At 56.5% G+C, this 60,948-nt stretch overlaps 7 non-coding genes across 7 annotated transcripts; 2 read left to right on the top strand and 5 right to left on the bottom strand.

Annotated features, from left to right (window-relative positions):
* Nucleotides 1-8,127: 8,127 nt before the first annotated feature.
* Nucleotides 8,128-8,200, bottom strand: TRNAA-AGC (transfer RNA alanine (anticodon AGC)). The gene has a single exon. It is a non-coding gene; the product is annotated as a tRNA-Ala (tRNA).
* A 3,207-nt stretch (nucleotides 8,201-11,407) lies between these two features.
* TRNAI-UAU (transfer RNA isoleucine (anticodon UAU)) lies at nucleotides 11,408-11,500 on the bottom strand. The gene is given in 2 exon segments: nucleotides 11,408-11,443; nucleotides 11,463-11,500. It is a non-coding gene; the product is annotated as a tRNA-Ile (tRNA).
* Nucleotides 11,501-21,859: 10,359 nt separating this feature from the next.
* TRNAV-AAC (transfer RNA valine (anticodon AAC)) lies at nucleotides 21,860-21,932 on the top strand. The gene has a single exon. It is a non-coding gene; the product is annotated as a tRNA-Val (tRNA).
* A 551-nt stretch (nucleotides 21,933-22,483) lies between these two features.
* Nucleotides 22,484-22,555, bottom strand: TRNAP-AGG (transfer RNA proline (anticodon AGG)). The gene has a single exon. It is a non-coding gene; the product is annotated as a tRNA-Pro (tRNA).
* Nucleotides 22,556-25,322: 2,767 nt separating this feature from the next.
* Nucleotides 25,323-25,396, top strand: TRNAI-AAU (transfer RNA isoleucine (anticodon AAU)). Its single transcript has one exon. It is a non-coding gene; the product is annotated as a tRNA-Ile (tRNA).
* A 4,436-nt stretch (nucleotides 25,397-29,832) lies between these two features.
* Nucleotides 29,833-29,914, bottom strand: TRNAS-UGA (transfer RNA serine (anticodon UGA)). The gene has a single exon. It is a non-coding gene; the product is annotated as a tRNA-Ser (tRNA).
* An 8,508-nt stretch (nucleotides 29,915-38,422) lies between these two features.
* Nucleotides 38,423-38,495, bottom strand: TRNAR-UCU (transfer RNA arginine (anticodon UCU)). Its single transcript has one exon. It is a non-coding gene; the product is annotated as a tRNA-Arg (tRNA).
* Nucleotides 38,496-60,948: the final 22,453 nt, after the last annotated feature.

Here is a 60,948-nt window from a genome sequence, read left to right as displayed (position 1 = left end):
GATCGGTCCCAGGACTGAGCCCTGGGGAACACCACTAGTTACCCCCCTCCATTGTGAAAATTTACCATTTATTCCAACCCTTTGTTTTCTGTCTTTTAACCAATTCCCGATCCATGAAAGGACCTTTCCTCCTATCCCATGACCACCTAATTTACATAAAAGCCTTTGGTGTGGGACCGTGTCAAAGGCTTTCTGGAAATCTAGGTATATTATGTCCACTGGGTGCCCCTTGTCCGCATGTTTATTAACCCCTTCAAAGAATTCTAATAGATTAGACAGACACGACTTCCCTCTGCAGAAACCATGCTGACTTTTGCCCAACAATTCGTGCTCTTCTATGTGCCTTGCAATTTTACTCTTTACTAGTGTTTCTACTAATTTACCTGGTACTGATGTTGAACTTATCGGTCTATAATTGCCAGGATCTCCTCTAGAGCCTTTTTTAAATATTGGTGTTATATTGGCCGTCTTCCAGTCATTTGGTACCAAAGTGGATTTAAAGGATAGGTTACAAACCACTGTTAATAACTCCGCAATTTCACATTTGAGTTCTTTCAGAACCCTTGGGTGAATGCCATCTGGTCCTGGAGACTTGTTACTATTCAGCTTATCAATTAATTCCAAAACCTCCTCTAATGTCACTTCAATCTGAGTGAGTTCCTCAGATTTGTCGCCTAAAAAGGCTGGCTCAGATTTAGGAACCTCTGTAACATCTTCAGCCGTGAAGACTGAAGCCAAGAAATCATTTAATCGCTCCGCAATGGCACTGTCTTCCTTGATCGCTCCTTTTATATCTTTATCGTCCAAGGGCCCCACTGCTTTTTTAGCAGGCTTCCTGCTTCTAATGTATTTAAAAAACATTTTACTATTGTTTTTTGAATTTTTGGCTAGCTGTTCCTCAAACTCTTTTTTGGCTTTTCTTACTACATTATGACAGTTAATTTGGGAGTGTTTATGTTCCTTTCTATTTTCCTCACTAGGATTTGACTTCCACTTTTTAAAAGCTGCCCTTTTCTCTCTCACTGCCTTTTTAACATGGCTGTTTAGCCATGGTGGTTCTTTGTTAGGTCTCTTACTGTGTTTTTTTATTTGGGGTATACATTTAAGTTGGGCCTCTAGTATGGTGTCTTTAAACAGTTTCCATGCAGCTTCCAGGGATTTTAGTTTAATTACTCTACCTTTTAGTTTCTGTTTAACTAGCTTCCTCATTTTAGTGTAATTCCCCTTTTTGAAATTAAATGCCAGATTATTTGACCGCTGCGGTGTTCTTCCCAACACAGGAATATTAAAAGTTATTATATTGTGGTCACTATTTCCAAGCGGTCCAGTAACAGTTACCTCTTGGACCAGATCCTGCGTTCCAGTCAAGACTAGATCAAGAATCGACTCTCCCCTTGTGGGTTCCTATACTAGCTGCTCCAAGAAGCAGTCATTTAAGGCATCAAGAAATTTAATCTCTGAATCCCGTCCTGAGGTGACATGCACCCAATCAATATGGGGATAATTGAAATCTCCTATTATTACTGTGTTTTTTATTTTGATAGCCTCTCTAATCTCCCTTAACATTTCAGCATCACTATCACTGTCCTGGTTAGGTGGTCGGTAATATATTCCTAATGCCATATTCATATTAGAGGAATGAATTGTTATCCATAATGATTCTATGGAACATTTTGATTCCTTTAGGATTTTTACTTCATTTGATTCTATATTATCCTTCACATATAGTACCACTCCGCCACCCGCACGACCTGTTCTGTCTTTCCGATATAATTTGTATCCCGGTATGATAGTGTCCCACTGATTGTCCTCATTCCACCATGTTTCTGAGATGCCTATTATGTCAACTTCCTCCTTTGATATGAGGTACTCCAGTTCACCCATCTTATTAGACAGACTCCTAGCATTAGTGTAAAAGCATGTTAGAAAACTACCACTATTTATATGTCCGCCTTTCACAGACGTGGTGGATTTTTTTATGCACGATTGTTTCACATCTGATCTTGCCCATATATTATTTCCCACGTTCCCTATCTGACTAACTTCTAGTCAGCACCGCAGTGAAGGGGTATTAGGAATGGGAATGGAGTGAAGGGAATAAAGGGCAGAGACCCTCCCAGCAAAGCATAGTGAAGCCTCCTGCTAGGTTTCACCTCAGACCCTGCCTATCCCCTCCCTCTTCAGCTGAGAGCAGGGCACACGGCCCATGTTCCCTGGCAGAAGGTAACACCATCTCCACATTCTGCAACTTGCTTCTGACGGAGGGACCCCAGTCTGCTGCCTGCTCCTGAGCTCAGCTGCTCCCAGCTCACCCAGACCACGTGGCCTTGGATCAGCAGCTGCCCTGTCTGCTCTCCTGCCCACAGACACAGAGCCCACAGGAGTCACCCCAACTCCAGAACATTCTGCCTGCTAAACCTGCCCACCGAAAGTGATGCAGACACAACTCCCCCCTGTCCCCTCCAGGGGTGTCTCCCTGTCAGGTGCATGGGTCAGATGTGCATCACCACGTTCTCTCACCAGAGGCAGCCCAGCCTTGTGGGAGGGCTCTATGGGCATCACTGCCTGCATCACAATGCCACTGCCTGGTGCTGCTGGGGTCTGGCAGCCTGGATTTGCAGTGCCTGGTGTCCTCTGGACAGCTGCTGCTGGCTGGGTCACCTCCCTGCATCCAGAGTTTTGCTGAGCTACATGGGCAGTCTCACCAGATCACACCAGCATGAGCCCTCTAGGGATCTCTGGGCACACCGCCTAGTTCTTCAGCACCAACCAATTGCCCCAACCCCTCCAGCCAGCTCAGCCAAAGACCTGGATCCAGCAGGCATCATGAGTCACCTCGCTTTCTCTCTCGCATTGGATCAGAGAGGGAAGCAGCACAGAGCCCCAACTAAATCATCCCAGCCAGGGTCTGTTCAAGCCAGGACTGGAAAACCTCTAGGGATGAAGATTGCAACACCTGTCTAGGTAAAGCATTGCAGTATTTCACCATCCTCCTGGTGAAATAAAAGCAGCACGACTCAAATACTGGACTGTTCCTGCTGTGACCTGCATTTGAAACCAGGTTGCTGCAGCCACAATGCAGAGTACGAACCCCTGTTCGATCACAGCAGGCTGCAGAAGGCCAGGATGGTGCTTTCTTTAACTTTCTCAGGTTTCACCTGACAGTCTGGGACCCAGCACGTGGCCCCAGGCATGGGCAGGGTTCTCGGGTTCCTGATGCACAAGGCAAGGTGAATGCAGCTTTCCCAGCCTGGCACTCAAACCCTGAAACCTCCAAATAAGGTCCTAACCCTGAGAGAGCCGGGCAGGTCACTGAAATAATATAGAAATAACAGACAGCTTTTTGCAAGGCAGTAAACCTCATTCTCCTCCAACGGTGCCAATTCCAGAACAGAGTTTTTGGAATGGGGCTGTATAGGCAGGTAATTGGGGCTATTCAAAAATAAGTTATTCAAGAATAGCGTATTCCAAAACTACTCTGCTGTGCAGTGATATCCCCAGCATGGCCTCCAGGGTCTCTACTCACAGACAGGCTCTGTTTGTGCATGGAGGAGCCATTTTGAAATATGTTTTCTTTATTCTGGGGCTGCCTTGTGGCGTGAAGGCGTTATTGTGAACTAGATTATTTTGGAGGAATAATTCTGGAATAAACTCTTCTGAAATAACTCTGCACCTCTCTGGTCAGGGCCTGTCGGCATCATGTAAAGCACCAGAATGTCCACTGTGGCCTGTGACAGCTGCACAGGGGAGGCTGGTGCCAGTGCTGGAAGCTCCCGAGGAGTGGGAGGGGATCTGGTTTGCTTGGCCTGCTCCCTCTGAGGCCACCTGTGCTCCTCCTCCCATTTCACCTCTTCCAATCCCAGCTCTGCCTCTTCCCCTGAGCTCTGCCCCTAGCAGCCTGCTGCTCTCTCCTCTCCTCCCCACAGGCCTCTCCCCGTTCCCCAAGGGCTGCCAGCCAACCCCACCTCTGCAGAGACCCACCCACCCACCCTGTCACCTGTACCTCTCTGCCCCTCTCCTGAGCTCCCATGGGCAAAGCTGCTCATCATGGACTTCCTCCAGGGCCTGCTCCTTGTGCTTCTGCACCCCACCCCCAAGGGCCCTTCCTGTGCCTTCCCCAGCCCTCTGCTCCCCAGAGCAGCAGCTGGGGGACCTGAGTGAAGAAGCAGAACTCAGGCAGGAAGAGGAGCAGGGCAGGCAGGGTCTGGCACCACTGGTGAGTTACCTGGGCCTGTGGTGCTGCAGTAGCAGGTGTCCAGGGAGGGAGCCTGTGAGGCCAGAAGGCCTTAGCTGGGGGGAGATGGGGAGCAGAGAAAGCCAATGGAGCTGCTGTAGGGGCTGGTGCCCTTGGCAGAGGGCTCCTGCTGCCCCTTCCTGTGGGAGGTGTGTGTTGCAGAGTTGGGGATCCTCACCAACCCCAGATCCACTCTGCAGCCCCCCCCTTAGCCTGGGGTGGTGACTCTGACGTGCTCCCTGCCAGCCTCTCAGCCCGGTTCCTTCAGCTCTTTTGGCCTCCTGCCCAGAGCAGTCGAAGAAAAGCAGAAAAAGACCTGCCCATGGCCAGCATGGGGCTTGAACCCACGACCTTGGAGTTATTAGCACCACGCTCTCACCAACTGAAAAGGGAATCACAAGGGGCCTTTTTGGAAAGGAGCAACAGGCAGCTGCAGGGCCACTGGATGGAGATTTGCTCCCCTCCCCCACCAGCCTGGCCTCCCCTTTCAGACTCTCTCACCCATCCCCCACTGCTCTGAGCCCAGCTGGGGGTTCCCCCAACCCCGGCTGCCCCTTGCCAGCTGCCCTGGGCCCTGCAGTGGGTCCCTCAGATCCTGTCTCTCCCACCCCTCCCCACTGCCCTGATCCCCTTGTCCCCTCAGACCCTGCCAACCCCCCCCCCACTTCCCTTTTCCCCTCCTCCCTCAGCCGCAAGCCCTGCCCGGGTTCCCCTTCACACCTGTCACCTCTCCCCCCTGGCAGCCAAACTCCTCCTCCCTCTGCCCTGTAGAGTCACCAGCTGAAACCTTGGGCCCTGCCCAGGGGCTGTGTCAGAACGTCTCCCACCTGCACAATTCATGTCCACTGCAGGGGTTTGCTTCCCAGCAAGGTTAGGAAATGTTGGTGAGGAAGCAGAAGGAAGCTACAAGAGGGATCTCAGGTGTGTCAGGTCAGCACTGGGGACAGCTGGGGTGAGAGGTGAATTACCACTGGGGTGGGGGCAGAGCTGGGTGTGCCTGGGAGTGAGATGCCCCCTGTCACGCACTAGTGTGTGCACATGGTGTGCAGGGACAGGGCTGGGGGGTGTCTCTGCAGAGGCAGGGCTGGGGCAGGAGCTGCTCCCGCAGACAGGGCAGAACAGAGCTCCTGCTGACAGGGAATTGTGTCTGTGTTACAAACGTGCTGGAGGAGCTGGCTGACACAGGCCTCCCCAGAACCACAAAGCTGTGAGGCACAGACTCTCTTCTGGCAGCCACAGCAGCACCTTCCCCACACCAATCACAACTGCCTTTTCCCGAGCTCCAGGCTGTGACTAGATTCTTTCCAACGCTCCTTTTCCATCAGCCTTTACCTTCCCCAGCAGGGAGAGACATTGCCAAGGGAGGACATACAGCAGGGCACCACTGGGAGCTGATTCATGATCTCCTGTTTATGAGGCAGGTATCTTAGCCAGGTAAGCCACAATAGTCTCCTTGTTATGTTACTGCTTCCTGATAGGGAGGTAACTGTGTTCGTCTGTGTCTTAAACCAAAAAACAGCCCTGTAGCACTTTTAAGAACTGTGTTTTCGTGGCGCCAACCCACACGGCTGGACTGCCCACAACACCTTCCCATTCCCCAGCACAGACATTGTGCCGGAGGGAAGCTGGAGTTGCTGCCCAGAGGACATTGAGGACGGGAGGAGTTAAAATGTTCCTTTCACTTATTGTGCCCTCTGCAGTGGACAGGTCAGAATCCACCAGTCTCCCCTCCTCTCTCCCCACCTGCCCCAGTGCCAGGACCCCACAGGACACTGAGGATGGGAGGAGTTTGGGGTTTTCGTGTTTTTTATGTGCCTTTTGTGTTGCAGACCCTTGGGGTGCGTTTGCAGAGGGGGCTGCCAGGGGCAGGACATGAGCCCTGCAGGGCACTGGTGGGTGTGTCTGTGACATCACAAGGGTCTTTGGAAGAACCTCACATGATTGGCTAAAGGAGGTGGGGAGGTGGTGACCTCACAGACAGTCCAGCACAATGGCCAGGTGGGACAGGCTGCAGGGCTGGGGCCATCTCAGAGACCCGCCCCAGGGCTTTGCCTCAGGGAGTCTCCTTCTTCAGAGCTCTGCCCCGGAGACTGGAGAGAGAATTCATGGTGAGGAACGTGAGCGCAAGGAGGATCCTCTTTGGCCCTTTCTCCTTTCCCACGACTAACTGCGCTGGACGGCAGCGTCTATGTGGGGAGGGTCAGAGTCTGATCCAGCTGGTGGGGGGCAAAACAGAGACAGGAAAAACACCAGGTTAAGGTTCTGCCCTCGTCAGTGCTAAATTGTCTCAGCCTTAATGTGTTGTGCCAATATTACTGTGGGTGCATGAAGTGTTTGGGAGAACTGCAGCACCAGTGAGTGGCAAGACCAAGATTTCCTAATACTGCATCTACACACAGGAAGCTAATTTCAGATGCAGCCAATGGATGCACAATGGCTTATTTCAAAACAGGCTCTAGCCCCTGTCTTAGCAGCCCCTGTTTCCACATAGCTGATATTACTTGTACTTGTGCTTGTACTTGTACAAGGAGGTTTACCCATTTCAAAATAAGCCGTCCCCTATTTATTTCTGAATTATTTCAAAGCAGCGGTTGCCTTGTATAGATGCTGGGATGGTTATTTTTAAATAACTTTCTGGTGTAGAACCCCCTTTTAAATCCAGGGCTGTGACAGGCACAGCAGCAGCTGCTCAGAAGATAACAAGCCCTGCAGGTCAGGGTGTCACTCATCAGCACCCCAGTGAAGGGGCATTCGGAAGGGTAATGGAGTGAAGGGAATAAAGGTCAGGGCTCCTCCCTGCAAAGCAGAGTGAAGCCTCCTGAGCAAGACTCTGGTCTGCTCTCCAGAAGCCACTCAGCTTCCTTCATGTCTTTGAACATTGCTGCCTATAGCAGTCCAGCAAAGGGTAACAGAGGAACACCCTGCACTTGTCTACTGGCTAGCAAGGGCTCGACCCCTTGGTTTTATGAGCACCATGCGCTACCCACCTCAACTATCCAAGCTACAGAGAAACAGCTCACAAGGGCCCTTTCAGAAAGGAGCAACGGGCAGCTGTAGGTGCAGGGTGGCTCCTGGAGTGAGATTGTTGTCCCTCCCCCACTGCTCAGCATCCCACCCAGGCATCCCCTCAGCCCCTCCCCCACCACCCTGAACCCCCACCTGGAATCCCCCCCTCAGAGTGTATCTCCCATTCCCCACTGCCCTGAGGCCTGGCTAGGAATTCCCTCAGACCCTGCCGCCCCTCACCCGCTGTCCTAGGCCCCTGGCGGGTTTCCCCTCAGACCCTGCCTATCCCCTCCCTCTCTTCCCCTGAGCACGACATGAACATGGCCCATGTTCCCTGGCAGAGGGGTAACAACATCAGCCCCTGCTGCAATGTGCTTCCTTTGGAGGCACCCCAGTCTGCTGCCTGCTCCTGAGCTCAGCTGCTCCCAGCTCACCCACAGCACATGGCCTTGGAGCAGCAGCTGCCCTGGCTGCTCTCCTACCACAGACACAGAGCCCACAGGAGCAGACCCCACAGCTGTCACCCCAACTCCAGAACCTTCTGCATGTGCAGTGCTAAACCTGCCCACCAAAATGACCCACCTGCAACTTGTTCCTACCTGCTCCAGGGGTATCTCCCTTTTCAGGACATGGCTCACCTGTGCATCACCACTTTCTCTCACCTGAGGCAGCCCATGGCCCTGACTTCCTCTTTCAAATCCAGCCTGCACGTGAGAGCACTTCCTCTTCCACCAGGTGGGAGACAAGACATTGATAGTTCTCTCTTGTGGCCATTGCACAACACAGAGAGCCCCAAACCTCACTATACATTGAGAGCTTCCGGGGGGGGGGTGAAAGCAGCTCCCCTTGATTCCTTGGGCAGGAAGTTACAAGAATGTCAGTTTTATTGGAGAATGTGGGTATCGATCCCACTGCCTCTTACATGCTAAGCAAGCGCTCTACCATTTGAGCTAATTCCCCACATCCTTGTTGACTTCATTTATCCCAGCAGCTCCCCTGGCCCCTTTCCAAAGATGACCCTTCTTAGCCCAGTTCCTACCAGCTGGCCGGCTGAGCTCTTTAGACACAGCTGCTAATAATGCCAAGGAGATGGTTTCCAGCTCTATGTGAGCCCTTGGGGCATCTTGACGAAGTGGCCTGGCTGCTGTGGATGGGGAGGTTCCATCATGCACAGGTAGTTGTGCAGTGCCAGCCTTGTGGGAGGGCTGTGTGGGGATCCCTGCCTGCATCACAATGCCACTGCCTGGGGCTGCTGGTGCCTGGCAGCCTGGCTTTGCAGTGCCTGGTGGCCTCTGACCAGGTTCCACTGGCTGTGTCACATCCCTGGGCTCAGAGTTTCCCTGATCTACATGGGCAGGTGATATACACACAACAGGGGTGGCCCTGTGAGCTGCAGAGGTCTGTAGCATGTGGTGCTTTGGCAGATGCTTCATTTCTGAGAGCAGCTGCAGAGGAGATGATGGACAGTCAGTGTCTGTGGGAGGAGGGGTTCACATTGGGGCTCTGGGGCATATTTTTATGCTTTTAATTACTGGCCATGTGTGTGATTTATTTCTCGAGCTGTTTTCGGAGCGCCCCACCTGGGTGTGTTTACTAGCCAGAGCTGTTAGAAAGCACCACCAGCAGCCCCAGGCAGTGGCATTGTGATGCAGGCAGGGATTCCCACAGAGCCATCCCACAAGCCTGGACCTGCACAGCTCCCTGTGCGTGCTGCAACCTCCCCATCCATAGCAGCCAGGCCACTTCGTCAAGAGGCCCCAAGGAAATTAATACATCAGGGCACAGACTATCCAGTAAATTCTTGGATTAAATTGGAGACAATTTTTTTTCCAAAAGTTTCAAAAAGCTACCGGGGGGAGGCTGTTCTCGATTTGATTTTAACCAGTTGGAAAGAATTAGTAGAGAACTTGAAAGTGGAAAGCAGCTTGGATGAAAGTGATCATGGAATCATAGAGTTCACAATTCGAAGGAAAGGAGAAAGAGAAAACAGCAAAATAGAGATAATGGATTTGAGGAGGGCAGATTCGGGTAAACTCAGAGAGCTGGTAGGTAAGGTCCCGTGGGATGCAAAACTGAGGGGAAAAACAGCTGAAGAGAGTTGGCAGTTTTTCAAAGTGACTTTATTAAGGGCCCAAAAGCAAGCAATCCCGCTGTGTAGGAAAGATAGAAAATATGACAAAAGACTGGCTTGGCTTGACCAGCACATGTGGCATGATCTCTAAATAAAAAAGGAATCATATAAAAAATGGAAACAAGTACAAATTACCAAGGATGTATACGGGCAAATAGCACAAGAATGTCGGAGCAAGAAAAGCTAAGGCACAAAATGAGCTCAAACGAGCGACAGGAATAGAGGGAAACAAGAAGGCTTTTTATAAATATATTAGAAACAAGAGGAGGACCAGGGACAGGGTAGGGCCATTGCTCAGCGAAGAGGGAAAAACAGTAACAGGGAACTTGGAAATGGCAGAGATGCTTCATGACTTCTTTGTTTTGGTCTTCACTGACAAGTCCGATGGAGGAATGCCCAACAAAGTGAATGCTCGGGGGAAAGGGGTTGGGTTAGAAGTTGAAATAAAAAAAGAACAAGTTAAAAATCACTGAGGAAAAAGTAGATGTCTGCAAGTCACCAGAGCCTGATGAGATGCATCCTGGAATACTCAAGGAGCTGATTGAGGAGGTATCTGACCTTTAGCTATCATGTTTGGAAAATCATGGGAGACAGTTGAGATTCCAGAAGACTGGGAAAGGGCAAATCTAGTGCCCATCTATCAAAAGAGAAATAAGAATAACCCGGGAAACTACAGGCCAGTCAGCTTAACTTCTGTGCCAGGAAAAATAATGGAGCAGACAATTAAAGAAATCATCTGCAAGCACTTGGAAGGTGTTGAAGTGACAGGGAACAGCCAGCGTGGGTTTGTAAAGAACAAATTATGTCAAACCAATCTGATAGCTTTCTTTGATAGGATAACGAGCTTTGTGGATAGGGGAGAAGTGTTAGATGTTGGATACCTAGACTTGAGCAAAGCATTTAATATGGTCTCGCATGATATTCTTATAAAAAAAACCTAGGCAAATACAATTTAGATGAGGCTATGATAAGGTGGGTGCACAACTGGCTGGATAATTGTACTCAGAGAGTAGTTCTTAATGGTTCTCAATCCTGCTGGAAAAGTAGAACAAGTGGGGTTCCTCAGGCTCTGGTTTAGGACCGGTTCTGTTCAATATCTTCGTCAACGATTTAGATATTGGCATAGGAAGTTCGCTTCTTAAGTTTGCAGATGATACCAAGCTGGGAGGGGTTGCAACTGCTTTTGAGGATAACTCAAAATGATCTGGATAAATTGGAGAAATGCTCTGAGGTAAACAGGATGAAGTTAATAAGGACAAATGCAAAGTGCTCCACTTGGGAAGGAACAAGCAGTTTCACACACACAGAATGGGAAAGGACTGCCTAGGAATGAGTACAGCAGAAAGGGATCTAGGGGTTCTAGTGGACCACAAGCTAAATATGAGTCAACAGTGTGATGCTGTTGCAAAAAAAGCAAACATGATTCTGAGATGCATTAACAGGTGTGTTGTGAACAAGATACGAGACGTCATTCTCCCGCTCTACTCTGTGCTGGTTAGGCCTTGGCTGGAGTATTTTGTCCGGTTCTGGGCACTTCACTTCAAGAAAGATGTGGAGAAATTAGAGAGGGTCTAGAAAAGAGCGATTCAAGGGCTAGAGAATGTGACCTATGAAGACAGGCTGAAAGAACTGGGCTTGTTTAGTTTGGAAAAGAGAAGATTTGAGGAGGAATTTGATAGCGTTTTTCAGATATCTGAAGGCGAGTCGTAAGGAGGAGGGAGAAAACTTGTTCTTTTTGGCCTCTGAGGATAGAACAAGAGACAATGGACTTAAACCCCAGGAAGGAAGGTTTAGGTTGGACGTTAGGAAAAAGTTCCCAACTGTCAGGGTGGTCAAACAGTGGAATAAATTGGCGAGGGAGGTTGTGGAATCTCCACATCTGGAGATATTCAAGAACAGGTTACAGAAGTGTCTATCAGGGATGGTGTAGACAGTATTTGGTCCTGCCATGAGCTCGGCGGCCTGGACTCGCTGGCCTCTCGAGGTCCCTTCCAGTCAAAGTATTTGATGATTCAGTCAACCAGGTGAAAAAGCAATGCTCCAGGTGAGGTTTGAACTCACAACCTCAGCATGTCTAGGGCAGTACTGCTCTATAAGTACTGTGCGCTAACCCATTGCGCCACTGGAGCTGTGTTTTTAGGGGGGACCCAGGTGACTTAGGGGTCAGGTCATATTTCAGCAGCAGGACCTGTTTCGACAGGTCACAGCCCCTCACCTCCATTGCCTCCATGGTGCCAAATGCTGCTGTGGCCTTGGGACCCAGTGGGGGAGTCACAGAGCAGAACCTGTCTGGGGGGCCAGTGTGGGGCAGATCACAAACCCTCTCCAAGGCTGTGACATGGCATCAGGATCCTCCCCCTCTTTACACTGGGGCAGCAGCTTGGGGCCCATCCCCACTTACCCCCTCTCAGCCCCCTTGGCTGCCTCTCCTCCAACTCCAGCTTGTGCTTCTGCTATTCCACACAGCTGCTGTGGGTAAGGCACTAAAAGGGCTCCTCCACTGAGAGGAATAAGGGGATTTAGAAAGGAGTTGGGTCTTTTCCAAAAGGGCCCCCGTGTAGCCGTGCCGAGCCACGTGCTTTGGAAAGCAGCGCTGTCAAAGTACCTGTAGTGGGTCAGTCTGGCCTCCCGCAGACCCGGAGGCCGGGGAAGCTATGCAGAGGCCCTGGTGGGCGGGGCCGGAGTCAGGAGACCAGAAGCCCGCCCCTCAGAGGGCGGGGCCAAGGGCTAGAAGAGCCAAAGGCGGGACGCGGGAACCATTCAGGGCTGGGCCTCCGGGCAGGGAGGACGTGCCTGCACGAGCTCCCCGGGGACAAAGGGAGAGGGCCTGCGGCCGCCCGGCCAGGCCAGAGGAGCAGGCCCCCAGAGGCTCCACGCAACCCCGGGTCCGTATGCCCCAAGGAGACTACCCGGACTTACCAGACCTACCAGGACCTTCCCGCCGGTGGAGACCCCCTGCCGTGGAAGAGGCCCCAGGAGCGGGTTGCCCCCAAGCCCCGGCGGACCCCTACAACGCTGAGACCCAGGACCGCCCTGCATCTCCTGTATTGCCACCGCCTGACTACCCTAACGACGTGGTCATGGACGATTGGCCGGGGCCCCCACAGGTGGATGACCCAGAGGAGACCGACCTAGGAGGACCCCCCGACCAGATGGACTGGGACCTGCTGCCAACAGAGGGTGAGGTAGGAAGTGGCCCGGGGAACGTCGCTCACGAACCAATGGCAGTGTGTTGCGGTCTGGATCCCCACTGCCGGGGTTGCATGTGAGCGACCCCCAGGGCCCCGGGCCGGGTCGCAGTGGAGTGGGAGGGCCTGCGACCCCCTACCCCCATCCCTGACAGGGCCAGCCCCCGCTGAGCCTGTCTGTAGACCCTTGTGTTGCTGCCCCGCCCCAAACTGAGGGCTGGGCCGGTGCTTAACTCTTGTGAACTGCTGCCCCGCCCTGGACTGAGGGCTGGGGGCCTGTACGGGGGTAGCGGTGAGCCGCTGACTGCCCGAACTGAGTACGGGCTGGTGCCCTAACCCCCCTCTTTTGTTGCCGCCCGCCCTAGACCAAGGGGCTGGGCGTCACAGGACGTGTTACACGTGGTGGAGAATGTGGGTACCCGATCCCCACCCCTGACGTAAGGGGTGAGGAAGTGGGCGCAGACCCACGGAGGGGAAGGTCCCTGGACAGTGAGGGCAACTGTCCGCTATCTTTTTTTTTTTTTTTTTTCTCTCTCTCTCTCTCCTCTTTCCCTCTGGTGCTTGTGTTGTGGGTTCTTGTCTTGCTGCTAACTCTGCTTCCCCAATGGAGGTGGACAGGTTACTGCAGTATTTGGCGGAGAGCCAGCAAAAGCAGCAAGCTGCCCAACTACAGCAGCAGCAGCAATTACTCCAGCAGCTGGGAGCCCAGCAGCAGCGGCTCCTGACGGAACTGATGGCGCAGAGCCAGGAGCACCAGCAACGGTGCCTGCAGCAGCTGGCAGCCCTGGTGCCGTTACCCTCCAAGCCACGGCAAGAAGCTCCTGGGGAGGGCCCAGCGTCGGCCCCGCCGGTACGCCTGGCGAAGATGGGCCCGCGGATGACCCGGAGGCCTTCCTGGTCACCTTCGAGCGGGTGGCAGTGGTGGCCAGGTGGCCCCAGAGCCAGTGGGCCACATTACTGGCCCCTTATTTGACCGGGGGCGCCCAGAGAGCCTATCGGGCGTTGTCGGTGGAAGACGCCCGAGATTATGACCGGGTAAAGGCAGCCGTCCTAGACGCATTGGACGTCAGCCCGGAGACCTTTCGCCAGCGCTTCCGGTCCCTGACCTACCCCCCGGGAGCCCGGCCACGGTGCGTGGCACAGGAGTTGAGGGACGCGTGCCGGCGGTGGCTGCAGCCGGAGGTGAGAACCTCTGCAGAGGTCGTGGAGCAGGTTGTGCTTGAACAACTCCTCTGCATCCTCCCACCTCGAGGACGGGCTTGGGTGCGGCGCCACCGCCCTGCCACCGTGCAAGTTGCTGTGGGCCTTATGGAAGACTTCCTAGTGGCGGAGGAGCCAGAGGCACCCACGGGCCTGGTCCCATCGTCCTGGCCCCTGCGTCGGGGAGCTGGGAAGCCAGAGGAGCCCCGCTCCAAATCGTCCGGCCAGCTGCGGGACCCACCCAATCCATGTCGGACGACGCCCCTGAAGCAGGACCCCGGTAAACCCCAGGGGCAGATGGAGGGGGCTACTAGCACGCGACCACCAGATCCTAAGGGGCGCCAACCCGCGGTAGGACCCTGCTTCAGTTGCGGTCAATGGGGGCACCTCCAACGGGACTGCCCGGAAGGCATCTGTAGCTTTGGCCGAGTGTGAGCGGCTGAAAAGAGGGCGCGACCTCCTCAGGCACCCACAATTACAGTCCCAGTCCTCGTGGGAAACAAAGCCGTGATTGCTTTAGTGGACTCGGGGAGCAGCCAGACTCTAATACGCCAACGTGCCGGCCTGGAGGCTGACCCCGCTCTAGGGACTATCCGGCTCCAATGTATCCATGGCGATGTGCGCCCTTACCCCAGCGCACGAGTGCCCCTGACGGTGGCAGGGGTGACCCATTATCTGGTCGTCGGCCTAGCCCCCCAACTAGCGTACCCTGTGGTGTTGGGTCGGGACTGGCCAGGCTTCACAGACATCTTCCGGCCGGCCACGGGACCCCACGAAGAGGCAGCCCCTGTTCTAGAAGGGGACACGCCCAAGGACCCACCCGAGGAGAGTGTGGAGCCGAGCCTGGAGTCCCCAGAGGAAAGACCTGCTGAAGGCCCAAAAGGGACCAGCCCCGACGACGGGGCAACCTCAGACTTTTGTCGCGATCAAAAAGACGACCCCACACTAAGTCGGGCCTATTCTCAGGTGGCGGCCATCGACGGGGTGGCGACAAACCCCCAGCTCATGACGCAATGGCCCCACTTTGAGCTACGCCAGGATCGGCTCTACCGGGTGAATCGGGACCCCCAGACCCAGGGCCAATGGGCACAGCTTTTGGTGCCGAAGTGCCACCGACGGGCCGTGATGAAGCTGGCCCATGACATCCCTGCTGCAGGCCATCTGGGCCAAGAGAAAACCGTGGCCCGAATACTGTCCCGATTCTTCTGGCCCGGGGTCTACCAAGATGTGAAGGACTATTGTAGTTCTTGCCCCGCGTGCCAGCTTGCTGCGCCCCCGCGGGTCCCTAGGGCCCCTCTGGTTCCAATGCCAGTGGTGGGGACCCCGTTCGAGCGGGTGGCTATGGACCTAGTGGGCCCACTCCCTAAGAGCGTAGCCGGCTATAAGTTTGTGTTAGTCCTCGTGGACTATGCCACTCGCTTCCCGGAGGCAATCCCCCTGCGCAATATCACGGCCCGCACCATCGCGGGGGAACTAATGAAGATCTTTGCCCGGGTAGGATTACCACGGGAACTGCTTATGGACCGGGGAACTAACTTCACATCACGCCTGATGAAACAGGTCTGTGCCCTCCTAGGGATCAAACAGTTACACACCTCCGTGTACCACCCTCAGACAGATGGCCTGGTCGAGCGATTCAACCGCACACTAAAAGAAATGATGCGCAAATTCCCCCCAGAAGACCTGCGACGGTGGGATCAGTTGTTGCCCCCCTTGCTTTTGGCCATCCGCGAGGTTCCCCAGTCCTCTACGCGGTTTTCGCCATTTGAACTGTTATACGGACGGTGTCCCCGGGGAGTCCTTGACCTGGTGCGAGAGGTCTGGGAACAAACCGCGTCCCCCTCAAAAGGACTGCTGCAATACGTCCTCCAGCTCCAGAAGCACCTGGAACGGGTAGAGACTCTCGCAGAGGAAAATCTGAGAACTGCGCAGGTGTCCCAGGCTCGATCGTACAATCGGGAGGCATGGAGCCGCAGCTTCGAGCCAGGTGACCGGGTCCTGGTCCTACTGCCGTCCAGCGAATCGAAGCTGTTGGCTAGGTGGCAAGGACCCTACGAGGTGGTTCGAGCCGTAGGGCCGGTCACCTACGAAGTCCGCCAACCCGACCGCCGCAAGAAGACACAGCGGTACCACATTAACCTTTTAAAACCATGGCGGGACCGGGAGGGCTTCATGATAAACCCCTGCCCCCCGGAACCCGAACTAGGACCCCAGGTGCCTCATGGGGAGGAACCTGTACAACCGGCCCTTGGGGCAACGCTAACAGGGGAGCAGCGGAAACAGGCCCAGTGCCTCCTCCAGGCGTTCCGAGAGAACTTCACGGCCCTCCCAGAACACACCTCCCTGGTCTGCCACGTCATCTGCACGGAGCCAGGGAAGGTGGTTCGCGACGCCACACGTCCACTACCCTTTCGAATGCGTGAGGTAGTAGAGGAGGAGGTACGGGCGATGCTGGCTCTGGGAGTCATAGAGCCATCCCAAAGCGAGTGGCGCAGCCCCGTGGTGCTCGTCCCGAAGCCCGACGGCACCCAGCGGTTCTGCATCGATTTTAGGCGGGTGAACGCAGTCTCCAAATTCGATGCGTACCCGATGCCCCGCGTCGATGAGCTGCTGGGACGTCTGGGGGCCGCCCGCTACTTTAGTACCCTGGATCTCAGCAAGGGGTACTGGCAGATCCCCCTGACACCTTCCTCACGAGAGAAGACTGCCTTCGCGACCCCATCAGGCCTATATCAGTTCACCCGGATGCCTTTTGGTCTCCATGGTGCCCCGGCGACTTTTCAGCGGCTTATGGACCATCTCCTTCAGCCCCACCGGGACTATGCCGCGGCCTACCTTGATGACATCATTATATATAGTCGTCACTGGGAGGAACATCTAGACCGGGTGGCCGCGGTCCTTAGGTCTCTGAGGGCCGCGGGCCTAACAATGAACCCAAAGAAGTGTCGGATTGGTTGGCAGGAGACGACCTACCTTGGGTATACCATAGGAGGGGGCCGGGTAAAGCCCCTCGTGGGCAAGGTACAGGCCTTAGCGGCCTGCCCTCCCCCCAGTACCAAGCGACAGGTACGACAGTTCCTGGGACTGGCAGGATATTACCGACGCTTCATCCCTGAATTCGCCTCAGTTGCAGCTCCCCTGACGCAGCTGTTAACGAAAACCCAGCCACAAAGGGTGGTGTGGACTGCGGCTGCCGACAAGGCATTCCGGGCACTAAAACAATGCCTAATACGGGAACCAGTCCTCTACAGCCCCGACTTCACTCGTCCGTTCATCCTGCAGACGGATGCCTCCGGTGTAGGCCTGGGAGCTGTCCTGTCCCAGGAGGTGGACGGAGAGGACCACCCTGTAGTTTACATCAGCCGGAAGCTCTTCCCCAGGGAACAGCGCTATGCCGTGATAGAAAAGGAGGCCCTGGCGGTGAAGTGGGCCTGTGACGCCCTTAGGTACTACCTGCTGGGCGCCCCCTTCACCCTAGTTACAGACCATGCACCCTTACAGTGGCTGGCGCGAATGAGGGATACGAATGCCCGGACTATGCGGTGGTACTTGGCACTGCAACCATACGCCTTTGACGTACGTCATCGGGCAGGTAAGGACCACATAAATGCAGACTTCCTGTCCCGCCTGGGGGAAATGGAAGAGCCCGCCCCCATGGCATGGGAGACGGACTTGAGGGGGGGAATGTAGTGGGTCAGTATGGCCTCCCGCAGACCCAGAGGCCGGGGAAGCTATGCAGAGGCCCTGGTGGGCGGGGCCGGAGTCAGGAGACCAGAGGCCCGCCCCTCAGAGGGCGGGGCCAAGGGCTAGAAGAGCCAAAGGAGGGACGCGGGAACCATTCAGTGCTGGGCCTCCGGGCAGGGAGGACGTGCCTGCACGAGCTCCCCGGGGACAAAGGGAGAGGGCCTGCGGCCGCCCGGCCAGGCCAAAGGAGCAGGCCCCCAGAGGCTCCCCGCAACCCCGGGTCCGTATGCCCCAAGGAGACTACCCGCACTTCCCGGACCTACCAGGACCTTCCCGCCGGTGGAGACCCCCTGCCGTGGAAGAGGCCCCGGGGGCGGGCTGCCCCAGAGCCCCGGCGGATCCCTACAACACTCAGACCCAGGACCACCCTGCGTCTCCTGTATTGCCACCGCCTGACTACCCTAACGACGTGGTCATGGACGATTGGCCGGGGCCCCCACAGGTGGATGACCCAGAGGAGACCGACCTAGGAGGACCCCCCGACCAGATGGACTGGGACCTGCCGCCAAGAGAGGGTGAGGTAGGAAGTGGCCCGGGGAACGACGCTCACGAACCAATGGCAGTTGTGTTGTGGTCTGGATCCCCACTGCCGGGGTTGCACATGAGCGACCCCCAGGGCCGGGTCGCAGTGGAGTGGGAGGGCCTGCGACCCCCTACCCGCTCCCTGACAGGGCCAGCCCCCGCTGAGCCTGTCTATAGTCCCTTGTGTTGCTGCCCCGCCCCAAACTGAGGGCTGGGCTGGTGCTTAACTCTTGTGAATTGCTGCCCCGCCCTGGACTGAGGGCTGGGGCCTGTACGGGGGTAGTGGTGAGCCGCTGACTGCCCGAACTGAGTGCGGGCTGGTGCCCTAACCCCCCTCTTTTGTTGCCGCCCGCCCTAGACCAAGGGGCTGGGCGTCACGGGACGTGTTACAGTACCGCAGCTGGAAGCATCCTAATGCTAATGAAGCGCTGAATATTCAATTCAGCACTTCATCAGTAATCTTCAAAATGGCCATTTCAAAGTTGTGGCCAAGTGTGGCACAGCCCAAGTGGATGGGAGAGCCGTCCCCCACTCACATGAAACCAGCCTCCCTGAGTGATGGCAGCTCTGTGAGTGGGAGAAGCCAGGTCAGTAGGGGGAAGCTGTGGTGTGCACCGGGAGAGAGAAAGTTTAATAAAACCCCATTTGTAAAACCCCTGAGGGTGGGGACAGAAAAGGGAACCTGGGGAAGGAGGGTTTGTTCAAAGGGGCCGGAAGATCAGTGGCAGAAGCAAGAGTGAAATGTGGGGGTAGGTCAGGGTTTCGGTGTTTGACTGTAGATCAAGTGGTCTTGTTTCAAGTCCAAACCCCTCCTTTAAAAGGCAGCTACTTGTGTGACTACAGCTGTCTCACCTTTCCCTACACACTCTGGATTTCTACTGCGTGGGGCGGGGGTTAAAATGGAGACCAGCCCTCAATGTTTGCCAGAGCCATTGCATATATACCTAGCAAATCCCTCCCTCAGTTCAAATCTGGCTAAACAGGGCAACTGACTGTTGACACCGATATGAGGAATTTTGGGTCTCATTTCTCTAAAGATCAGAGGGGTAGCCGTGTTATTCTGGATCTGTAGAGCAACGAAGGGTCCTGTGGCACCTTATAGACGAACAGAAAAGTTTAGAGCATGAGCTTTCGTGAGTTAACTCACTTCTTCAGATGCTTGTCAAGCATCTGAAGAAGTGAGTTAACTCACGAAAGCTCATGCTCTAAACTTTTCTGTTTGTCTATAAGGTGCCACAGGACCCTTCGTTGCTCTACATTTCTCTAAAGAGGTTCTCATTCAGAGTCCATCAAATGTATCACATTCAGCAATGAAGCAGCTGCACATTTTGTAAATGTGTGTGGACAGAGGATGTCAATTTTGTAGGAATTCACAGCCAGGGCCATTATGTGCTTCCTCACCTCCATATTCGTACACAAGCACCAACATCCCTCCCCATATCTGTATTTCTGTTAATTCTCTGCAGGCTGGTTATTATAAAGCTGTTTCAAAACTCTGGGGGTTTCAGAGAGTCACTCTCCAGCCAGGTGGAGGGGGCAGCGAGAAGGTATGGGCTCAATCTCTCAGGGAGAAGAGGGGTAGAGATGGGGTAGGAAGGAGTGTCCTGAGAGGTGAAACAGCTGGAGGGTGGCATAGAGTGCAGGGTGCCAGCTTACAAAAAGTCTCAGCGCTGCCCAAAAGAGCTAAAATTTGCCAATCGCATTGTGTAAGTGGCACCACACAGGATTCTGAAATCTGAATTCAAATGTCTGTGAGACCTGCTGGAGCTGTGGTGGTTTGTCCTCAATCTCTCTCCCTCCACGGGCTGGGCTTTTTTGCACACAGGTGTATCTGAGTTAGAGCTCCTCATCCTGCTAAATGAGTGAGGCCCACTGGAGCTCGGCCTCTGGTTGGGCTGACTCACCCACATGCCTGTAACAGGTTGGGGCTCTAGAACTCATCAGTCTGTGTTGAGATGTCTGAGGTTGTGTTTCCCATAGCTTCTCCTTCGCCTGCATGATTGGTGGCGGTGCCTGTACCTGGAGCAGCCAGGCTATTTCCATTGCAGGCATGGCACTTAAAGGAAGGAGCATGAAGATCAGGCTAAAACATCAGGGAACTGAAGGTGAGAGAAAGAGTCCCTGAGTGGGACGTTTGAATGGAGACCTGCCCCAGGCCCAAGCTGTAGCTGCATCTATTGCTGTTAAGGGCAGAGAAACATTCATTCCCCCTGAGCAAGTCTCCTTTCCCAGATGGGCACTGCCCAGCCCACTGCTGGGAGGGAGCAGAGACCCTGAGGCAGCCTTGGGGACAGGCCCTTCCCTCAGAGGCAGCTGCCCATTTCACAGGCTGCCCCCTCCTTGCCAAGGCACCACACCCCTGGCTGAGTTTGGGGCCCTGCTGAGCCCCAGGGAGCAGCACACAATTCGGCTGCCTTTGCAGACAGGTTGGGCCCTGTCAGGGTAAATGAAATCATCTCACCCCTCCACTGGCAGCCTCCCCTTGGGGCTGGGGCTCAACAAAAGCAGTTCCAACCCTGAAGATGGGATTTGAACCCATTCATGCCAAATACAAGGGATTAGCAAACCATCACCTTCGCCACTCAGCTAAATAACCCCACCTGCATGGTGGGTTTTCATACCCACCAAAATCAGTCCTGCCAGGAACCTTCCTGCCACTCGCTGGCTGGCTGGGCACATCGGATGGGCTGGTTTGGCCCACCAATGCTACGCTCACTCCTGTCCCCTGCAGTGCGGCTTGCTGGGGTGAGCAGGGCCCCAGACACAACCAGGTTGCATTGCCGCAGCCAGACATGGGGACAAGGTGGGGCAGCCCTGTCTCAGCTGCAGCCAGTGACATGGGCAGCTGCCTCTGAGGGAAGGGCCCATTCCCAAGGCTGGCTCAGGGGCTCTGGTCTCTCCCAGCTGCTGGGCTGGGCTGGGCTGGGCTGGGCTGTGCAGCGCACAGCTGGGAAAGGTGTAGACACTTGCCCAGGGAGGATGAATGTCACATTCCCTTCTCTCTGACACTGGGGGCAAGAGATCAGCCTGCAGCACCAGCCACAGGGCCCAATGCAGGTCTCCATGTGGATGAGTCACCCTGGGGCCCCTGCTCAGCGAGGCCCAGAGAAAGTCTCTTCAACGCACTGTTTTCTCCTGCTGCCTGGTTAGCTGCTGTTTACCTCAGACCTTGTCTCCACTTGGTGCAGCTTATTATGAATTCTGAGCCTCTCCTCCAAAACAGTTGCAAACCCTCCCAGCTTGATCTCATCTGCAAACTCCACGTGTGCTTGGAGAACACAAGGCCAGGCACATCTGGGGGCATTGTAAAGTCTCCAGGCAAAGTTAAGCCATTCTGCTGGGCTGGGCTCATGCAGGTGAGTTGTGGCTCCCCTGTTTAACAATCGTAATGTCTGTTCAGCAACACCCACCAGGTGTTGCTCACCTCCCTTGTCTCTGGCTCTGTCCAGCTAACAGCTGCTGCCTCACAACCCACAGCTTAGTTCATTTCTTAACGTTTCCTGTGCATTGAGGATTGTCGTATGTCGAGATGAAAATGACTTTCAGCAGCTCCTGACTTTTTGCTGCTCTCTCTCTGGGCTGCTTTCTGTGCCAGATCCCCCTGACACACACAGCAGGGAGATGGGAGTTACTGGTTGCTCTTCCCAGCTCTAGTACGTCACACTCCCCTTGAAGCCCAAGGCATAATTCCTGGGTGCAGCTGCAACCCTCTGCTGGAGCAGCTGAGTGTGTGAGGGGCTCCCCCCATTTCTCGAAGGTTCTCCAGCCATGTGTGCCAGGGCAAGTGGTGCCTTGTGGATCGAATTGTGGGGATGGGAAAGGTCCTTGATAAGGGCTTCTGTAGTGTAGTGGTTATCACGTTTGCCTAACACGCAAAAGGTCCCTGGGTCAAAACCAGGCAGAAGCATCAAAGTTTCAATTACTGTGTTTCCCCCTTATGCTGGATGGCTCATCTCCTTGTGCCCAGGCCAAACACTCTAATAAGTCTGACTCTGGGGTGACATCAGCTGAGTATCCCCTTTGCTATTGGTGTAGGGTCCCTGCTGGGCTGCAACCAGAGGGAGGGAGGGAGCACCTGGTTTCCACCAACTCCACTGAGGGCATAGATCTGGCTTGTGGCAGGGAATGAGAAGATGGTCTGGGTGACTGGGAGTGACAGAGAAATGAAGGACTGTAGCTCAGAAGGGAGAACAGCCAAGTCATCCAGACAAAAGGGGGAGGGGGAGTCAGAAGCTGGACAGTTGTGGTGTCTACCAGCAAGAGGGGCTGCCACAGTGAACAGGAGGGGTGTAGTCAGTCAGTGGCAGGACCATATCTTGACAGAGCTGATGCTTGAGCGGAGCCATCCAGTAGCAAGTGCCTGTTCCATTGCACTGAGCAAATGAAGAGAGGAAAATCACATAAGAGGACATGAGCCACTGACCTGTTGGGATCAGCTATTGGACAATGGTTGAACAAGGGCTTGTCTGGGATTTGAACCCAGGACCTCTCCCACCCTAAGGGAGAATCATACCCCTAGACCAACAAGCCCTAGTTCAAGAAGGATGCACTGGGCTTTCCGCAGAATCAGGTTTCAATAAACCCCCAGTGCTCTGATCAACACTACACCTAACTTCACCTTTCCAAGGTCATTTCCAAGCTCCCCTCACAGCTTTGAAGCAAGAAACCAACTACACACTCTGGACAGATTACAAACCACATTCTGTGTCAGAAAAATGTCGGCAACACCAAGTCAGAGAGAGCAACAAACACAATCTTTGGGGGGAGCATCAGGGAGTTCAACTCAAGACTTCCTGCTCCCTGAGCAACACTTGGCCTTGCGAAACAAACCCGGCTTCTGAGAAAAAGCAAACGTCACTTCTCACAGTTTTAGACAAAAGTAAACCAAACAGCCCCACACACCAGCTGCACCTGACTTCACCTTGCCAAGGACTTCCCCACACTCCCTCCTGGTTGGAGTGAGATTCACGAGCTCAGGGTGCTGGTGCGTCTGGGCTCAGTCCTCACCACTCTTTACCTGCCTGGTCCATGTGACTCCACCCAGAACAAGCTCAGCTTGCTCCCATGCATTACAAGATCCAAACACCATCAAAGCTGGGCAGGCCCAGGAGCTGGGGCTGGCAGAAGTCAGGTGTGTGCAGATAGCAGAGCTTCATCTGGTATTTCGAAGGAGGAAGCAGAAAGAGCAGTGAGACGACTAAAGAAAAACAAAAGCCCTGGAAATGATAAGCTCATGGAAGAGATGATCAAATACAGCAGAGAAAGTATGATTCAGTATGACTCAGGAAACACACCAACTCTGTAGCGTCGCAAGGAAAGAAGGAAAGGCCACTAAGGAATGGACAAGGTCCGTGCTAGTGACAGTCCAGAAGATAGGAAGTGCACAGAAGGATTGCACTAATGAGTCATCTGGGCAAGGTGCTGATGATGATACTGGTGGAGAGACTGAGGTCACTGCTCAAAGAACATCTAGCAGACGAGCAAGCAGGATTTGGGAAAGATAGAAGTACCATACAGCATAGATAGGCACAGAGATTAATAGCGGAGAAAGTTTGCTGAGCAGCAATGCGTGTAAGGCAATACGGAGAACTGAGAATGGTTAAAAGAAAACACACAGCCAGGCACTGTGGCATGAGGAGATCATGAACCCCCATCTCTGAAAGGAAAGGGAAGGTCACAGTTCGTTCCATGCATGTTCCAGCTTCCCTCCCATCCCTTGGCTCTGCTGCATGTCCCACAGTTCTTCTGGTGGTGGCCACACGCCTTCGGGCTCAAGGACCCATCTTCCTATTATCAGCCCTCTTACCAAAGCAATAATCTAACTGTGACAGTGAAGAAAACTACCACTTAGCTCTTTCCCTCATACAGGAATGTGTTCGTCTTTAAGGTGGTACAGAACTGCTCGTTTTGTGATGCTCCAACGAGCTCGGCCACCCCCTGAGACCTCCCCCAGTCTGACCTGGGGAAAATAATTAGCTTTGGTTTGGCATTATGAGGAGGAGATTAAATGTTGGAATCTTGTCGCAAAGAATTTTGTCCCCAAATGTATCTGTAACCAACCAGGCTCGGGTTCCCCAGAAACGAGGCTGCACCCAGAAGGCGAGGGCTATATTTGGTTTATTGAAAGCGCGTGACACCCGCGGCGGGAGCCCCGGAGATGCCGCAGTCACCAGTGGGGGAAAACCCGACGCGTCGGAGCTTCGCTCGGGGACAGGCTCTGTAACAGGCCTCCTAACTCTAGCTGATAAGGCTGAACTCATTAACATAAGATTGACTAAAATTGCCGATGCATTCCTGATCACTACCTCTTGTGGCCGACTGCCGGCGTAGCCTTGAAGTCTTGGCAAGCGCGCCTTGTTTTGGGCAGGATGAGTTGTTTTGCAGCGTGTAGCCTTGAAGTATTGGCTGCATGCATCTGTGTAGGATTCCTCGAAGGGTTCACAGAGGGGTCGGACTGCTCTTATGAGACCGTTACAAACTCTTCTCGCACCCCACAGCACCAATAATGTGACAATACTGAGCGGCCTCGTGAGGAATTTAAAAAATAAAATAAATAAAAATTAAAGACTAAAAAAGGAAAGCAAAACTGAGGCAGAAGGGGCTTCTGGAGGGAGCGTTTCCTTCTGTAAGATCCCCGTGGGCCGCGCGTCTGAACGTGTATTGTGGAGTCTGGAAGAGCTTCTTCTGGGCTCCAAATCATGCGCCCATATGCTAATGAGGTACAGAACATTTCCATCCATGCCCCATTCGCATCTCCTGGACAGCTCATTATTACGCCACTTCTGGAAGCAGCAGCACATGGAGACAGAGACGCAGGATCCCCCCAGGCAGGGGCTGCACCCACGGGCTGTCTCTGTTCTGACACAGCCCCTGGGCAGGGCCCAAGGTTTCAGCTGGTGACTGTGCAGTGCAGAGGGAGGGGGAGGCCGGGTGCCAGCGGGGAGAGGTGGTAGGTGTGAAGGGGAACCCGGGCAGGGCTTGTGGCTGAGGGAGGAGAGGAAAAGGGCAGTGGGGGGGTTGGCAGGGTCTGAGGGGACAAGGGGATCAGGGCTCTGGGGAGGGGTGGGAGAGGCAGGATCTGAGGGGACCCACTGCAGGGCCCAGGGCAGCTGGCAAGGGGCAGGCGGGACTGAGGGAACCCCGAGCTGGGCTCAGAGCAGTGGGGGGTGGGTGAGAGAGTCTGAAAGGGGAGGCCAGGCTGGTGGGGGAGGGGAGGAAATCTCATTCAGTGGCCAGTGGCCCTGCAGCTGCCTGTTGCTCATTTCCAAAAAAGCCCCTTGTGAATCCCTTTGCAATTGGCCGGCTAGCTCAGTTGGTCAGAGCGTGGTGCTAATAACGCCAAGGTCATGGGTTCAAGCCCCATGCTGGCCATGGGTGGGTCTTTTCTGCTTTTCTTCGACTGCTCTGGGCAGGAGGCCCAAAGAGCTGAAGGAACCAGGCTGAGAGGCTGGCAGGGAGCAAGTCAGAGTCACCACCCCAGGCTAAGGGGGGGGCTGCAGAGTGGGTCTGGGGTTGGTGAGGTTCCGCAGCTCTGCACCACACACCTCCTGCAGGAAGGAGCAGCAGGAGCCCCCTGCCAAGGACACAGCCCCGACAGCAGCTCCATTGGCTTTCTCAGCTCCCCACCTCCCCCCAAAGGCCTTCTGGCCTCACAGGCTCCCTCCCTGGACACCTGCTACTGCAGCACCACAGGCCCAGGTAACTCACCAGTGGTGCCAGTCCCTGCCTGCCCTGCTCCTCTTCCTGCCTGAGTTCTGCTTCTTCACTCAGGTCCCCCAGCTGCTGCTCTGGTGGGCAGAGGGCTGGGGAAGGCAGAGGAAGGGCCCTTGGGGTTGGGGTGCAGAAGCACAAGGAGCAGGCCCTGGAGGAAGTCCATGATGAGCAGCTTTGGCCATGGGAGCTCAGGAGAGGGGCAGAGAGGTAGAGGTGACAGGATGGGTGGGTGGGTCTCTGCAGAGGTGAGGTTGGCTGGCAGCCCTTGGGGGAACAGGGAGAGGCCTGTGGGGAGGGGAGGAGAGAGCAGCAGGCAGCTGGTGGCAGAGCTCAGGGGAAGAGGCAGAGCTGGGATAGGAAGAGGTGAGACGGGAGGAGGAGCAGAGGTGGCCTCAGAGGGAGCAGGCCAAGCAAACCAGATCCCCTCCCACTCCTCGGGACCTTCCAGCACTGGCACCAGCCTCCCCAGTGCAGCTGTCACAGGCCACAATGGACATTCTCATGCTTTACATGATGCTGACAGGCCCTGACCAGAGAGGTGCAGAGTTATTTCAGAAGAGTTTATTCCAGAATTATTCCTCCAAAATAATCTAGTTCACAATGACGCCTTCACGCTGCAAGGAAGCCCTGAAATAAACAAAACATGTTTCATCATGGCAGGTCCATGCACAGCAGAGCCTGTCTGTGAATAGAGACCCTGGGGCCATGTTGAGGATATCGCTGCACAGCAGCGTTGGTTTGGAAGACACTGTTCTTCAATAACTTACCCATCTCCACCTGGCTGTAAGGCAACATTTCTTTCAAGCCCCCGGAAAGATTAAAAGGGTTAATTATTCTTTGACAATAAGCAGCCTGCAGAGAATGAAGAGAAATGCAGGGACTGGGGAGCTTGGTGGTGCGTGTGTATGAATATCGAGCTGAGGGAGGACGTAATGGCCTTTGCTGTGAATTCCCAGAGTAATTGACATCCTCTCAACACACACATTTACAAAGTGTGCAGAGACCTTTCCTGCTGGAAGTGACGTATTGGATAGACTCTGAACGAGCACCTCTTTATGGAAATGAGACCCAAAATTCCTCATGTCAGTGTCAAATGTCAGTTTCCCTGTGGAGCCAGATTTCAGCAGAGGGAGGGGTTTGCTAGGTTTGTCTGCATGGGCACTGACAAATGTTAAGGGTTCATTTCCATTTTCAGGATCCCCGTACTATAGAAATCCAGAGCATGTTGGTTAACGTGAGACAACTCTTGTCATACAAGTGGCTGCCTTTGAAAAGGGGAGCATGGATTAGAAAGAAGATCACTTCATCTGAAATCAAACACTCTGCCACTGGCCTTCACCCACATTTCACTCTTGCTTGAATCACTCATCTTCAGGTCCCTGTCGGACAAACTCTTTTTCCCCAGGCTCCTTTTTCTGTCCCAGCCCAGAGTAGTTTTTCAAATGGGGGTTGATGAAACTTTCTCTCCCCAGGTGCACACCACAGCTTCCCCACTGACCTAGCTTCTCCCACTCAGAAAGCTACGATCACTCAGGGGCCGTGTCTACACTAGCCCCAAACTTCGAAACGGGCATGCAAATGGCCACTTCGAAGTTTACTTATGAAGCACTGAAATGCATATTCAGCGCCTCATTAGCATGCGGGTGGCAGCGGCACTTCGAAATTGACGCGCCTCACCGCCGCGCAGCTTGTCCTGATGGGGCTCCTTTTCGGAAGGGCCCCGCCTACTTCGAAGTCCCCTTATTCCCATCAGCTGAGTGATCTAAAGCAAATGAAAACAGAACATGGGGTTGAAGACACATGCTCCGTGATTCATATTTCTGGTTGTTGCACACTTTCCTCAGGGAGGCGTTGGTGGTGTAGTGACTAGCACAGCTGCTTTCCAAGATGTTGGTCTGGGTTCAATTCTCAGGTTTAGTTCTTTTCTTTCAATTTCTCTGTTGGAAGTGGAGAGAGGAGATGTCCTGCTCCTTGGTGAAATGGGAGGTGTCGTGGCTTTTTCAGCTGTGATGCTTGGTGTGAGCCAAGTTCTGTCAGCTAAAGGTTGTGGATAGCTTGTGTGCAACCCACCCCACTGCCTTGTGGTTTATCCAGGGAAGGAGCAAGGCTGAGGGAGTAAACCCTGACAGAAAATCCCGAGGGGAGTCCTAAGGCGGTTCTGTGCCAACTTCTGGCATTGACCTGGCAGTTCCTGCAGCTGAGCTGGTACCAGACGTAGAGGTCATCCTCTCCTTTGGACGATATCAGTAAAGCCGAGAGGGGGACGCTGGCGTCTGGGCAGCCCAGCGTCCCAAAAATTGCCCAGGCTCGCACCTGGAGAGGTTCTCCACCATCTGCAGTAGCTTTGTTGATTTTCAAAAGGCATTTGACAGGATAGATCAGAAAGTGACTTGGGCGCTGTTGGAGTCACAGGGAGGGGATAGCAGACTGATCGGTTGTTGATAGGTATCAACAACAATGCTCAGGCAGTGGTAAGAATGGTAAGTGGTGAGGCAGTGGTAAGCCAGCTCCTCAGCAGCTCTCTCACTGCTTCCACTTATGGGACTCAGTGTGGCAGTGGAGCAGGGGACGTGGCCTCAAGAGGTTTCTCGCCTTCGAATGAGAAGCAGAGAAAACCCCCAGTACTGCAAAGGGGCTATTAAATGAGCTCCCTGCAGCACAAGGATGAGCACCATTTGGAAGAGGGAAACTGCTCCACACACAAGCCTGATTTACCCCTCATCTTCTTTGGCAAGGCCAGAAAGGTAACGGCTCAGTGGGAGCAGCCAGGGCTCATGCCTGCCCAGCGACTGCTTCCCAGAGTCCAGTTGGAGCCAAACCATTGCTCAGAGCAGCCAAGGAGAAGGTTGCAGTCTGTGGGCAAAGGCTGCACAGAGTGAGTGTAGAGCAAGTAGGACCACACAGGAACTCAGACCACCAATGGTCTCATCTGAAGTCCAACACTGCATCCAACTGGCCACACAGAAAAGCGGCGCCTGAGCCCTCCTTTCCGGCAGGCAGATGTTCTGCTTCTTATGCCATTTTGCAATGAGCTGAGACTCTCTGGGCTCCCATCAGTAAGTGGTGAGGACAGCGGCTCGGCGTTAGAGGAACCTCCCAGAAATCAGCCTGCATCCCCCACTGGTACACAGCCCTCCCAAGGACCAAACCCGAAGGGGCCTTGCTGTTGTGTTCACCTCAGCTGCCCTGAGGGAGGTCACTGCTGTGGCTCAAACCTTCCTGCCCTCACACCCCACTGTGCCAGACCCTGAATGGCAAGTCCAACCTGGTATGGGAGTGGAGAGGCTGTGTTAATAAAGGGGGGGGTCCTTCTAATCTGTGCTACCTTCCCCCACCAGCAGCCCCCAACCCTGGCACTGCACCAAGTGGGATGGAAAACTTTAGTCAACTATGAACCTCCTTGTCACCCCAATATTTTCCACTGGGCCTGGCCTGCCCCTGCCTCAGCCACTCACTGGCCTGGCCCACACCCCTCCCCATCCAGCAGCTTGAACTCCCATCTCCAGAGACAGCTGTGACCAGAAGACACTATCTTAGACAGTTCAGCCAAACACCTCCCAGCTTTTACCCTCTTCACCCCACAACCCCATCTGCCCACGTTGCACCTGCCTCTCCCTGCTGTCAGGCTCTCCCCTCAGGGTTCCTCTGCCCCACTTCAGGCTCCCCCCAGCCCTACACTGTCAGTGGGGCTACGAGGGCCATGGGCCAGGCCCTTGCCACTATTTGCTGCCTGAGCAGAGCAGGAGGTGGCCCCGGGGGAGAAGGTGGGGCAGGGACTGGTGGAGGCAGACACCAACAGACACTGGGGGATGAAGCAGACAGGTGCAGGCAGAGACAGAGCAGAGCAGGACAGCATTGCAGAAGCAGAGCAGAGTGGGGCATGGGAGAGACGCCTACTTGTCTGGAGCTTTGCTCACAGCAGGTGGCAGCAGCCAGCTTGTGCTGGAGCAGCGACCACATCACAACTGTGGCATTTCTCCCCCCGAAGCAGCCAGCCTTTGGGCAGCAGGTTTAGGGACCCAGCCGCTTGCATTTGCCACATGCACAGAGTGTGCCAGGCTGAATTGCCCTAGGTGGGGGTAAAGCTCAGGCTTTGCTGTAAGCAGGGTTTGAACCCACGCAAGGAAACCCTATTGGATTTCAAGTCCAACACCTTAACCACTCAGTCATCACAGCTCTGACCCCTTCTGTGTTTTGTTATCGTGGATACTGGACAATAATGAGACAATGTCATTGGCAATACAGAATTCAAACAGTAACCTGGCTCCCAGCAGAGCGGGGATTTGGGGATCTCTGTGCTCAGCCAGGTGCAATGGCACAAGAGAGCACCTTGACCATTCCCCAGCCCTCTGGAGGGAACGGGAACAGCTCTGACCTGGAGGCTGGATTATAAGGGGAAGTCAGGACCATGGACAAAGTACATGGCTGGGATGCAGCGCTCAGGATCCCTTCCCCAAATACACGTATCTACTCCTCATCGGACACTGTGTTCTGCTAAAGCTGCCCGGCTCCCTCCAGCATGGGCCGAGCTCAGGGACATGTGGTTAACCTGCCCTACAGATGTGAGGTCAGCAGGTCCCTCCCACCAGCTGGCTCCCGCACTCAGTGCATCCCAGGGAGTGAGCCCTGGTGCCCTGGAGTGACCCAAAGCAGGGCAGGGCTGGGTGGGATTCTGTGTCTCTGGCTGTGTTCCCTGTCACATGCTGGAGTCACTTTCCATCAGAGCTTTAGTTTGCTCCCTACAAGCCGTTTGGTCTGTTTCTCTTTGAGCCTCTCTGTCCATTGCAGCCAGTGAAGAGAGCACAGTCAAGCTGGCCAAGGCTGTTGGCTGATGTTTTTGGTTCATTAATTACAAAACTGTTCCCTGTCTTGCTAGAGGGTTTTGCAGGTTCTCACTTTCAGGAACTCATAGGAGCAGGGGATGCTCAGCCACAGACTAGCCACAGAAGCAGAAATCCCTGCCAGGGTAGAAATGAGTTGCTGTGTTTGTTGCTGAGTCCAATGGGGGAACTTGTGTGATATCCAGAGCCCCACAGAATCTCACCTGGATTCTTCTTCCTCTCTGCTGAAATGCCATCACCTGGGGGGCACTTGTCATAACACGTGGGTGGGTTGAACTAGCTACGGGAGTGGGCAGAGGACTAAGTGCTGCATTTCAACAGCTCAGCTGGTAGAACAGAGGACAATAGGGAGTCTTCAGCCAGACGGCCCTGCTCAAAGGTTTCTCGCAGGGAAAGCTGTAAAGTCACCCCCACCCCCAGGGGATTTGCACTGGGCTGGTAATAACCCAAAGGGGCTGTGCGGAGGGTCACAAGTGGGACTGAAGGGCAGAAGGAGACAGAAAGGGAAAATGTTCTGCTAGTTACACTGCAGCAAACGCTCACCCTGACGAGCTCCAGCCGGGGCGGCACAGCCCATCCCCCCACGCCGTGAGAGACAGGAGATAACTCTGCCCCACAGCTGGGGTGTGAAGAGGGAGAAAGGAGGGTGTGGGGAGCACAAAGTGAAAGTGAGGGGGGGACTCAGGCTGAGGGAGCAAAGGGGGGCAGGACTCCAGGCTCTGCTGGTGGGATCCTGGCACTGGGGCAGGTGGGGTGGGAGGAGGGTCGATTGGTGGAGTCTGATCTGCACACGGCAGAGGGGACAGGAAGCGAAAGGGGTTTTTTTGTTCCTCTCATCCGCAATGTCCTCTCAGCAGCAACTCCAGCTTCTCTCGGGCGCAATGTCTGTGCTGGGGAACGGGAAGGGGTTGTTGTGGGCATCCATCAGAGTGGCTCGGCCCCCACAAAAGCTCATCACTTGATAAATTTGGTTGCTTGTCTTTAATGTGCTCCAGGACGGCTTTTTGGCTGACGACACAGACTAATACAGGTACCTCTCTGTCAGGACCCACAGCTCAAGCCAGGGGGGCACCAAGGCTTAACTGGCTAAAGCACCTGCCTTGTAAACAGGATATCCTGGGTTCAACTCCCAGTGGTGCCTCATTGGACGTCTTGAATCATGTTTTCCTACATGGGTGTGGGGAACCAAAGAGCCCTCCCTGGGCAATCCCAGTCATGGCTGGGGAAGGCAAAGGCTGATGGGAGAGGAGCATTGGGAAGAATCCAGGCACAGACAAGAGCTCAGGCAAACGCAGCTGAAACTGGTGTTGGGAAGGTGGCTCCTCTGGCTACAAAAACAGAGGCTGATCCTCCCAGCCCTGTGGCTCTCTGGAGCTGCTTGTGCACAGAGGGTGACGGTGCAACCTCTGCAGGGCAGGAGAGGGAGAGTTACTCTCCTCTCACATCCCTTTGTTTGTCACTGACAAAACCCAAACCAGTTAGGAGAAAAGTCCCAGAGAGGCTCTGTGGCTCCCCTGCCCATGGACCTCCCAGGTAAGGGGAGATTAGGAAAGCAGCACCCAGTGGTGCCTGGACAAATCTTTCTGGCTGCCTCTCACCTGCTTTGCAGCACCTCTGGGCTGTGCTGGGGAGTTCAGAGCTGCAGGAGGCGGCTGCCGTCCTTCTGGAGGAAGAAGTAACAGACACTGACAGGTGGGCAGCTGAGGTGGCTGCAGAGTGGAGCTGCGTCTACACGTGCCGGCTACTTCGAAGTAGCGGCACTAACTTCGAAATAGCGCCCGTCACGGCTACGCGTGTTGGGCGCTATTTCGATGTTAACATCGACGTTAGGCGGCGAGACGTCGAAGCTGCTAACCCCATGAGGGGATGGGAATAGCGCCCTACTTCGACGTTCAACGTCAAAGTAGGGACCGGGTAGTCGTTGTGCATCCTGCAACATCAAAATTGCGGGGTCCTCCATGGCGGCCATCAGCTGAGGGGTTGAGAGACGCTCTCTCTCCAGCCCCTGCGGGGCTCTATGGTCACCGTGTGCAGCAGCCCTTAGCCCAGGGCTTCTGGCTGCTGCTGCGGCAGCTGGGGATCCATGCTGCAGGCACAGGGTCTGCAACCAGTTGTCGGCTCTGTGGATCTTGTGTTGTTTAGTGCAAGTGTGTCTGGGAGGGGCCCTTCAAGGGAGCGGCTTGCTGTTGAGTCCGCCCTGTGACCCTGTCTGCAGCTGTGCCTGGCACCCTTATTTCGATGTGTGCTACTTTGGCGTGTAGACGTTCCCTTGCTGTGCCTATTTCGATGTGGTGCTGCCCAACGTCGATGTTGCCAGCCCTGGAGGACATGTAGACGTTATTCATCGAAATAGCCTATTTCGATGTAGCGTTCACATGTAGACGTAGCCTGGGTGTGAGGAGCACGGGAGGAACCCCAAAGCCCTTTGTCTGTTACTAAGGCAGGGAGGTGATGCCCTTGATTCTTGTTATTCACCAGCAGGTCTATGGAGCCAAGGGCTCAGCATTAGGTCCTGGGCCACTGAGCACTGGGGAATCCCATTCACAGTGTGTGTTGCCTCCTGGCCCTCTCCTGTCCCAGACCTGCCTCTGCAGAGACACCCCACACTAGTGAGCAACAGCGTTGGCCTGTGCTTGGAGTCTGCCCAGCACAGGAGCTGGGGGGGCAGCAGGCTCAGCTGTGCTAGAAGTAGCATCACACAAGAGGACTGGAACTCAACAAAGCTCAGCAGGATGGTGCCTATAAAGGCTCAGTGAGGATGGGATTCAAGCCCTGCAGAGCACAATGGATTAGCCGTCCATCACCTTCACCACTCGGCCACCTCACCCAACATGCCTGGAACTTTTTCATATGTCCCAACTTCAGCCCTGCCAGGAACCTTTCTGCCACTCACTGGCTGGCCGGGGACACGGGATGGGCAAGTTTGGCCCAACAGGGCTGTGATCACTCATGTCCCCTGCAGAGCTGCTTCCTGGGGTGAGCAGGGGACTGTGGTGCCCTGCCCTGGGAGCAGCACAGCTCAGCCCATGTGTCCCTGCTGGGTGGGTACAGAGCAGGGCCATGGGCAGGGTCTGCAGCCTTTGTGTCTCCTCCTGACATGCTCTGCTCCTTTCCAGCTGCTCCCTTAGCACAGCAGCTCCAGCTGGATTGGCCCCTTCTCTGCCAGGTCAGTCTGTGAGGGGCCGATGGGAGGCAGGTTCAGGAGCAGGCGTTGGCTGGGACTGAACATGTGGGATCAGGCAGGGGCACTTGCCTGGCACAGCTTCTGTTGGCTGAGGAGCAAAGATAGCTCTGTGATTCCCAGCCAGTGACATCAGTGAGGGAAAAGCCTTCAAGTACATGCCAGGAGAGAGTTTCTGTGCACGAGCAGCAATGCATCTGCTCGGCTCTCCTGCTGTACAACAGGGTCTGGTTCAACGTCTTCTGTCACAGGGGTGCTGGGCTAATCAGAGAGAGAGGTTACAGCAGAAAGAGGTGAGCCCCCAGAGGAAGCAGCTGCACTCACGCCTGGGACTTTCTATATCAGCTCTTCCAGATTGCGAATGAGACGTGCAAGATTTAAGTCTGCACCTCATTTGCATTTCCTATTGGCCACATTTCCATGCTGCTTCCTAAAGGGCTGGGCAGTGGAGCCACAGCCTTCCTGTGTAGATGCTCAACAGGAGTCTTTGAAAGAGCTGCGGCTTTTTTGAAAAAAAAAATTCTCTCGTGCAGACGTAGCTGTGGGGAAAAAAGTAGAAAAGCAGAGCCAGGCTCCTGCCTAAACATTTGCAACAGCTTTTAACTCAGAAATGTGTGTGTGTGTAACAGACCACGCAAATCTTTTAACAATTACAGAACATACAAATGTTTAAACTCCAGTTTTATTCTTTCTCCTCACACTTGCTTAAAAAAGTCATTCTCAGCACTATGAAATCTATATCAAAACTTTCGCATGAGAGCTAATCGCTGAGGCCATGGCTACACTTTCAAAATGGAAATGCTAATGAGGCTCTGTCGGGCCACACAGAGGAACCGGGAGCGCAGAGCTGTCACCAGCTCTGCCAACATCATGGAAATCATCAATATGTACTTCCAGGGCCATATCAACCACATCCTGTATACTGACAGGGCCCCCTCCAGGTGCCCCATGAAGGGTCAGCAACCAGGTACTACTGGGAATTGAATCCAGGATCCCCTGCTTACAAGAGGGGTTTTAAGCAGCTAAGCCATGGTGCCTCACTCTCATCAACTCCTCCTTCTGCCCACACCTGACTCCCACCAGCCCCACCTGGGTCTGCTTCGCTCTGCTGGAGTTTTGAGCCTGTCAGACAGAGGAGCTGGGGAAGTTTAACTCCCAAGAGGGGGTGACTCTTTGCAGAGGTCTGTGCTCAAGAATTCGGTGGTGTCACTCAGGGGTGTAAAAAACTGTCCCCCACCTCCGGAAGAAAACAGACCTACTCCAGTGCTCAGATTGTCATGGCAACCACAGGGCTTTTATGGTCCACATTGGTTGGGGAAGGTCCTTGGCCAGTGAAGACCCAGAGGACAGGTGTCCTGGGACTGCTGTATTGGGGAGACTGTGGCCAGCGCTGGAAGCTCCCTAGAAATGGGGAACTGGCGACACCTGAAAGATTAGGTAATCACAGCCCATGACCCAGGTCAACCTTTGTTTTAAACGGAAATGTTTAAGGGCAAGGAGGCCGGGGTGCAGCAGCTTTCGAACCCAAATGGGCTGTTTCTTTGCAGGGGCAAATGTAGGAAATGGAAGGGGGCACTGGAGAAGCTTCGCTCCCGGCCTGACACTGCCTTGGAAAAGAAGGAGCAAAGACCCCACTTCTGTTGGAGAACGTGGGCATTTATCCCAAAGCCTCTCGCATGCTTAGTGAGCGCTCCACCAATTCAGCAAATTCCCCTGTGCCTGAGCATAATTTCTGACTCACCGATCTTATTCCAGAGGCCAAAACGTCCCTGTGGCCGCCCATGGCTACGGCAAAGGGTCGCAAAGGCCGTGTTTGCACAGCTGCGTTCTTCCTGAATAAGCGACTCCAGAAGAGGGATTCCAGAGTTGTTGATTCCGATGTGGCTCAGCTGCACACAACGTGGAGTTTGAAATACTGCTCTGCTATTTGGACATTCAGCATCTACAGACAATGGAGCCGGTTTTGAAGCTCCTGTTTCAAAATAGCTATTTGAACTAGCTCCAATCATGATCCCAGGAGATGCCCAGCCAAGACTCTGCTCTCTCTCTCTCTCTTGCTCTGCGTCCTTTCAGCTCCTGGCCTTAGGCAGGAAAAGTCTCTTCTTGCCCTCAGTTCTAGAGGGGAAAAATTGGGATCTCTGTCACCCTCAGAGAGCAGAAGAGGATTTTCCTCTCTTCAGTTCTTTCCCCACATGCCCCGAGAGGGCAGAAAACAGCCCTTCGCCAGCTCACTGTCCTCCTCAGCACTCTGTCGTGTTATGTCTTTCCACATCAGCTCCATTTGTGCCCTGGACCTATAAATGATCTTCACGTAGCCAGGAAAGGAGGAGCTCTGAATTTCAGCTTTTCCCTTACACAAGGACAAGGGTCCGAGCACTCTGCCACTTGAGCTAACTCCTCTGCCTGGGAGCCCCAAAGCAATTTGGGAGGCCAGGATGGCAAACCCCATGATGGCAGCATCCAGGTCCCCAGGCCGCACGAGCCTGTGGAGGGGCAGGGCATTGATTGCATGGACGACCTGCAGGGGAAGGACATGAGAGAGCACTGGTGAGGGGTGTGCGGGGTGTGCCTGGCCCTCACCCCCGGGATTCTGACTGCTGCTACGCTGCCTGTCAGTGCCTCAAAGTCAGCAGCTTTGAAGCTCCCAAGGTGGCCATTACGCTTATGAGGTGCTACATATGCATCCCAGCACCTCATTAGCCTCCTCCAGCATGCCTGCTTAGCACGCCCCATTGGATGGAGGGGGCTTGTATGGAAGCACCCAGAGAGGAGTTACTGACACTGAACGCAAACCCAGCAATACCTGTTGGATGACGTGGTGTCCATCACTAGGTTCTCCCCTACTTCTTTGTAATCACTGCTGAGGCTCCAGGCAGATGGGAGAGAGCTGCCCTACATGCACAAATCACCTGCATCCCTTAGCAGCGGTAGCTCTGTGGGTGGGAGAAGCCAGGTCTGTGGGGGGCAGCTGTAGGGTGCACTTGGAGAGAGAAAGTAACAGAGAGAAAGCCGTGCTAGTCTATACACTATCCAAACAAAAAAGCAGTGAAGTAGAACTTTAAAGATTAACAAAATAATTTCTCAGGTGAGCTTTCATGGGACAGACCCACTTCTTGAGACCACAGCCAGACCGGAACAGACTCAATATTTCAGGCACAGGGAACCAAAAACAGCAGTCAAAGTTGACAACTTCAAACTCTCTCAGACAAAGAGTTAAGGGGCACAAAACAGACATCAAAACATTCCTGATTCACAAAGCAGTTAGTCTACATTTTAATGGAGTGGGCCATTCTGTTAATGACTTAAGAGTTTGCATCTTGAAGAAGAATTTTCAGTCTGCTTTGGAAAATGAGACTGCTGAACTCTCGTTCATATTCAAATTCGACACATTAACATGTGGTTTGAACTGGGATGCAAATTTTCTGAGATACTATAGGGGCTCTTTTGTATCTATGGCGTCATGTAACGCTTGACTCCCACGCCCCTCACTGCTCTCTGATTTGCTGACCTTGGTAATAATTTTTTTCTGATCTGTCAACCTTGATGACTATTTTTGGTTCTCCGTGCCTTAAATATTGTGTGTGTTCTGCTGTGGCTCTGGTCTGAAGAGGTGGGTCTGTCCCACGGAAGCTCACCTAATAAATTATTTTGTTCATCTCTAAAGTGCTACTTTACTGCTTTTTTGTTCCAGAGAGAGAAAGTTTAATTAAACTCCATTTGTAAAACCACTCTGGACATGGGGAGGAAAAGGAACCAGTGAAGCCGGGTTTGTCCTGCAGGGGACTGAAGATCAATGACTCAAAAGAGAGTGTCTGTCACTTGCGTACAGAGGAACGGCAAAGCCCAGGGCAGGAAGAGGCGAGGGCTTGTGCTGCCAGCGGGAGAGAGCTCACTCCATCAGTCTCCTCAGGCTGAAGGCAGGAGCCTCTTGGGTACCCACAGCTTTGAGTCTCTTCCTTTCCCACAGTGGCCCATTTTCAGGATCTGCTTCTTCTCAAGCAACCCCTTTCTCCTTCTCCACAACCCAACTTCTGTCTGGTACACGCAGGATGTGGCCACACGAGCCTCTCTTTTGCAGGGGCTGTGGGAGTGTGCCACTTCAGAAGATGCTGTGATGTGGAGGGGTACATGTGTGTGTGGCTCACAGAGGGTGTGGGGCTCCTGCTGAGGGTAACCTGGCGACCAGGTAACACCTTTGTACTGCAGACAAAGGGCGAGGTGGAGCCCAAGGAGTTTAGATTGAAACTGGGAAGCTGTTAGTCTGGGCTGGGAGAGACAGAGACAAAGGAGGGGGCCAGGCCTCAGCTCTGGGGGCCCCTCGGGGCCTCCTCTCCCCAACATGGATTGGACTGGCTGTCTCTGCCGGCTGTACTGACACTTCTGTAAGATGCTGCGGCCTGTCGGCTAATAAACCTGCTGTTCTCCTGCTGAGTAAGAGTCACTCCCACCTGCAGACAGGGTGCAGAGCTTGGGGAAGCCTGAAGCCCACCACAGATTTGAATGAGGCAGTGATATTAACATGCAACAAGTCAGTTGCCTAAAGCAAAATCTCGTGCTCTTCAGGAAGCAACCCTAGCACACAATTGCTCAAGGGAGCCCTTGTGGGTTTGAAAGCCCACTTTCTTTTTTTACCTTGAGACTGACAGGAGGGAAAGAGAGCTTCACCCCAGGTGGGATTTGAACCCACAATCCTTGGCTTAGAAGGCCAATGCCTTATCCATTAGGCCACTGGGGTACACAAGTTAGTGGAAGCAATGAGGGATAAAATTCTCTCAAAAAATGTACATTTCTTACCTTGGAAGACAAAAAATTTGCTCTTTCTTTGTGTTTGTTCTTTCTTTGTTGTGAATCTGAGAAACGCCCAGGGACTAACTCTGCAGTAGCAACAAAGGAGTGACCCACACCCAGCTAGATGTTTAGTTACCATCCCTGGCCGTTCACCAGGAAGGGACATGTAGGTGACAGGTTCACAATTGCCATGAAAGGCAGCTGCTCGATGGGCTGTTCGCTCTGAGGTGCCTGGTTCTGAGACACACCCAGGATCTTTCTGGCACCCAGAGGAGCATGTAAAGTAAGGGACATTGACAGGATCATTTCTCCTCTTCTCCTGTACCTATACTGAAGGCAGCAACAATGTTGGAAAGACAAAGAAACCTTTGACGTGGCCTAATCAGAAAAGCATCCCAGGAAGCACAAACTGCTGGAAGTTATGGGGAAGGGAAACCTTCCAATCTGGCTCAGCGTGAGCACATTTAGGAATTAGACCGGAATTTCTCTTTTCTTTCTCTTGTAACAGTTCTGGACTCCTGCACCAATAGCACCTCGAAACAGATGCAACTGATCTTTTTGTGGGGAATAAATCTCAGCTACTGGAGTTTTGATTGACATTTGGGGAGTCCGTGTGAGGAAACGTGCAGGGAACTGGGCTTTTTCACCTCATGAGGTCCCTTCCACTTCTAGTACTCTAGGAAAGAGACTGGAGGATAGTCACCCCTTTGATTTACTGAGGGACTCATGAAGGAGCTCGGTCTGATAAGAGGGTCTACAGCTGTGAAATGTAAGCCTTTTGTCAGAACGAGTCGGCAGCAACCAGGGTCTGTTTCAACATTGACGGGTCCCTTGTCATCCATCTCACATAGAACCAGCTGGAGCCCCCACCCAGAAGCCTGGGAAATTTGCACAGCCCTGGGTGCCTCGCAGGGGCAATGCTTCCCCACTCACAAGCACAGAGTCTGAGTGTAGAAAATGAGCTTTTAATGAAAGAGGCAGAAAAGTCATATGACAGAAGCTTGGGAAAATACCACACCCAGAGTTCACAACCAAGCCTCCAGTAAGTGTCCCCGCTCAAGCAGATGGAGCAGCGCCCTTTGCCTCTCAGGCTCAGCCGTCCTATACTGGAAAGAGCCAATCCACACACCCAAGCTTTCTCCCTATCCACTTCAAATGCCCCACTTCCAAGTCTTCCCAGTCCCTGCACTCCCTGACACATCACTTTCGACTTGTCTACACTCGCCCCTGCATAAAACGAAACAGGAAGAAGGGACATTTGAAGAATAGGTGGTCCTTTCGACAGGCCCCCCCACACACAGATGGTACAAGATTCGAAAGTGAGGTGAGGTGGGTGGTCCTGGTGGGAGGAGTGTTCTGGGTGAGGTGGGGGGTGTTGGTGGGTGGGGTGTTAGGTGTGAGGTGGTGGGTGGAGTCTTATGGGTGAGCTGGGGGGGGTGTTGGTGGTTGGGGTGTTTTGGGTGAGGTGGCTGGTGTTTGTGGCTGGGGTGTTGTGGGTGGGGTGGTGGGTGTTGGTGAGAGGGGTGTTATGTGTGAGGTTGGGGGGTGCTGGTGGAAGGGCTGTTATGGATGAGGTGGAAGGTGTTGGTGGGTGGAGTCTTATGGGTGAGGTGGGGGATGATGGTGGAAGGGCTGTTATGGATGAGGTGGGCTGTGTTGGTGGGTGGAGTCTTGTGGGGGATGGTGGTCGGAGGGGTGTTATGGGTGAAGGGGGGTGTTGGTGGTTGGGGTATTATGGGTGAGGGGTGTGTGTGGGTGGGAGGGGTGTCACGGGTGAGATGGGGGTTGTTGGTGGGAGGGGTGTTGTGGGGGGTGTTGGTGGGAGGGCTGTAATGGGTGAGGTGGGGGGTGTTGGTAGTTGGGGTGTTATGGGTGAGGTGGCGGGTGTTGGTGGGTGGGGTGTCATGGGTGAGGTGGGGGGTGCTGGTGGGTGGAGTATTATGGGTGAGGTGGGTGATGTTGGTGGGAGGGGTGTTCTGGGAGACGGGGGTGTTGGTGGGAGGGGTATAATGGGTGAGGTGGGTTGTGTTGGTGGGAGGGGTGTTATGGGTGAGGTGGGGGGTGTTGGTGGAAGGGGTGTTCTGGGTGAATTGGGGGGTGTTTGTGGGTGGGTGTTATGGGTTAGGTGGGGGGTGTTGGTGGCTGGGGTATTATGGGTGAGGTGGGGGGTGTTGGTAGCTGGGGTGTTATGGGTGAGGCGGGGGGTGTTGGTGGGAGGGGTATTATGGTTGAGGTGGGGGGTGTTCGTGGGTGGAGTATGATGGGAGAGGTGGGGGGTGTTGGTCGATTGGGTGTTATGGGTGAGGTGGAGTATGTTGGTGGCTGGGGTGAGGTGGGGGGTGTTGGTGGGTGGAGTGTTATGGGTGAGGTGGTGGGTGTTGATGGCTGGGGTGTTATGGGTGAGGTGAGGGGTGTTAGTGGGAGGGGTGTCATGGGTGAGATGGGGGTGTTGGTGGGTGGGGTGTTTTGGGTGAGGTGGGTGGTGTTTGTGGCTGGGGTGTTGTGGGTGAGGTGGTGGGTGTCGGTGAGAGGGGTGTTATGTGTGAGGTTAGGGGGCGTTGGTGGAAGGGCTGTTATGGATGAGGTGGGAGGTGTTGGTGGGTGGAGTATTATGGGAGAGGTGGGGGGTGTTGGTGGGTGGAGTATTATGTGGGAGGTGGGGGATGTCGGTGGCTGGGGTGTTGTGGGTGAGGTGGGGGGTGTTGGTGGGAGGGGTATTATGGTTGAGGTGGGGGGTGTTGGTGTGTGGGGTGATGTGGGGGGTGTTGGTGGGTGCGGTATTATTGGTGAGGTGGGTGGTCCTGGTGGGAGGAGTGTTCTGGGTGAGGTGGGGGGTGTTGGTTGGAGGGGTGTTGTGGGTGAGTTGGGGGGTGTTTGTGGGTGGGGTATTAAGGGTGAGGTGGGGGGTGTTGGTGGGTGGAGTATTATGGGTGAGGTGGGTGATGTTGGTGGTAGGGGAATTCTGGGAGAGGTGGGGGGTGTTCGTGGGTGGAGTATGATGGGAGAGGTGGGGGGTGTTGGTGGATTGGGTGTTATGTGTGAGGTGGGGTATGTTGGTGGCTGGGGTGTTATGGGTGAGATGGGGGTGTTGGTGGGTGGAGTGTTATGGGTGAGGTGGGGGGTGTTGGTGGGTGGGGTGTTAGGTGTGAGGTGGTGGGTGGAGTGTTATGGGTGAGCTGGGGGGGTGCTGGTGGGTGGCGTGTTTTGGGTGAGGTGGCTGGTGTTTGTGGCTGGGGTGTTGTGGGTGAGGTGGTGGATGTTGGTGAGAGGGGTGTTATGTGTGAGGTTGGGGGGTGCTGGTGGAAGGGCTGTTATGGATGAGGTGGGAGGTGTTGGTGGGTGGAGTCTTGTGGGTGAGGTGGGGGATGATGGTGGAAGGGCTGTTATGGATGAGGTGGGCTGTGTTGGTGGGTGGAGTCTTGTGGGGGATGGTGGTCGGAGGGGTGTTATGGGTGAAGGGGGGTGTTGGTGGTTGGGGTATTATGGGTGAGGGGGGTGTGTGGGTGGGAGGGGTGTCACGGGTGAGATGGGGGTTGTTGGTGGGAGGGGTGTTGTGGGGGGTGTTGGTGGGAGGGCTGTAATGGGTGAGGTGGGGGGTGTTGGTAGTTGGGGTGTTATGGGTGAGGTGGCGGATGTTGGTGGGTGGGGTGTCATGGGTGATGTGGGGGGTGCTGGTGGGTGGAGTATTATGGGTGAGGTGGGTGATGTTGGTGGGAGGGGTGTTCTGGAAGACGGGGGTGTTGGTGGGAGGGGTATAATGGGTGAGGTGGGTTGTGTTGGTGAGAGGGGTGTTATGGGTGAGGTGGGGGGTGTTGGTGGAAGGGGTGTTCTGGGTGAATTGGGGGGTGTTTGTGGGTGGTGTTATGGGTTAGGTGGGGGGTGTTGGTGGCTGGGGTATTATGGGTGAGGTGGGGGGTGTTGGTAGCTGGGGTGTTATGGGTGAGGTGGGGGGTGTTGGTGGGAGGGGTATTATGGTTGAGGTGGGGGGTGTTCGTGGGTGGAGTATGATGGGAGAGGTGGGGGGTGTTGGTCGATTGGGTGTTATGGGTGAGGTGGAGTATGTTGGTGGCTGGGGTGAGGTGGGGGGTGTTGGTGGGTGGAGTGTTATGGGTGAGGTGGTGGGTGTTGATGGCTGGGGTGTTATGGGTGAGGTGAGGGGTGTTAGTGGGAGGGGTGTCATGGGTGAGATGGGGGTGTTGGTGGGTGGGGTGTTTTGGGTGAGGTGGGTGGTGTTTGTGGCTGGGGTGTTGTGGGTGAGGTGGTGGGTGTCGGTGAGAGGGGTGTTATGTGTGAGGTTAGGGGGTGTTGGTGGAAGGGCTGTTATGGATGAGGTGGGAGGTGTTGGTGGGTGGAGTCTTATGGGTGACGTGGGGGATGATGGTCGGAGGGGTGTTATGGGTGAAGGGGGGGTGTTGGTGGTTGGGGTATTATGGGTGGGGGGGGTGTTGGTGGGTGGGGTGTCATGGGTGAGGTGGGGGTGTTTGTGGGTGGGGTATTATGGGTGAGGTGGAGGGGTGCTGGTGGGAGGGGTGTTCTGGGTGAGTTGGGGGGTGTTTGTGGGTGGGGTATTATGGGAGAGTTGGGGGGTGTTGGTGGGTGGAGTATTATGGGAGAGGTGAGGGGTGTTGGTGGGTGGAGTATTATGTGGGAGGTGGGGGATGTCGGTGGCTGGGGTGTTGTGGGTGAGGTGGGGGGTGTTGGTGGGAGGGGTATAATGGGTGAGGTGGCGGATGTTGGTGGGAGGGGTATTATGGTTGAGGTGGGGGGTGTTGGTGGTGTTGGTGGGTGCGGTATTATTGGTGAGGTGGGTGGTGCTTGTGGGAGGAGTGTTCTGGGTGAGGTGGGGGGTGTTGGTTGGAGGGGTGTTGTGGGTGAGTTGGGGGGTGTTTGTGGGTGGGGTAGTAAGGGTGAGGTGGGGGGTGTTGGTGGGTGGAGTATTATGGGTGAGGTGGGTGATGTTGGTGGTAGGGGAGTTCTGGGAGAGGTGGGGGGTGTTCGTGGGTGGAGTATGATGGGAGAGGTGGGGGGTGTTGGTGGATTGGGTGTTATGTGTGAGGTGGGGTATGTTGGTGGCTGGGGTGTTATGGGTGAGGTGGGGGGTGTTGGTGGGTGGAGTGTTATGGGTGAGGTGGTGGGTGTTGATGGCTGGGGTGTTATGGGTGAGGTGAGGGGTGTTAGTGGGAGGGGTGTCATGGGTGAGATGGGGGTGTTGGTGGGTGGAGTGTTATGGGTGAGGTGGGGGGTGTTGGTGGGTGGGGTGTTAGGTGTGAGGTGGTGGGTGGAGTGCTATGGGTGAGCTGGGGGGGTGTTGGTGGGTGGGGTGTTTTGGGTGAGGTGGCTGGTGTTTGTGGCTGGGGTGTTGTTTGTGAGGTGGTGGGTGTTGGTGAGAGGGGTGTTATGTGTGAGGTTGGGGGGTGCTGGTGGAAGGGCTGTTATGGATGAGGTGGGAGGTGTTGGTGGGTGGAGTCTTATGGGTCAGGTGGGGGATGATGGTGGAAGGGCTGTTATGGATGAGGTGGGCTGTGTTGGTGGGTGGAGTCTTGTGGGGGATGGTGGTTGGAGGGGTGTTATGGGTGAAGGGGTGTGTTGGTGGTTGGGGTATTATGGGTGAGGGGGGTGTGTGGGTGGGAGGGGTGTCACGGGTGAGATGGGGGTTGTTGGTGGGAGGGGTGTTGTGGGGGGTGTTGGTGGGAGGGGTGTAATGGGTGAGGTGGGGGGTGTTGGTAGCTGGGGTGTTATGGGTGAGGTGGCGGGTGTTGGTGGGTGGGGTGTCATGGGTGAGGTGGGGGGTGCTGGTGGGTGGAGTATTATGGGTGAGGTGGGTGATGTTGGTGGGAGGGGTGTTCTGGGAGACGGGGGTGTTGGTGGGAGGGGTATAATGGGTGAGGTGGGTTGTGCTGGTGGGAGGGGTGTTATGGGTGAGGTGGGGGGTGTTGGTGGAAGGGGTGTTCTGGGTGAATTGGGGGGTGTTTGTGGGTGGGTGTTATGGGTTAGGTGGGGGGTGTTGGTGGCTGGGGTATTATGGGTGAGGTGGAGGATGTTGGTGGCTGGGGTGTTATGGGTGAGGTGGGGGGTGTTGGTGGGAGGGGTGAGGTGGGGGGTGTTTGTAGCTGGGGTGTTATGGGTGAGGTGGGTGATGTTGGTGGGAGGGGTGTTCTGGGAGACGGGGGTGTTGGTGGGAGGGGTATAATGGGTGAGGTGGGTTGTGTTGGTGGGAGGGGTGTTATGGGTGAGGTGGGGGGTGTTGGTGGAAGGGGTGTTCTGGGTGAATTGGGGGGTGTTTGTGGGTGGGTGTTATGGGTTAGGTGGGGGGTGTTGGTGGCTGGGGTATTATGGGTGAGGTGGAGGATGTTGGTGGCTGGGGTGTTATGGGTGAGGTGGGGGGTGTTGGTGGGAGGGGTGAGGTGGGGGGTGTTGGTAGCTGGGGTGTTATGGGTGAGGTGGGGTATGTTGGTGGGAGGGGTATTATGGTTGAGGTGGGGGGTGTCGGTGTGTGGGGTGATGTGGGGGGTGTGGGGGTGTTGGTGGGTACGGTATTATTGGTGAGGTGGGTGGTGCTGGTGGGAGGAGTGTTCTGGGTGAGGTGGGGGGTGTTGGTTGGAGGGGTGTTTTGGGTGATTTGGGGGGTGTTTGTGGGTGGGGTATTGAGGGTGAGGTGGGGGGTGTTGGTGGGTGGAGTATTATGGGTGAGGTGGGTGATGTTGGTGGTAGGGGAGTTCTGGGAGAGGTGGGGGTGTTGGTGGGTGGAGTATGATGGGTGAGGTGGGGAGTGTTGGTGGGTGGAGTATGATGGGTGAGGTGGGGAGTGTTGGTGGGAGGGGTATAATGGGTGAGGTGGCGGATGTTGGTGGGAGGGGTATTATGGTTGAGGTTGGGGGGTGTCGGTGTGTGGGGTGATGTGGGGGGTGTGGGGGGTGTTGGTGGGTGTGGTATCATTGGTGAGGTGGGTGGTGCTGGTGGGAGGAGTGTTCTGGGTGAGGTGAGGGGTGTTGGTTGGAGGGGTGTTTTGGGTGGTTTGGGGGGTGTTGGTGGGTGCGGTATTATTGGTGAGGTGGGTGGTGCTGGTCGGAGGGGTGTTCTGGGTGAGGTGGGGAGTGTTTGTGGGTGAGGTATTAAGGGTGAGGTGGGGGGTGTTGGTTGGTGGAGTGTTATGGGTGAGGTGGGGGTGTTGGAGGGGTGTGTTATGGGTGAGGTGGGGGGTGTTGGAGGGAGGGGTATTACCGTTGAGGTGGGGGGTGTTGGTGTGCGGGGTGATGTGGGGGGTGTTGGTGGGTGGGGTATTATTGGTGAGGTGGGGGGTTGCTGGTGGGAGGGGTGTTCTGGGTGAGGTGGGGGGTGTTGGTGGGTGGGGTATTAAGGGTGGGGTGGGGGGTGTTGGTGGGTGGAGTATTATGGGTGAGGTGGGTGATGTTGCTGGGAGGGGTGTTCTGGGAGAGGTGGGGGGTGTTGGTGGGTGGAGTATTATGGGTGAGGTGGGTGATGTTGCTGGGAGGGGTGTTCTGGGAGAGGTGGGGGGTGTTGGTGGGTGGAGTATTATGTGGGAGGTGGGGGATGTCGGTGGCTGGGGTGTTGTGGGTGAGGTGGGGGGTGTTCGTGGGTGGAGTATGATGGGAGAGTTGGGGGGTGTTGGTAGAGTGTAATGGTGAGGTGGTGGGTTTTGATGGCTGGGGTGTTATGGGTGAGGTGAGCGGTGTTAGTGGGAGGGGTGTCATGGGTGAGATGGGGGTGTTGGTGGGTGGGGTGTTTTGGGTGAGGTGGGTGGTGTTTGTGGCTGGGGTGTTGTGGGTGAGGTGGTGGGTGTCGGTGAGAGGGGTGTTATGTGTGAGGTTAGGGAGTGTTGGTGGAAGGGCTGTTATGGATGAGGTGGGAGGTGTTGGTGGGTGGAGTCTTATGGGTGACATGGGGGATGATGGTTGGAGGGGTGTTATGGGTGAAGGGGGGGTGTTGGTGCTTGGGGTATTATGGGTGGGGGGGTGTTGGTGGGTGGGGTGTCATGGGTGAGGTGGTGGGTGTTGATGGCTGGGGTGTTATGGGTGAGGTGAGGGGTGTTAGTGGGAGGGGTGTCATGGGTGAGATGGGGGTGTTGGTGGGTGGAGTGTTATGGGTGAGGTGGGGGGTGTTGGTGGGTGGGGTGTTAGGTGTGAGGTGGTGGGTGGAGTCTTATGGGTGAGCTGGGGGGGGTGTTGGTGGGTGGGGTGTTTTGGGTGAGGTGGCTGGTGTTTGTGGCTGGGGTGTTGTGGGTGAGGTGGTGGATTTTGATGAGAGGGGTGTTATGTGTGAGGTTGAGGGGTGCTGGTGGAAGGGCTGTTATGGATGAGGTGGGAGGTGTTGGTGGGTGGAGTCTTATGGGTGAAGTGGGGGATGATGGTGGAAGGGCTGTTATGGATGAGGTGGGCTGTGTTGGTGGGTGGAGTCTTGTGGGGGATGGTGGTCGGAGGGGTGTTATGGGTGAAGGGGGGTGTTGGTGGTTGGGGTATTATGGGTGAGGGGGGTGTGTGGGTGGGAGGGGTGTCACGGGTGAGATGGGGGTTGTTGGTGGGAGGGGTGTTGTGGGGGGTGTTGGTGGGAGGGCTGTAATGGGTGAGGTGGGGGGTGTTGGTAGCTGGGGTGTTATGGTGAGGTGGCAGGTGTTGGTGGGTGGGGTGTCATGGGTGAGGTGGGGGGTGCTGGTGGGTGGAGTATTATGGGTGAGGTGGGTGATGTTGGTGGGAGGGGTGTTCTGGGAGACGGGGGTGTTGGTGGGAGGGGTATAATGGGTGAGGTGGGTTGTGTTGGTGGGAGGGGTGTTATGGGTGAGGTGGGGGGTGTTGGTGGAAGGGGTGTTCTGGGTCAATTGGGGGGAGTTTGTGGGTGGGTGTTATGGGTTAGGTGGGGGGTGTTGGTGGCTGGAGTATTATGGGTGAGGTGGGGGATGTTGGTGGCTGGGGTGTTATGGGTGAGGTGTGGGGTGTTGGTGGGAGGGGTGAGGTGGGGGGTGTTGGTAGCTGGGGTGTTATGGGTGACGTGGGGGGTGTTGGTGGGAGGGGTATAACGGGTGAGGTGGCGGATGTTGGTGGGAGGGGTATTATGGTTGAGGTGGGGGGGTGTTCTTGGGTGGAGTATGATGGGAGAGGTGGGGGGTGTTGGTGGATTGGGTGTTATGGGCGAGGTGGAGTATGTTGGTGGCTGGGGTGAGGTGGGGGGGTGTTGGTGGGTGGAGTGTTATGGGTGAGGTGGTGGGTGTTGATGGCTGGGGTGTTATGGGTGAGGTGAGGGGTGTTAGTGGGAGGGGTGTCTTGGGTGAGATGGGGGTTTTGGTGGGTGGGGTGTTTTGGGTGAGGTGGGTGGTGTTTGTGGCTGTGGTGTTGTGGGTGAGGTGGTGGGTGTCGGTGAGAGGGGTGTTATGTGTGAGGTTAGGGGGTGTTGGTGGAAGGGCTGTTATGGATGAGGTGGGAGGTGTTGGTGGGTGGAGTCTTATGGGTGACGTGGGGGATGATGGTCGGAGGGGTGTTATGGGTGAAGGGGGGGTGTTGGTGGTTGGGGTATTATGGGTGGGGGGGGTGTTGGTGGGTAGGGTGTCATGGGTGAGGTGGGGGTGGTTTGCTATGGGTGACGTTGGGCGTGTGGGGGGTGGGGTGTTTTGGGTTGGGGCGGGTGTTGGGGGGTGGGTTGCTATGGGGACTTGGGCCGTGTTGGAGGGTGGGGTGTTTTGGGTCGGGGGCGGGTGTTGGGGGGTGGGTTGCTATGGGTGACATGGGGGGTGTTGAGGGGTGGGGTGTTTTGGGTCGGGGCGGGTGTTGGGGGTGGGTTGCTATGGGTCGGGGGAGGGTGTTGGGGGGTGGTTTGCTATGGGCGACGTGGGGCGTGCTGGGGGGTGGGGTGTTTTGGGTTGGGGCGGCTGTTGGGGGGTGGGTTCCTATGAGTGACGTGGGGGGTGTTGAGGGGTGGGGTGTTCTTGGTCGGGGCGGGTGTTGGGGGGTGGGTTGCTATGGGTGACGTGGGGCATGTTGGGGAATGAGGTGTTCTCGGTGGGGGGCGGGTGTTGGGGGTGGGTTGCTATGGGTGACGTGGGGGGTGTTGAGGGGTGGGGTGTTCTGGGTCGTGGGCGGGTGTTGGGGGGTGGGTTGCTGTGAGTCGGGGGCTGGTGTTGCGGGGTTGGTTGCTATGGGTGACGTGGGGGGTTTTGAGGGGTGGGGTGTTCTGGGTCGTGGGCGGGTGTTGGGGGGTGGGTTGCTGTGAGTCGGGGGAATGTGTTGGGGGGTGGTTTGCTATGGGCGACGTGGGGCGTGCTGGGGGGTGGGGTGTTTTGGGTCGGGGCGGGTGTTGGGGGGTGGGTTGCTGTGGGGACGTGGGGCGTGTTGGAGGGTGGGGTGTTTTGAGTCGGGGGCGGGTGTTGGGGGTGGGTTGCTGTGGTTGACATGGGGGGTGTTGAGGGGTGGGGTGTTTTGGGTCGGGGCGGGTGTTGGGGGTGGGTTGCTATGGGTCGGGAGAGGGTGTTGGGGGGTGGTTTGCTATGGGCGACGTGGGGCGTGCTGGGGGGTGGGGTGTTTTGGGTTGGCACGGGTGTTGGGGGGTGGGTTGCTATGGGTGATGTGGGGCGTGTTGGGGGGTGGGGTGTTTTGGGTCGGGGGCGGGTGTTGGGGGGTGGGGTATTCTGCGTCGAGGGCCGGTGTTGGGGGGTTGGTTGCTATTGGTGACATGGGGGTGTTGGGGGGTGGGTTGCTATGGGTGACGTAGGGGGTGTTGAGGGGTGTGATGGTTTGGGTCTGGGGCGGTTGTGTGGGGGTGTGTTGCTATGTTTCGGGGGTGGGTGTTGAGGGGTTGGTTGCTATGGGTGATGTGTGGGTTTTTGAGGGGTGGGTTGTTCTGGGTCGGGGCGGGTGTTGGTGGTGGGTTGCTATGGGTGACGTGGGGGGTGTTGAGGGGTGGGGTGTTCTGGGTCGGGGGCCGGAGATAGGAGGTGGCTTGCTTTGGGTCGGGGTAGGTGTTGGGGTGTGGGTTGCTAAGGGTGACGTTGGGTGTGTTGGAGGGTGGGGTGTTTTGGGTCGGGTGCGGGTGTTGCGGGGTGGGGTGTTCTGGGTCGGGGGTGGGTGTTGGGGGGTGGGCTGCTATGGGTGAGGTTGGGGGTGTTCGGGGGTGGGTTGATATGGGTGATGTTGGGGGTTTTCGGGGGTGGGTTGCTATGGGTGACGTGGGGCATTTTGGGGAGTGAGGTGTTCTCGGTGGCGGGCGGGTGTTGGGGGGTGGGGTGTTCTGCGTCGGGGGCGGGTGTTGGGGGTGGGTTGCTATGGGTGACATGGGAGGTGTTGAGGGGTGGGGTGTTCTGCGTCGTGGACGGGTGTTGGGGGGTGGGTTGCTGTGAGTCGGGGGCTGGTGTTGCGGGGTGGGTTGCTATGGGTGACGTGGGGGGTTTTGAGGGGTGGGGTGTTCTGGGTCGGGGGAGGGTGTTGGGGGGTGGGTTGCTGTGAGTCGGGGGCAGGTGTTAGGGGTGGGTTGCTATGGGTGACGTGGGGCGTGTTGGGGGGTGGGGTGTTTTGGGTCGGGGGCGGCTGTTGGGTGTGGGTTTCTATGGGTCGGGGGTGGATGTTGGGGGGTGGGTTGCTATGGGTGACGTGGGGCGTGTTGGGGGGTGGGGTGTTTTGGGTCAGGGGTGGGTGTTGGGGGGTGGGGTATTCTGCGTAGGGGGCCGGTGTTGGGGGGTTGGTTGCTATTGGTGACATGGGGGTGTTGGGGGGTGGGTTGCTATGGGTGACGTGGGGGGTGTTGAGGGGTGCGTTGTTCTGGGTCGGGGTGGGTGTTGGGGGTGGGTTGCTATGGGTGACGTGGGGGGTGTTGAGGGGTGGGGTGTTCTGGGTCGGGGGCTGGAGTTAGGAGGTGGCTTGCTTTGGATCGGGGTAGGTGTTGGGGTGTCGGTTGCTAAGGGTGACGTGGGGTGTGTTGGGGGGTGGGGTGTTTAGGGTCCTGGCGGGTGTTTCGGGGTGGGGTGTTCTGGGTCGGGGGTGGGTGTTGGGGGGTGGGTTGCTATGGGTGACGTGGGGCATGTTGGGGAGTGTGGTGTTCTCGGTGGGGGGCGGATGTTGGGGTTGGGTTGCTATGGGTGACGTGGGTGGTGTTGAGGGGTGGGGTGTTCTGGGTCGTGGGCGGGTGTTTCGGGGTGGGTTGCTGTGAGTCGGGGGCAGGTGTTGGGGGGGTGGGTTGCTATGGGAGACGTGGGGCGTGTTGGAGGGTGGGGTGTTTTCTGTCGGTAGCGGGTGTTGGGGGGTGGGGTGTTGTGGGTCGAGGGCGGGTGTTTGGGGGTGGGGTGTTCTGGGTGGGGCGTGGGTGTTTGGGGGGTGGGTTGCTATGGGGGACGTGGGGCGTGTTGAGGGGTGGGTTGTTTTGGGTCGGGGTGGGTGTTGGGGGGTGTATTGCTGTGGGTGACGTGGGGCATGTTGGGGGGTGGGTTGTTTTGTGTCGGGGGCGGGTGTTGGGGGGTGGTTTCCTATGGGTCTGGGGTGGGTGCTGGGGGGTGGTTTGCTATGGGTGACGTGGGGGGTGATAAGGGGTGGGGGGTTCTGGGTCAGGGGCGGGTGTTGGGGGGTGGGTTGCTATGGGTGATGTGGGGCGTGTTGGGGGGTGGGGTATTCTGGGTCCGGGGCGGCTGTTGGGGGTGGGTTGCTATGGGTCGGGGTGGGTGTTGGGGGTTGGGTTGCTATGGGTGACGTGGGGCGTGTTGGGGGGTGGGGTGTTTTGGGTCGGGGGCGGGTGTCGGGGGGTGGTTTCCTATGGGTCGGGGGTGGGTGTTGGGGGGTGGTTTGCTATGGGTGAGGTGGGGGGTGTTGAGGGGTGGAGGGTTCTGGGTCAGGGGCGGGTGTTGGGGAGTGGGTTGCTATGGGTGACGTGGGGCGTGTTGGGGGGTGGAGTATTCTGGGTCGGGGGCGGCTGTTGGGGGTGGGTTGCTATGGGTTGGGGTGGGTGTTGGGGGTTGGGTTGCTATGAGTGACGTGGGGCGTGTTGGGGGGTGGGGTGTTTTGGGTCGGGGGCGGGTGTTGGGGGGTGGGGTGTTCTGCGTCGGGGGCCGGATTTGGGGGGTTGGTTGTTATTGGTGACATGGGGGTGTTGGGGAGTGGGTTTTTATGGGTGACGTGGGGGGTGTTGAGGGGTGCGGTGTTTTGGGTCGGGGGCGGTTGTTTGGGGGTGTGTTGCTATGGGTCGGGGGTGGGTGTTGGGGGGTTGGTTGCTATGGGTGACGTGTGGGGTGTTGAGGGGTGGCTTGTTCTGTGCCGGGGCGGGTGTTGGAGGTGGGTTGCTATGGGTGACGTGGGGGGTGTTGAGGGGTGGGGTGTTCTGGTTCGTGGGCGGGTGTTGCGGGGTGGGTTGCTGTGAGTCGGGGGCAGGTGTTGGGGGGTGGGTTGCTATGGGGACGTGGGGCGTGTTGGAGGGTGGGGTGTTTTGGGTCGGGGGCGGGTGTTGGGGGGTGGGCTGCTATGGGTGACATGGGGGGTGTTGAGGGGTGGGGTGTTTTGGGTCTGGGGTGGGTGTTGGGGGGTGGGGTGTTCTGCATCGGGGGCCTGTTTTGGGGGGTTGGTTGCTATTGGTGACATGGGGGTGTTGGGGGGTGGGTTGCTATGGGTGACGTGGGGGGTGTTGAGGGGTGCGGTGTTTTGGGTCGGGGGCGGTTGTGTGGGGGTGTGTTGCTATGGTTCGGAGGTAGGTGTTGGGGGGTTGGTTGCTATGGGTGATGTGTGGGGTGTTGAGGGGTGCGTTGTTCTGGGTCGGGGCGGGTGTTGGGGGTGGTTGCTCTGGGTGACGTGGGGGATGTTGAGGGGTGGGGTGTTCTGGGTCGGGGGCCGGAGTTAGGAGGTGGCTTCCTATGGGTCGGGGTAGGAGTTGGGGGGTGGGTTGCTAAGGGTGACGTGGGGTGTGTTGGGGGGTGGGTTGCTATGGGTGACGTGGGGCATGTTGTGGAGTGAGGTGTTCTCGGTGGGGGGCGGGTGTTGGGGGGTGGGGTGTTCTGCGTCGGGGGCCGGTGTTGGGGGTGGGTTGCTATTGGTGACGTGGGTGGTGTTGAGGGGTGGGGTGTTCTGGGTCGTGGGCGGGTGTTGGGGGGTGGGTTGCTGTGAGTCGGGGGCAGGTTTTGGGGGGTGGGTTGCTATGGGTGACGTGGGGCGTGTTGGAGGGTGGGGTGTTTTGGGTCGGGGGCGGGTGTACTGGTTGGGGGGTGGGTGTTTGGGGGGTGGGTTGCTATGGGTGATGTGGGGCGTGTTGAGTGGTGTGTTGTTTTGGGTCGGGGTGGTTGTTGGGGGGTGTATTGCTATGGGTGACGGGGGGGTGTTGAGGGGTGTGGTGTTCTGGGTCGGGGGTGGGTGTTGTGTGGTCTGTTGCTATGGGTGATGTGGGGCATGTTGGGGGATTGTGTGTTTTGTGTTGGGGGCGGGTGTTGGGCGGTGGTTTCCTATGGGTCCGGGGTGGGTGTTGGGGGGTGGATTGCTATGGGTGACGTGGGGGGTGTTGAGGGGTGGGGGGTTCTGGGTCGGGGGCGGGTGTTTGGGGGTGGGTTTCTATGTTTGACTTGGGGCGGTTTGGGGGGTGGGGTGTTCTGGGTCGGGGGCGGGTGTTGGGGGTGGGTTGCTATGGGTCGGGGGTGGGTGTTGGGGGGTGGGTTACTATGGGTGACGTGGGGGGTGTTAAGGGGTGGGGTGTTCTGGGTCGTGGGCGGGTGTTGGGGGGTGGCTTGCTGTGAGTCGGGGGCTTGTGTTGCGGGGTTGGTTGCTATGGGTGACGTGGGGGGTTTTGAGGGGTGGGGTGTTCTGGTTCGTGGGCGGGTGTTGCGGGGTGGGTTGCTGTGAGTCGGGGGCAGGTGTTGGGGGGTGGGTTGCTATGGGGACGTGGGGCGTGTTGGAGGGTGGGGTGTTTTGGGTCGGGGGCGGGTGTTGGGGGGTGGGCTGCTATGGGTGACATGGGGGGTGTTGAGGGGTGGGGTGTTTTGGGTCTGGGGTGGGTGTTGGGGGGTGGGGTGTTCTGCATCGGGGGCCTGTTTTGGGGGGTTGGTTGCTATTGGTGACATGGGGGTGTTGGGGGGTGGGTTGCTATGGGTGACGTGGGGGGTGTTGAGGGGTGCGGTGTTTTGGGTCGGGGGCGGTTGTGTGGGGGTGTGTTGCTATGGTTCGGAGGTAGGTGTTGGGGGGTTGGTTGCTATGGGTGATGTGTGGGGTGTTGAGGGGTGCGTTGTTCTGGGTCGGGGCGGGTGTTGGGGGTGGTTGCTCTGGGTGACGTGGGGGATGTTGAGGGGTGGGGTGTTCTGGGTCGGGGGCCGGAGTTAGGAGGTGGCTTCCTATGGGTCGGGGTAGGAGTTGGGGGGTGGGTTGCTAAGGGTGACGTGGGGTGTGTTGGGGGGTGGGTTGCTATGGGTGACGTGGGGCATGTTGTGGAGTGAGGTGTTCTCGGTGGGGGGCGGGTGTTGGGGGGTGGGGTGTTCTGCGTTGGGGGCCGGTGTTGGGGGTGGGTTGCTATTGGTGACGTGGGTGGTGTTGAGGGGTGGGGTGTTCTGGGTCGTGGGCGGGTGTTGGGGGGTGGGTTGCTGTGAGTCGGGGGCAGGTGTTGGGGGGTGGGTTGCTATGGGTGACGTGGGGCGTGTTGGAGGGTGGGGTGTTTTGGGTCGGGGGCGGGTGTACTGGGTGGGGGGTGGGTGTTTGGGGGGTGGGTTGCTATGGGTGATGTGGGGCGTGTTGAGTGGTGTGTTGTTTTGGGTCGGGGTGGTTGTTGGGGGGTGTATTGCTATGGGTGACGGGGGGGTGTTGAGGGGTGGGGTGTTCTGGGTCGGGGGTGGGTGTTGTGTGGTCTGTTGCTATGGGTGATGTGGGGCATGTTGGGGGATTGTGTGTTTTGTGTTGGGGGCGGGTGTTGGGCGGTGGTTTCCTATGGGTCCGGGGTGGGTGTTGGGGGGTGGATTGCTATGGGTGACGTGGGGGATGTTGAGGGGTGGGGGGTTCTGGGTCGGGGGCGGGTGTTTGGGGGTGGGTTTCTATGTTTGACTTGGGGCGGTTTGGGGGGTGGGGTGTTCTGGGTCGGGGGCGGGTGTTGGGGGTGGGTTGCTATAGGTCGGGGGTGGGTGTTGGGGGGTGGGTTACTATGGGTGACGTGGGGGGTGTTAAGGGGTGGGGTGTTCTGGGTCGTGGGCGGGTGTTGGGGGGTGGCTTGCTGTGAGTCGGGGGCTTGTGTTGCGGGGTTGGTTGCTATGGGTGACGTGGGGGGTTTTGAGGGGTGGGGTGTTCTGGGTCGTGGGCGGGTGTTGGGGGGTGGGTTGCTGTGAGTCGGGGGAATGTGTTGGGGGGTGGTTTGCTATGGGCGACGTTGGGCATGCTGGGGGGGGTGTTTTGGGTCGGGGCGGGTGTTGGGGGGTGGGTTGCTGTGGGGACGTGGGGCGTGTTGGAGGGTGGGGTGTTTTGTGTCGGGGGCGGGTGTTGGGGGTGGGTTGCTATGGGTCGGGAGAGGGTGTTGGGGGATGGTTTGCTATGGGCGACGTGAGGCGTACTGGGGGGTGGGGTGTTTTGGGTTGGGGCGGGTGTTGGGGGGTGGGTTGCTATGGGTGACGTGGGGGGTTTTGAGGGGTGGGGTGTTCTGGGTCGGGGGCGGCTGTTGGGTTTGGGTTTCTATGGGTCGGGGGTGGGTGTTGGGGGGTGGGTTGCTATGGGTGACGTGGTGCGTGTTGGGGGGTGGGGAGTTTTGGGTCGGGGGCGGGTGTTGGGGGGTGGGGTATTCTGCATCGGGGGCCGGTGTTGGGGGGTTGGTTGCTATTGGTGACATGGGGGTGTTGGGGGGTGGGTTGCTATGGGTGACGTGGGGGGTGTTGAGGGGTGCGATGGTTTGGGTCTGGGGCGGTTGTGTGGGGGTGTGTTGCTGTGTTTTGGGTGTGGGTGTTGAGGGGTTGGTTGCTATGGGTGATGTGTGGGTTTTTGAGGGGTGGGTTGTTCTGGGTCGTGGCGGGTGTTGGTGGTGGGTTGCTATGGGTGACGTGGGGGGTGTTGAGGGGTGGTGTGTTCTGGGTCGGGAGCCGGAGATAGGAGGTGGCTTGCTTTGGGTCGGGGTAGGTGTTGGGGTGTGGGTTGCTAAGGGTGACGTTGGGTGTGTTGGAGGGTGGGGTGTTTTGGGTCGGGTGCGGGTGTTGCGGGGTGGGGTGTTCTGGGTCGGGGGTGGGTGTTGGGGGGTGGGTTGCTATGGGTGAGGTGGGGGGTGTTCGGGGGTGGGTTGATATGGGCGATGTTGGGGGTGTTCGGGGGTGGGTTGCTATGGGTGACGTGGGGCATGTTGGGGAGTGAGGTGTTCTCGGTGGCGGGCGGGTGTTGGGGGGTGGGGTGTTCTGCGTCGGGGGCGGGTGTTGGGGATGGGTTGCTATGGGTGACATGGGGGGTGTTGAGGGGTGGGGTGTTCTGCGTCGTGGACGGGTGTTGGGGGGTGGGTTGCTGTGAGTCGGGGGCTGGTGTTGCGAGGTGGGTTGCTCTGGGTGACGTGGGGGGTTTTGAGGGGTGGGGTGTTCTCGGTCGGGGGAGGGTGTTGGGGGGTGGGTTGCTGTGAGTCGGGGGCAGGTGTTAGGGGTGGGTTGCTATGGGTGACGTGGGGCGTGTTGGGGGGTGGAGTGTTTTGGGTCGGGTGCGGCTGTTGGGTGTGGGTTTCTATGGGTCGGGGGTGGGTGTTGGGGGGTGGGTTGCTATGGGTGATGTGGGGCGTGTTGGGGGGTGGGGTGTTTTGGGTCAGGGGTGGGTGTTGGGGGGTGGGGTATTCTGCGTCTGGGGCCGGTGTTGGGGGGTTGGTTGCTGTTGGTGACATGGGGGTGTTGGGGGGTGGGTTGCTATGGGTGACGTGGGGGGTGTTGAGGGGTGCGATGTTTTGGGTCTGGGGCGGTTGTGTGGGGGTGTGTTGCTATGGGTCGGGGGTGGGTGTTGGGGGGGTTGGTTGCTATGGGTGATGTGTGGGGTGTTGAGGGGTGCGTTGTTCTGGGTCGGGGCGGGTGTTGGGGGTGGGTTGCTATGGGTGACGTGGGGGGTGTTGAGGGGTGGGGTGTTCTGGGTCGGGGTCCGGAGTTAGGAGGTGGCTTGCTTTTGGTCGGGGTAGGTGTTGGGGTGTCGGTTGCTAAGGGTGACGTGGGGTGTGTTGGGGGGTGGGGTGTTTAGGGTCCTGGCGGGTGTTTCGGGGTGGGGTGTTCTGGGTCGGGGGTGGGTGTTGGGGGGTGGGTTGCTATGGGTGACGTGGGGCATGTTGGGGAGTGTGGTGTTCTCGGTGGGGGGCGGATGTTGGGGTTGGGTTGCTATGGGTGACGTGGGTGGTGTTGAGGGGTGGGGTGTTCTGGGTCGTGGGCGGGTGTTGCGGGGTGGTTTGCTGTGAGTCGGGGGCAGGTGTTGGGGGGTGGGTTGCTATGGGAGACGTGGGGCGTGTTGGAGGGTGGGGTGTTTTGTGTCGGTAGCGGGTGTTGGTGGGTGGGGTGTTGTGGGTCGGGGGCGGGTGTTTGGGGGTGGGGTGTTCTGGGTGGGGGGTGGGTGTTTGGGGGGTGGGTTGCTATGGGGGACGTGGGGCGTGTTGAGGGGTGGGTTGTTTTGGGTCGGGGTGGGTGTTGGGGGGTGTATTGCTGTGGGTGACGTGGGGCATGTTGGGGGATTGGGTGTTTTGTGTCGGGGGCGGGTGTTGGGGGGTGGTTTCCTATGGGTCGGGGGTGGGTGTTGGGGGGTGGTTTGCTATGGGTGACGTGGGGGGTGTTAAGGGGTGGGGGGTTCTGGGTCAGGGGCGGGTGTTGGGGGGTGGGTTGCTATGGGTGACGTGGGGCGTGTTGGGGGGTGGGGTGTTTTGGGTCGGGGCGGGTGTTGGGGGGTGGTTTCCTATGGGTCGGGGGTGGGTGTTGGGGGGTGGTTTGCTATGGGTGACGTGGGGGGTGTTGAGGGGTGGGGGGTTCTGGGTCAGGGGCGGGTTTTGGGGAGTGGGTTGCTATGGGTGACGTGTGGCGTGTTGGGGGGTGGGGTATTCTGGGTCGGGGGCGGCTGTTGGGGGTGGGTTGCTATGGGTCGGGGTGGGTGTTGGGGGTTGGGTTGCTATGGGTGACGTGGGGCGTGTTGGGGGTTGGGGTGTTTTGGGTCGGGGGCGGGTGTTGGGGGGTGGGGTGTTCTGCGTCGGGGGCCGGATTTGGGGGGTTGGTTGCTATTGGTGACATGGGGGTGTTGGGGAGTGGGTTGCTTTGGGTGACGTGGGGGGTGTTGATGGGTGCGGTGTTTTGGGTCGGGGGCGGTTGTTTGGGGGTGTGTTGCTATGTGTCGGGGGTGGGTGTTGGGGGGTTGTTTGCTATGGGTGACGTGTGGGGTGTTGAGGGGTGGCTTGTTCTGTGCCGGGGCGGGTGTTGGAGGTGGGTTGTGTGATGGGGTTCTGGGGTCCCCCAAGCTCTGCACCCTGTCCGCAGGCAAAAAAGTCTCTCACTCAGCAGAAAAACAGCGGGTTTATTAGCCGACAGGACACAGCATCGTTCAGAGGAGTCAGTACAGCCGGCAAAAACAGCCAGTCCAATCCATGTTGGGAAAAGGAGGCCCCAAAGGGCCCCCAGAGCTGGGGCCTGGCCCCCTCCTTTGTCTCTCTCTCTCCCTCAGCCCAGACTAACTGCTTCCCAACTCCCAGTTCCAATTTAAAACCCCTCAGGCTCCACCTCCTCCTTTGTCTGCAGTACAAAGGTGTTACCTGGTCATCAAGGTTACCCTCAGCAGGAGCCCCACACCCTCTGTGAGCCACTCACACACACACAGGTATCCCCCACTCCATCACATCTCTCCCCCCTTCCAGACCGAACTGAGCGGGGTCACTCAACTGGTGACCTGGGGAAGTTCGGGGCTCTCCCCTTGTGACAGGGCATTGGCTGTACCCGCTGTTCTCCCCTCGATGTCCACCACCTCCACGTCATAGTCCTGCTGGGGGAGGCTCCAAGTCAGGAGCTTGGTCTTGGCCCTTTTCATGTGATGCAGCCGGGCAAGTCCCTTTAGCTCCCTCGGGCTGGTTGGTCTCCCTGCTTCGGCCCCGGTCCCTCAGCCACGTTCTCAAGTCGGGCAGGCAGAGCCCATACAGATGCTGCAGCACCAACAGATCAAACAGGTCTTTTGTGGTCTGGGTTCTGCCCCATCTGACCACCAGTCCATACAGCTGCTCCAGCCAATGTCTGGAATTCAGTTACAGTCCAGTAACGGAAGGTACAAATGCTTCCACCCTTGGCATTCAGCCAGACCACCACAATGGCTGTGTGCCTCAGTTTCCCCTTCCATGCCACACAATAGGTTTGGAATGTTCCTTCTCATGTCAGAGGTTGCAAGACTAGTTACAGGGAACAATGGTGACATTTCAGAGTTACAGACTCCTTCAACATACAATTCATGCTTTTACATCAATGTCATCATGTCACATGGCTCTTTTCAAACATTCAGTGCATGGTACAATTCTACAGCTTTTGGTAGCAGCACCCCTTGGTTACAGCAGTCAGCGTGAGTAACAGAACAAACCCATTGCAACTGCACATTTACGTTGCTCTTTGGTAGACCACAACCTTTGTGCAACATCCTTGAGAATCTGGTATTTTGGGGATAAATGGCTGAGGCCTTTCTTAGCACCATTAAGTTCTAATCTTCTTTTTTGCCCCCTGGGGTGGAAATTTGATCTCTCTGGCTGTGCCCTCCCTTCTAACAAGAGCTGGGCCATTGATGATCTCAGGGAGATGCCCCCTCCCAGCCATCCTGGAAATTTGCAAACCAAACTGCTTTCTGAGAGCTGTTTTGTGAGTCCCAGACGCAGAATCCACATGAAGGAATTCCTGTTTATCCCTTACTGGCCCACCAGGCCCAAAGCTCCTTTCTCCTTCCACCTCCAACTACTGCCTCCCCATGGAATCAGAAGTTGAATCCAGTATGAGAATATGAGTGTTTCCACCATCTGGAGATGCGGAATTGCTGGCGCTCTCCTGCATCCTACAGAGACTGACTGTGCAGCTGTTTTACTTGGTTCTCACAGGGCTGCTCACATTCCCTGATAGTTTTTACTTTACTTGCACCAACTTCCAATTTCTGAGAAACTTTTACCCTGCCTGCTTTGGACCCTTGCAGAGGACAGCCAGTGGTTTCACACTCAGGCAGGTCCTGGCCGTCCGGAGCTGAAACAAACTTCTCCCCAGGCAAAGGGCTGCTCTGGCTCTTACAGACATGCACCTTTCCTGTTCACTCTCCTTCACCTCACTCCCATTTTCTGCAGTCCCCACAGACGGGTCAGGAAAAGTTTTAGGGAAATTCTCTTCCTCAAGAGCTCCCCCAAACAATAACTTACCCCTGTCTGGCTCCACAGGGGCACTGCTCCCTTGAGCCACAACCAGCTCCTGGGTTTCACCTACACCCAGGATCACTTCTGGCCCATTAGGCAGATTCCCATGTAATCCCCCTCCAGGCAGACAGCCAGTACCACCGGACAGAAGGTTAGGATCCCTTTCCTCCCTTCTGCTACCAGCTCCTTTACCTTCATCAGTCAGCATAATTCCATTGCCCGTCTGTTCTTGTGTCCTGGCAAGAGGATGACTCTGGTAGGACAGAGTCCTCTCACCCCCTCCCAGTAACACCTCAGCATCAGGCAAAGAACAAGTACCAGAATCGTCTGGTCTCTGGGATTCCCTGATGATACTAACTGGATCAGACCGAGTTAAAGCATCATCCCCCCTGAGAGACACAGAGGCAGGCCCACTTCCCATCTGGGCTTCAGCTGCCCTCAGATCCAGGTCTGGGATCTTGGCTCCATCTTGAGCCCCCACAGGCTCAGGCAAAGGATTCACTTCCCCAGAAGCAGAAGCACTTTTCTTGCACCAAGGACCAGTGTCCTGAGCAGGGACACCACTGCCCCATTCCGGAGCCATTCCCTCTGCTCCAGCCCCCATGGCTGGATTCAGAGTCACACCTGGAATGCTCTTTCCTGGTGGTTCCTTCTCCAGCCACCCCAGGCTGGTGAATCTTCCTCAGACAATGGGCTAGTTTCCTCATTGGCACCTTTTCCAAACGCAGGCTCTGCTCTCTCCCCAGGCTGCTGCTGCTGTTTAACACAGACAGACAATGGGAGACACTTTCTCCTTTGTCCCAGCCCCCCGGCTGGTCTCCACACACACACAGAAGGTGGAGCAGCTTCTCTCACAGACAACTTGCCATTCCCAGTGGATCAGCTGCTTTCCTGCACAGACACACAGGCACCTTCCTCGGCCCAGGCCTGGAAAACTTTTCGCAGGTCTGTCTTGGCCACTAGTAGATGATGGGTTGGAATCGCTCCTTCCCTCCTTGAGCTGTGGCAGGCCACTTGGTTCAGAACTCCAGGCAGTCCAGGGTTCCCTGCCCCGATCCGGGCTCACCTTTGCAGGATTTTCCTTAACCCTCAGCTCTGCCACTGCACATCCA

Source organism: Carettochelys insculpta, chromosome 33 (genome assembly GCF_033958435.1).
Source record: "Carettochelys insculpta isolate YL-2023 chromosome 33, ASM3395843v1, whole genome shotgun sequence".
Lineage (NCBI taxonomy): Eukaryota > Metazoa > Chordata > Testudines > Carettochelyidae > Carettochelys > Carettochelys insculpta.
Note: the sequence above shows the minus strand (reverse complement) of the source record. Positions and strands in the feature narration are given on the sequence as shown.